A 59,692-nucleotide genomic window follows, 5' to 3' on the forward strand; every position below is an offset into this window, starting at 1 on the left:
CGGCAACCCGGCTCCCAGGGAACCAACGGGATCCACAGAATTTGGCGCCACGTTCGTCACAATAGCGCCGGCGAGGAGGTGGGTGGGGGTGCCCAGTGCGCGTGCGCAGTACCGCGCTCCCGCCTGCGCGCGGGGCTTGGTTCTACTTCCGGTGTCAGTGAGGCGCTTCTGGCCCTCTGGGCTCCCAGGCCCCGTGTGGCGTCGGATGTCCCTGAAGGTGGCAGGCGCCGAGGAAACCAACACAGACTTCAAGAGCCTTTGTAACGTAGGTAAAGCCTTTGATTCCTGGCAGTGGTGGCACATGGTGGCCAGACCTTAGCTCGTCCTTCCTGCAGATCCTGGAGTGAAAGCCCTGTCTGCATCCCGTGCTCTAAAATGGGACTTCCTTTCTTGGCTGTTGAGCCACGTATTCCTGCTGGCGCTGCCGCAGTTCTGTTCTCAATACTTAGAAAAGTATTTTCCAGCCCCTTGGTTAAGTTGGGGACATTCAGGTTCTTTGAAGCTGCTCCTCTTAAGCAGGAGAAGGCAGTCTCTAGACTGTTTTCCAGCCTGGGGGCTGCAGGTTCTCCATCTGCCTCCCTGGTAGCTCGTGTCCTCTTTTGGATCCACTCCCTGGTGTTCTCTTTTGCTCTGTTCCTTGCATATCATCAGTAGTCATTAACATGTAGACAACTGCTGTATTGCTATCTATAGTTCAAACTAGAGTTCTAGACCCATCATAATGATTTTTTAAAAAGATTTTATTTATTCATGAGAGACAGAGAGGCAGAGACACAGGCAGAGGGAGAAGCAGGCTCCCTGTGGGGCAAGTCCGGTGCAGTACTGGATCCCAGAAGTGATCCTGGGATCACGCCCTGAGCCGAAGGCAGACGCTCAACCACTGCCACCCAGGCTTCCCAACACATCATAATGATTAACATGTGTAGAACTTATTATGCACTGCACAGTTATAGATAGTTTGCACACACTAATTCATTGAATTTTCACAATGACCTATCAAGTATTTATGTTGTTATCCCATTTTTCAGATGAAGTAGTTCAGAAAGATTACCTAACCTGCCCAGGGCCCATCTAAACACCTCAAACTGAACCTGTCCCAAATTGAACTTACTGTCTTCTTTTGTCACACAGGCTACCCTATTTTATTCATTTCAGGCAATGCTACTGGCCTCTGTGGGGTTGGAGGAAACTTTTTTTTTTCTTTTAAGATTTTATTTTTTTATTCATGATAGAGAGAGGGAGAGACAGACACAGGCAGAGGGAGAAGCAGGCTCCATGCAGGGAGCCCGACGTGGGGACTCGATTCCAGGTTTCCAGGATCACGCCCTGGGCTGAAGGCAGTGCTAAACTGCTGAGCCACCCGGGCTGCCCCAGGAAACTTGTTTTTATATGGATGTACCTACTAGATGATTGTGAATAATATGCTGCATTCTGATAGCCTACAGTTGCTTCTAGGCTAGGGTTTTCCACATTTATTAAATTTTTATCCATTTTCTTCACTGTTTTCTTATAAATCAACTATTTTCTTACTTTATACATAGAAAAAAAAATCTATGTCATCTGTGCAGTTTCTGTATTAGGGTTCTCCAGAGAAGCAGAGCCAACAGGATGTGAAATAGCTCCAGTGAGAATGCAGAGAAATGGGCACCTAGATGGCTCAGTCAGTAGAGCATGTGACTCTTGATCTCCAGGTTGTGAGTTTGAGCCCCATGATGGGTGTAGAAATTATTTAAAAATCTATTTTTAAAAAAGGAATAGAGAGAGAGAAGGAAGTCCATTCATTGATTATTTTAAAAATTGGCTCATACAACTATGGAAGCTGAAAAGTCCGAAGATCTATAATTGGCAAGCTAGAGTCCCAGTCTGGGTCTGAATGCTTAAGAACCAGGAGAGCCAATGGTTTAAGTTCCCATCTGAAAATTGGCAGGCTTGAGACCTGGGAGAGCTGATATTTCTGTCCAAGTTTGAAGGCCAGAAAAGACCAATGTTCCGGCTCAACAGTCAGGCAGAAGGAGTTCCCTCCTACTCAGCCTTTTTATTCAGTTCACATCTTCAATGGATAGAATGGAGCCCATCTACTTTAGAGAGGGCAGTCTCCTTTACTCACTCTAGATTCAAGTCTCCTTTACTCACTCTGCAGATTCAAGCATTCATCTCATCCAGAAATATCCTCTCAGACACACCCAGAATAATGTTTGACCAAAAGTCTGGACACCCCATGGCCCAGAAAGTTGACACATAAAATTAACTGTCACATTTTCTCTATAGTGCAAATGTTCTTATATAAAATAAAATGTTAGTTATGGTCTGTGGTTCTTTAACATTAATTAAAATAAAACTATCTTTCTGGAGTAATTTTTCATATGGATGATTAAATCAGAATTCTTTGTGATCTTCATTTCATGTGTGTTCATATGTGGACTCTTTCCTGAAAGCTCTGTAGTAAAATAAACTTTGATCTGAAGCTGCTTTTCCTGTTTGAATTATTTTGTAAAAAAAAAAAGTCAACTTGACATCAGACGATACCCCTTGTTATCTAGCTACCTTTTTGACAAGTCTTCATGTTCCTAGGACTTTTCCACAGTGAAATTTGACAGCATTATATAAATCTTCCATTATACCCCTATGTTTTTTTTCTGCTTTAGAAAATTCCTCAGATCAGATCTCTTGGGCAGGTGATGGGGGATGAATCTATTCTCTGATATGTGGGAGAAGACAGAAACTCTGCTTTGTTTTTATGTGACTTCATACAACTCCAGAAAATGTCTCCTATCCACCAAAAAGAACAGTCCTATGAGACCTGCACAGGTAAGCTTCTGACTTGTGATTAATGTTGGTGAAATGAAGCTGAAATCTATCTGTGTATCTATATCTGTAAATGAGACACACTGACCTTTATCTTACTGTATGTTTTTCAAATATTTCTCTACAATTGGAAGGGATTAATAAATTAGGTTTTAAACACTTAAAGTAAAGGAGTTCTGATTAATTTATAGAGAGTAGTAGGAGTTTTAAAAATTAATATAAGGAAACTCTAGGACTCTAAGAGACTAACTTCTAATTCTCTGAATGTAGCCTTTTTGGGAAAACAAAAATAAAACTTCTCATAGAAACACTAGTATAGAGAGATTTTTACATAAGAACCCAAGTGCCCATAATCAAGGTGGTTCTGTAAACAAATAAGACTGGCTTGATGATTTTGGTTTAAAAAGAGCCAGATGTTTCTTCCTAAGTTTTATTAATTTAGAATATACTGTAGGCATGCATTCTCTATTTTGTAAGATTTAGCATATTTCTGATCACCAATCCCATATATATGGGATTTTTCCATATATATCCAAGAAATTCTCAGACACCAGGTGGGTGTTCTCTTATTTAACTTAATTCTTATGCAATTACCTGGAGATAGCCTCAGATTCCAGAGGCTAAGGGCTCAGTCCTATAAGACTGCCCCCCACTCCAGTTGCCAGTCATAAATCCAGGTTGTCACCTGTGCTTCAGACTAACTCACCATAGATTGGAGGTTCCATGGACCCACCCTTGGGTTCAACTAATTTGCTAGAGCAGCTCACAGAACTCAGAAACATTTCACTTATTAGGTCACCAGTTTATTATAGAAGGGTATAACTCAAGTACTGCCAAATGGAAGAGATGTAGAGGGCAAGGGGTAGGGAAGGAGCATAGAGCCTCCCTTCTTCCCCTGCAGGCATACCACTTTCCCCAAAACTCCACATTGTCACCAACCTGGGTTTGAGATTTTATGGAGGCTTTGCTAACATAGGCTTGATTGCTTAGATTTTTGGCCATTGATGACTGATTCAATGGCCAGTTGTCTCTAGCCATTGTCCCCTTCCCCCAAGGTCAGGGAGGTGGGGCTGACAGTTTCAAGTCCCTAACCACAAGGATATTTCCCCTAGCATCTAGCCCCCATCCTTAGGTAATATCCAAAAGTCATCTCATTAACACCACAGAAGATCACCAGTCTTATCACTTAGGAAATGTCAAGGGTTTTAGGAACTCTGCCAGAAATGAGGACAAAGTTTAAATATATATATTTCTTATCATAAATCATAATGTAATACTTGGGTTTGCCTTCTCATAGAGGGCTTAGTTGATCTAAACTTCTAGTTTTCCTTATCTGCTCAGTTACATTACTTCCATGTGTTTAAGATTATGAAAAATTCAACATTGGTGTTCAATTCCATATACTTTGAACATCAAATTGGAACTTTAATTTAAAAGTCCACTTAAAGGTTATCTGACACTTTGGGGGAATATAACTTTGTTTAACTTACTATTTAATATTCAGTAGGGCCAAACTCTGGAGGCTTTTTTTTTTTTTTTTTGGTTAAAAACAAACTGTGATAAATCGCAAATGATTTATGTTTGGTAGAAAAGATAGCTCCAAAGTTTGTGGTTTTATCGCCCTGTAGGACATTAGCCAGGTTTGTATCTAGTTTAGCAAGCTTATCCCAACATGTTTTTCCTCATTGACTATATATACACAATCTCTGGTAAGCATCTTTGAATCAGCCTTATTAACCTGGTAGTTCCCTCATTAATGAGGTCAATAAATTTTTGATCCCTCCCTTCCATATCCATACTTTCCAGAATTAACTCCAGATTAACTTACAAGACCCTTCAAGATCTGAGATCATTATATCCTCAGTTATCAGTGTTGCTTTTATTCTCTAAGCTCTAGGCATAATTAGCTAAACCATACGTAGTTCCTGAAATACATCACCCTCCACCTCAGACATGGCTTCCTCTATCTACAATATCACCCCTTCCCACCTATCTTCACCATGTAATTCCCCTTTCTTGGGACTCAGTTATGATGGCATCTTCCTGGTGTTTTGGATGCTAACTTCTCTGACCAAGAAAGGCTGGGTTGGGTGTCCTTTTACTTCTATGGTCTCTTATTCACCTGTATAACAGCTCTTATCACACCGTACTGTGATTGCTTATTGACTTGGCTAAGTCTCTAAGAGCAGAGTCTGCATCTGACTCAATTTTATCCCTTGGCACCTAGCACATACCTAACACAGAGTGCCCAGCACATAGTGTAGTCACTCAGAAGTACTTGCTGAATAATCCTGGGTGTAGATATTGAGAGGAATTGCAAAAAAATAGGAGACCAAAAGGCTCAATGAGTATGGAGAAGTGAGCAGGGAGTCAGGAGGTGATGGTAGCAAAGAGGGGGAAGAAGTGGTATAGTCAGAGGCTTGGAGAAGGTGTTTATATATGAGGGGTGATGAGGAAGGCCTAAAAAATGCAGGGTTGCTATACCACCTTCTAGTTCTACAATGTGTGGAGAGCAGGAGAGCAAGTTTCCTTTCCTGCAAAGAGCTGCAAAGGAGATGATTATTCCTGGTCCTCACTTGAGGTTAGATAGGGACACATGACATGCTTGGGGGAATAAAATTGTGAGTGGAAATGAAGTGCATCAATGCAAGACCCTTTACATTCCTCCTCTCCTTCTAGCATGGCAAAAGCAGTGTTTGAGATGGTGGCCACTTCATCAGATTATGATGAGGAAAAGGTTCTTGCCAGCCCAAAACAAATAGGTCACACAGGCAATCATCAAGAATTGATGTTGTAGGGAGAAGGCCAAAACAGATAATGATATAGTCATGGTTTGCTAAACTCACAATCCAATTACATGATGGAGAAAATATAGGAGAGCTTTCTCTGATCTAAATTCAGGTGGACCATATCACATACAACCTTCCTCTTCTTAGCACTCCTACTACTTTAGGATATCTGGGAGTAGCTGTAGTCAGACTCCCCCACCATCAAGTAAACCTCAGGATATTTCCCTCTCCAGGGTGCCTGGGTGGCTTAGGGGTTGAGCGTCTGCCTTTGGCTCAGGTTGTGATCCTGGGGTCCTGGAATCGAGTTCCACATCAGGCTCCAGGGAGCCTGCTTCTCCTTCTGCCTATGTCTCTGTGTCTCTGTGTGTCTCTCATGAATAAATAAAATCTTAAAAAAAATGATTTCCCTCTCCATCAATTATGACCATCACATATGACTGAATGGGACTCATGCTAAGTTGTTACACATACATGGCTCTAAATGTAAAAGGAGATATAATTAAAGACTTAGAAACCAGGGTGCTAAAATCCACTTAAATCTGCCCTTTTCCATGTGGGCATTAAAAATCTATCTTGGTGTTTATGTCCACATGCACATGAGGTCCTTTAAAGTAAGATCCCTGGAAATTAAAAGCTAAGTTCGTCAACCCTTCTGAGTTGCCATTAATCTGAGGAAAACCTCAATTCCTGAAGAGGGACAAACAAGTCGGGTAATCCATGTTTAAACTACTTATTTTCTTGATCTTCCTCCTTGCAGGGCTATAGAAGGCAGAAAGCCCTCATCATTATTATTATTTTTAAAGATTTTATATTTATTCATTCATTCATTCATTCATTCATTCATTCATTCATTATCTTATCTACAGAGAGAGACAGAAACACAGGCAGAGGAAGAAGCAGGCTCCATGCAGGGAGCCTGATGTGGGACTGGATCCCGGGACTCCAGGATCACGCCCTGGGCCTAAGGCAGATACTAAACTGCTGAGCCACCCAGAGATCCTCAGCCCTCATTCTGTACTCTATTAGTAAGTTAAATCTCTGTTCTGGACTGAGGAGGCCTAGATCCTGAGATAGCTGGTTTTTTTTGTTTTGTTTTGTTTTTTCTGCTCAGTACACTTTCCCTTCTCCCCCTCTGGTAACAATTCTTGTGGGAAACCCCTAGCCATAGTGATTAGTTCGATGGGTATGTGATCCAAGCCATTCAATCAGAATCTACCCTGCAACTTTTAATGGAACCGCAGACAATAAATAGTCTTTTGAATCAATTAGCTGTCAGGGTAACTCAAATCAAAAGCTGCAGTGGCCATCTCTGCCATTCTGCCTGTCTAGGAATAAAACCAATCTGGAGAAAAAGAACTAACATAGCCAGAACCAGATCTGATGACATCTTTGAACACCTGAATGCAGTCATATCTGAAGCCATGTCTAACTCTTAAACTCTCTAAAATTATGGTAGACCTTTGGTTTACGCTTGCTTTTTTTTTTTTAAGATTTTAAAAAATTTATTCATTTATGAAAGAGAGAGAGAGAGAGAGGCAGGCAGAGAAAGAGGCAGAGGGAGAAGCAGGCTCTATGCCGGGAGCCTGATGTGGGACTCGATCTCGGGTCTCCAGGATCACACCCTGGGCCAAAGGCAGGCGCCAAACCGCTGAGCCACCCTGGGATCCCCTAAGCTTGCTTTAAATGGGTTTGTTTTCACAAATTAAAGTCCTATAATCCAGGAAGTTTAAATCACTACAATATAATATGTGTGGGTCGTATGAGTGGGAATTGAGTCAACTTTACATAAAATAGCCATGTTTTTGCTATGGCAAAAGGAACACTTAAGATGGGGCTGCTCTGTATCACCTTGGGAATATAACTATTGAGCAAAGACTCCCTGCCAACCCATGATGGCACAAGTTACCACTCAGAATTGGCATTCTGATGAGAGGTACATGCTTATTATATATAATTATAATCTTAATAATATGACTCTGCAACATGTTTATAGCTTACAAAGCATTTTCACATATGCAACCCTCACTGAAATCCTATGAAGTCAATGTTGTGTTTTCTTAGATTTAGGCCTTTTTCTAACAGTGTGTCACTCATCTTTGGAAAACAATTCTTTTGGGGAGACAGATTGGGAGCAGTAGACTGTATAGACTTATTCATGCTAAAGTTTGCTATTCAATTGCAGTTGACATGTTTGTTTTCCCCTCTCAGCATCTTTGGATTTCTTTTAAGGAAGCAGCCCTTCCTCATTGCAATGTGAGTTGTTTGAGTGGGATGGGCTTCACCTGCCCCTACTCAGGGTTTTACAGGGACTCAGGCATGGTCAATGACAGGATCCCAATTCAAAGCAGTAAAAGGTTCAGTGATTGATCAGCATGATTTCAAGCAAAGCTGAGAAATAGCCTTGAGGATTTTGCTGGACTACTTAGAAATATTCTCCTTGGGATTGTAAATGCTTAGAACCACACTAACTTGGAAATGCTATAAGAATATAGCCCATATAGAAAAAAATAGAACAGAAATGGAGATAAACAGCCCTTGATCAAGCAATGCTGGGGTCTCTGGTTTCATTCCTTTGATTCCTCAGACAAGTGAACTTTTCTGACACTATAGTAATGTTTATGGGTGAATGGGGCAGGGAGTAGGGAAGAGAGTGAATTATGCACGTTTTATGTATAGTCAACTCAATCTAAGGGCAGATTTTCTGGTTTATGGACTAACAGGTTAAAAAATAACAAGTTACATTGTAAAAAAAATACAAAGAACAATTCAATGACAACATCTGATTTTTTTTTTGAGGGCATCAATTAAAACTACAAGGTAATCCATAGATAACATATTATATATATTACCATAAGGGCACACCCTTCCCCATTGCCAAAAAAAGCTAGGGTGAGGGACAGCTTGTGGTTCTGGATTCCAAGACTGCCCCATTGGGACTTAAAAAGAATTAGGTAAGGAAAGAGAGAAAGTGTGGATAAAGAGCTTCCAACTTGAGTCTTGTTGTGATAAAAAGTGAAAACTCATCTAGGAAAATAAAGTTGTTAGAAACTTTTAACGGACAATTGAACTAGTCAATTGTTTATCAATTTGAATACTGTTTCGTGTTCTTATACAGCATACTGTTTTAATACTTTGGGTGATGTAACATTTTCCTCCCAAAAGCCAGATGTAATTTAAAATTTACACTAAATCAGTCAACCTGATCTTATCTAGTTGCAATTGTACTTTTTAGTTACCCCTGCTAAATAAGTGGTGCCTTTTTTCCCCATTACCCCCTCTTAAATGAGTGATGCCTTCACTTGACCTGAAGACTCAACACCATTTGGTAGAAACAACCTTCTTCTACTCTTTAACTTTCTTACAGAGACATGGGCTGTGGAGGAAATTCCCAAACCCATGTCTTCAGAAGTTGTGAAGCCCAGATGAACAACTAGAAATGTGATTGGTTCCCTGAATGATATGGAAATAGTTTATAGTTGGTTTATCTTTGCCTCTTAAGATATGCTTGAATTTGGAGAACCTGGGTGGCTCAGTGGTTGAGCACCTTTGGCTCAGGTTGTGATCCTGGTGTCCTGGCATCAAGTCCCATATCAGGCTCCCCTCTGCCTAAGTATCTGCCTCTGTCTCTCATAAATAAATAAATAAAATCTTTAAAAAATGTTTAAATTAGGAAACTTTATAAGTCGTTTACAAAATTTCTGACAATAAATATATAAACAACATCTTTATTGACAGTGGACCAATAAGAACAAATTTAGTTTGTAGGTAACCAAAAACATTTGAAAAGCAGAACATTAAAACTTCCAAGATTCATGTTGGAGTACAGCCATACTGAACATCAAACACAAACAAAACAAATAATGAAATGTAAAGGGCCAGAGTTCCCAGTGAAACTAACTTAGACCAAGTCTCATAACACTACTTAAACTGCAATTAGATTAGTAACTTGAGTCTCTGAAACTATCAGATAGTTCCTGGTTAAGTGGTACTATGAAGGGAGAAAAGCAGATTCCCCAAGGTCTCAAGGAGGCTGTGTATGGAGCAGCACCAGAGAGAAGCAAGAGCAGGAGAAGCCCCTTTTCTATGATGCGCTAGACAGTTGGATGCTGACAGTTCTTGAACGGTAAACAAAAGCTGTAGAAGATACATTCATTCTTAAGTAATTTCTATTTGATTGATACTTAGCCACTTATTGCAGACTGAGTTTGTATCTCCCCAAATTTATCTTGAAATCGAATCCCCAGAGTGATGGTATTAGGAGGCAGGACCTTTAGAGGCTGAATGGGTCATGAGAGCAGAATTCTCAGGAATAGGGTTAGTTGCCCTTATAAAAGAGGCCCTAGAGCCCCCTTACCCTTTCACTATGCAAAGACATAAGATGGCGGCAGTCTCTGAACCAGGGAGCAGGCCCTCAGCAGACAGTGAATCTGCTGAGGCCTTGATCTTAGACTCGTTGGTCTCCAGAACTGTGGAAATGTTGTTTATAAGCCACTCAGTCACTCACTCTGAGTTATTTTGTCGTAGCACCCCAAATGGATTGATATTTCATTAAAGTACACATATATGCATAAATATATACATATACATATAGAGGCTATCTAATTTACTGTGTGTGAGGTCTTTCATATGCATTGTCTTATTTAATCCTCACAACCTTATGAGAAAGGGATGATTTATTCCCATCTTATAGATAAAGACCCTGAGACTTAGAGATGGCAAGTAGTTAGATCACATAAATGCTAAGTGGGGTTGGCAAAATTCAAACTCGGCTTTGAAAAGGCCAAGTGGATCTTATTTTGCAAGTCAAATTTTGGCCCCCAAATGATGAATTTATTTTCACTCAAGTGTTTGGCATATAGAGAAACATCAAGCATTCTAGGCTTTTGGGGACATACAATCTTTGCTGCATCTACTGGACACAGCCATTGTACCACAAACAAATGTAAATGAATGAGTTTGGTCAAGACCTAACTAAACATTATTTAGAGAAACACTCAGAAGCCTGGACTTGGTTGTGGTTGGTGGCCACTCTGTCAGTTCCTATCTTTGAGCATGAATATGGAGTATTAAGGTGACGAGAACGAGTGCCTTTCCCTTGTTCCTGTCAGCCTCCTACCCTGACCTCTTAGACCCTGAGCCTACCCACCCACCTCCACCTCCAACATGTTTTTTGTTCCTTCCAAAACCTCTTCCCAGTCCTTTCAGCCCCATTTCCTATCATTTTCTTTGATTTCCACCATGGCTGGATTTAATCCATTTATTCTTAATGATCTTGCCCTCTACTGCCACTTCTTGACACTCTATTCCTCTACTTCTCCTCAATAATACAACTAAGGTTTACAGAAGGAATTATAAGAAATAACAGGGATAATGGAGAGAAGGCAAGAGTATGGACTGATTGCTGAATGTTCATAAAGGATAGAATTTAGGAGAAAAATTAGAGCTCTATAACTATTTTCCTTCTAACTTTTCTACACTCTTCATAAAATAGAATAACAATAAAAATGACATTTGTATAGTGTTTTGTTAAATATTTATTTGAACGTTTGCTTTCATGTTTCCAATACCACCACTGATTTTTGGTCACCCATGTAACTTATGTCAATTTATCATTGAGGTTTCATGCCTTTTCTACCTTCTTTAGGGCTCTGGGAAAGACCAACAAACATATAGAGAGAACAATAACAACAGAAAATGTGGTTAGACATGAAAGCCAGAGAAATGGCATGGCAACCTCTTCTTCATGGAGGGAAGCTGCTTATCCTCCAGTGAGTCACTGTCCTGTGAACTATTCTCCATATTTGACATGAAGGTTTGTCCTTGTGTCTCACAGTTGCTTCAGTTCTCCTTCTTGACTGGGACCCTAAATATAACAACACATTGAACTTATCAACTTTTCAGACCCTCAACATCTTAGGGACTTTCTCTCAAAGAGACAAAGCATAGTTTACAGAAAGCAGGATAACGTAAAGAAATTAAATCTCCCTAATACTTTGATTATGGAAAAAACCAAAGACTCATTCAATGCCAAGGATAAGAAAAGAGGCATTTAATTGAAAACTACAGTTAAGACTTTGACCCACTCTCAACTTCAGGGCAATTCCAAGGAAGCAGAAAATGAAACTCTACATAGCAGAGGGCTAACAATTATCTAAACTTATGACCAACATAATCCATGGGAACATAACTTAGAACCTGCAATACATTCTATTTATGTTCATCAAATTAGACAGGAGCATTTGGGGAAGCAGGGAACCCAAAGCATATTTCAAGTCTTAACCTTTACATTTTATAGCTAATGTAAAAGAAAAAAACCTCTGGAAAAATGACACTTCCTGTTCATCTGGAGCTCTACTTTGGATCCAAAGAGGAACAACTCTGTCTTCCTGATGATAAAGATAGGCATCCTCTGCCTAACTTCACAAATAAGATTGTTCTTACAGAATGAAAAGCTATAACAGGGCTTTCATGTAACAGAGGGAGGAATAAAATTTCACAAATATAATACTGCTGCCCATTCCCAAGGATTTCTTGAATTTCCATGAAAGGGTACTTGGTAGTGATGGTGGGTGACGGATGGGGAGCAAAATTTGAGATCCCTCACCAGCTTTCATAATAATCAAATCAATGGATATAAGGAGCATTCTGTCTATGGCTCAAAACTATGTGCTATGCAAATAAAAGTAGACACATACAGAATTGGTCCTTGAGCAGCATTTTATGGGTATTCCATAAAAAATTCAGGTATTTAACACAGTGATAAAGTCAACTTACATTTCTTCACATTCAGTAATTTTTCAGAGTTGCTCTTCAGTATGAATTCTTTGATGTCTGATGAGGGATGAACTGCACTTAAAGCTTTTCCCACATTCATCACATCTGTACGGCTTCTCTCCAGTATGAGTTCTCTGGTGTTGAATAAGAGCTGATGAATGAATGAAGGCTTTTCCACATTCATTACATTTGTATGGTTTCTTTCCAATATGAATTCTTTGATGTTTAGCAAAATTTGAGCTCCGGCTGAAGGTTTTCCCACATTCATTACACTCATAGGGTTTCTCTCCAGTATGAATTCTCTGATGCTGAACAAGATGTGTGCTCTGACTAAAGGTTTTTCCACATTCACTACATTCATATGGCTTTTCTCCAGTATGAACTCTCTGATGTTTAGTAAGGGATGAGCAATGGCTGAAGGCCTTCCCGCATTCCTGACATTTATAGGGTTTCTCTCCAGTATGAGTTCTTTGATGTTTAATGAGAGCTGATGAATGAATGAAAGCTTTATCACATTCATTACATTCATAAGGCTTCACTCCAGTATGAATCAACTGATGCTGCACAAGATGTGTACTTCGATTAAAACCTTTTCCACATTCATTGCATTCATAAGGTCTCTCTCCAATGTGAATTCGCTGATGTATTGCAAGGGATGAGCTTTCTGTGAAGGCTTTCTTGCATTCACTGCATTCAAAGAGAATTCTAGTATGAGTTCTCTGATGTTTAGTTAAATTAGCTCTGTGGCTAAATGATTTCCCACATTCACTGCAACTATAGGGCTTCTCTCCAGTATGGACTCTCTGGTGTCGAATAAGCACTGAATGGTAAGTGAAGAGTTCACCACAATCATTACATTTATGAGGTTTTTTCTCTTTACAGGTTCTTTGCTTTTTCATTAAGTTTGATTTCTGTTTCAACCTTTTTTCAAGTGTATGAAAGACATAGGGTCCTTTGGGAGATCTGTCTTGAGTGAGAACAGATTTCTGACTAAAGTTTTTCCAATATATATCACGCTTATTATCTCTTTCTTCAGGGAGTGAATTTACATGGGTGAACATTTCCCTCAAGTGTCTTTCCTGATTCCCTTGCTGACTCTCTAACCAATTTTCACATTCAAGAGTTGTTTCCAAGTTGGAGTCATAGACACTATTTCTTGTCAGTCTGTCTATTATTGCAGTCTGGCATGATTCTTCTTTAGAAGTATCTGGCACTGATGTTGAATCTTTGCCCTCAGGTTTAGATTCCAGGTCTGAAAGAAATTGGACATGCAAATTTCCTTCGCTTTCAGCGGTCAACAAATGACTGTTCTGTAATAGCTAATGAAGATCTAAAGCATGCTTTTAAGGATTAAGTGGATTTGACTTTGTAAGATGATTTTCAAAGGGAAGCAAATGGAAGGAAACAAATGCACAATATATGTGGAAAAAATGAGTGAACCTCATTCAGGATAGTCAAGAGAGGAAAGAAGACCAGATGTAATACACAAGGAGAGATGCAGATGAAGCAATAGATCACTGGATGAGCAGGAAATGAACACCAGATCAGAAGAGGTTAGAAACAAATTGAATACTTACTGCTGTATTAAATATTTGGCTATCACTTTAGTGTAGAGGACAGTTATGATTTCTAGGTTTCCAGTCATCCAATCCTACTCAGGTCCAAGTATGCATTCCACTTCCAGTTTAATCTTCCCTAACAATGTTTTTATAATATATCTCTAATAAAAAATCTTCTATGATCTCCCAAGATTATAATGGCAAATATATGAAATTATATAACACTGAGATAGCTAAAGTCTGGTAGTTATAGGTAACTGATTAAATATACAATGATGTAGACATAAAATGGAGTCTTATGCAACTTTAAAAAAATCAGAAATATCTCTATATAAGTATGAAGTTATCTCTATTATACATTAAATAATTTTTTAAAAAAACAGCAAGCTGCAAGTGTGTATAATTTGATACTATTTATGTAGAAAAATGGGGAGGGGGAGATACAAATATATGTACATATTTGGTTATATTTTCAAAAATCAAGCATGGACTAATGAAATATTAATTTAAAAATGTATTAATAAAAATAGGGGAAGTATCAGAATAGAGAGGGCAGGGATGGAAGCTAGACCTCTCTAAATATATCTAATATATTAAATTTTTATATCTAATATGTAACTACTTTATGAAGCTAAAATAATTTAAAAAGTATGGTGGGTCAAAGGAATGGACAGATCGGGGATCCCTGGGTGGCTCAGCGGTTTTGTGCCTGCCTTTGGCCCAGGGTGCGATCCTGGAGTCCGGGATTGAGTCCCGCGTCAGGCTCCCGGCATGGAGCCTGCTTCTCCCTCTGCCTGTGTCTCTGCCTCTCTCTCTCTCTATCATAAATAAATAAATAAAAATAAATCTTTAAAAAAAAAAAGGAATGGACAGATCAATGAAACAGAAGAGCAACTTCAGAAATTAAATAGAGCATACACAATTAAAATAATACAAAGGTGATATTTCAGTCAACAAAAGATAATTTGTTTTCCAACAAATTGTGCTATGACAACTGATTACACATTTAGAAGAAAATTAAGTTAGATCTGTCCCTCATTCTATACAGCCAAATGAATTCAATTCCTTCACGAAGCTACTCTTCTATTCATTTATTCAACAGCTATCCACTGAATATCTACCATATGCTAGGATCTGTGCTAGGCACTGGGGAAAAATACATGCACGAGTGGAGAGAGAATTCAGTCTAATATTCACAAATGGATATAAAAATGCACCTGTAGTAATTAAGTATTGAGAAATAAAAGGCAAATGACACTATGAAAAAATATAAGATGGAAATCTAGGGAGATGAGGGGTGACTTCTCTGAGGAAGTAAAATCATCGAGCTGAAATGAAAGCAGGGTTGGGAGTTCGGGTGAGTGTTGCAGGTAATCGGTATAAAAGCATGGAGGTGAGCATTTCACACAGAGGGAATGATATGAACAAAAAAATCCCAAGGTGAGAAGGTCATACAAGGTAAGCATAGTGGTTGAGAGCATGGACTATGGAATCAGAATGCATGAATATAATCCCAGCTCTGCCACTTATCAGCTGTGTGACCTGGGACAAGTTATTTAACATCTATTTCACTTTCACTACATGTGAAGATGGGCAAAAACAGTACCTACTTCATACGGAATAATGACAACACCTACCTTAATAAGCTTTAAAGGAGTATAAACCACTAAAAAAATCTGACACAGCACAAGTGCTAATAATTTGATGTACAACTGGCAGAGGCAGAAATCTCAAAGTGCAGTCCATAAACCCCTGGGAAGCCAGAAGTTCAAAACTATTTTCAATTTAATGTTTAAAAGTTATTTACCTCTTTCATTGTCTTATCATTTACACTGTTACAAAAGTAATCATGTAAAACTGCTTATGACTTAGCACAAAGCAGGACAATAACAACAAACTTACTAGCAGTGGTAGTCCTCCCTGCCATGTACTCTCAGTTAAGGGGGGGGAAAAAAGCCAGTTTCATTTAAAAATGTAAACATTTGGGATCCCTGGGTGGCGCAGCGGTTTAGCACCTGCCTTTGGCCCAGGGCGTGATCCTGGACACCCCGGATCGAATCCCACGTCGGGCTCCCGGTGCATGGAGCCTGCTTCTCCCTCTGCCTATGTCTCTGCCTCTCTCTCTCTCTCTCTCTCTCTCTCTCTCTCTCTCTCTCTGTGTGTGACTATCATAAATAAATAAAAATTAAAAAAAAATAAAAATGTAAACATTTTTATTAATTTCAAGCCTTGACTTTTTAAAATTCTAAATTAATGAAATAGGAAATATTTATAAAGCAATTCTGTTCATAATCAAAGAATGATGGTTGTCTTGAAGAAAACCACTTATGAAATCCTTTGAGCTTGGGACTCCTGGATGGCTCAGTGGTTGAGCGTCTGCCTTTGGCTCAGGGCCTGATCCTGGGATCCGGGTTAGAGTCCCATATCAGGCTCTCTGTGAGGAGCCTACTTCTCCCTCTGCCTATGTCTCTGCCTCTTTCTGTGTGTGTCTCATGAATAAATAAGTAAATCTTAAAAAAAAAAATAATTTGAGCTGAATTAGCTGCTTTTTCCATGGACTACAATTTTCACTTGGAAGAATGACAGATAAAATACGTTATACAAGTTGAGTGTCTGAAAGATATCTTCTCAAAAAATGAACAAAATGAGCCTGTCACTTCAAGGAAAATAATCAACAGTATCCAATAAAATTTCAGTTTGGGGGCAGAAATTAGGATTTTGGAAAACCTGTATTTGCCCTTAAGAGCTTGAGCTTCTTCATCCTTAAAGATTTTCCAAATAAGATCGGTGATGATATTAAAAGTTGTGACTTAAAAAATACTGCATATAATAATATGCCAATACTTACAAGATCTGCACAACTTGGTGAACCAGTATTTTCCAAAAGATCAGTAGATTTTAACAAGAGTATGAAAAATTCATGGATTTGGTTTCAGATACCACATTATATCTATCTTTAAGAAACTAATAACACTTAACCAAGAGTACCTGGGTGGCTCAATTGGTTAAGTGTCCAACTCTAGATTTTGGCTAAGGTTATGATCTCAGAGTCCTAGGATTTAACCCCGAATTGGGCTGTGTACTCGGTGGGGAGTCTATTTGAGGATTCTCTCCCTCTGCCCCTCCCCTTGCTCACAGGCATGCATGTTCTTTCTCTAAAATAAATCAATAAATCTTAAAAAAACAAAAACTAACACTTGCCCAGTTTTGGTTAGTATCACAACAACCAAACTTCCCTGAAAAAGCTATAAAATACTTCTCCCTTTTCCAACTATATATTGGCATGAGGCTGGATTCCCTTCATACAAGTCAACAAAAACATACCATACCAACCAACATACCATAACAAATTGTATTCAGAGGCAGGAGTGAGAGAATATAGATTTGCAAAAATGTAAAGTGGTACATCTTCTTGTCAATAAATTTTTTTTTGCAGAAAATATGTTTTCATATAAATTATATTTGTACTAACATGTAATGGGTTTTAATTATTTTTAAATGAATTATTTAATAGCTTAAATTTTTTTCAGTTTTCGTCTCTAATACAGCAAGTATTAGTAAATATAACCCAAACATAAATAGAATATAAGTATATAAACAAAAAAGCTCTTTAGGGTCCTCAGTAATTTTAAACTTGGGCCTCTGATACCAAAGTACAAAAACAGGGAGAATAGGTATGAGATTAGGTTGGAATGAGTAAAAGCCAGATTTTATAAGACTGTGTAGGCCTCAAGGATTTTGGTTATTATCCTAAGAGCAATGGGAAGACACTGGAATGTCTTAAGCAAAAGGATGACACTATTAGATTTGTATTTTGAAAACATCACTCTCACTGTGATATAAAGACGTGTAAATCTGGGGGACAAAGGTAGAATAGAGATTATTACAGGCAAACAAAAGTGGGATGGAGGGATGCTATCAATGAAATAATACCTACAATATGATTAAATAAATGCAAAGTTGAATTGGATAAAGGAGAGAGAGGAAGTGTAAAAACTTCTTATATTTCTGGCTTGTCAATTTGATAAGACAGTGAGTGTCATTAAGACCATGATTGCAGAGGATCTGTGGGTGGCTCAGTGGTTTGACGCCTGCCTTTGACCCAGGGCATAGTCTGGGAGTCCCGGGATCAGGTCCCACGTCGGGCTCCCTGCATGGGGCCTGCTTCTCCCTCTGCCTGTGTCTCTTCCTCTCTCTGTGTCTCTCATGAATAAACAAATAAAATCTTAAAAAAAAAAAAAAAAGACAGTGATTGGAAAAGGATCCCACTGGGAGGATAGAGAATTTGGGCATATATCAGGTAATTGTTTTTTGTTTTAAAGATTGATTGATTGATTATTTTATTTATTTATGAGAGACATAAAGAGAGGCAGAGATGTAGACTGAGGTAGAAGCAGGCTCCTTTCAGGGAGCCTGATGTGGGAGTCGATCCCCAGGCTAGGATCATGCCCTGAAGGCAGATGCTCAACCAACTGAGCCACCCAGGCATCCCTTCATTTTTAAAGAGAGAGAGAGAGAACACATGTGAGTTGGAGGGAGGCAGAGAAGCAGAATCCTAAGCAGGTTCCACACTGGGTAGGAACTCACAGCCATGAAATCATGACCTGAACAGGAATCAAGAGTTACAGAGTTAATTAACAGCCACCCAGAAACCCCCAGGCAATCAGTTTTAAACATGCTGTATTGAGGTATCTTTAACACAAGCACACAGAGACATCAAATAGTTACACACATGTTTACAACAGGAGGCTAAGGAGATATCTCAGCTGGAAATAAAAATTTGGGATCCATCTAGGTAGAGATGGCCATTTGGTTGTGGGAGAAAGCAGAGGCTGCAAACAGGTGACCAGTGGGGCAAATCTGACCCTCAGGCTTGTTTTGTTTGGCCCACACTGTTTATACAAATTTTTGAGATTACTGACAACATTTAAAAATGGGGAGATTTATGGGGATCCCTGGGTGGCGCAGTGGTTTGGCGCCTGCCTTTGGCACAGGGCGCGATCCTGGGGACCCGGGATCGAATCCCATGTCGGGCTCCCGATGCATGGAGCCTGCTTCTCCCTCTGCCTGTGTCTCTGCCTCTCTGTCTCTGTAACTATCATAAATTAAAATAAAAATAAAAAAAATGATAAAAAAAAATGGGGAGATTTCACAAAGAAATTCAAATTTTGGTTTTCTCTTGAAAAAAACTAGAAGCATACTGAATGACAACAACCAATTGGACCAAAGATTAGGCAACTACAGCTTGCTATTTTTTAATTTAAGATTTTATTTATTTATTCATGAGAAACACACAGGGAGGCAAAGACACAGGCAGAGGGAAAAGCAGGCTCCATGCAGGAAGCCTGATGTGGGACTTGATCTCGGAACTCTGGGATCATGCCCTGAGCCAAAGGCAGACGCTTAACCACTGAGCCACCCAGGTGTCCCCAGCTTGCTATTTTTTTAAAATAAAGTTTTATTGGAACACAACCATACCCATTCATTTATGATCCGTCTATGATTGTTTTCCACACTACCATGGCAGACTGAGTAGTTGCAACAGAGGCCGTATGTCTTACAAAGCCTAAGTTATTTACTGTCCAGCCTTTTACATAAAAAACTGTGCCAGCTCTAGAGCTAGAGCTAACGGAGTAATGGCTACTCCTTTCATTAAAGGCATGTGTTCTTCTAGTTTATCAGTCCATCCTGCTTACCCTGGTTGCTTCGCTCAAGTATCTTACCTGCTTTTCCATGTAGACACTCAAGTTTATGATTCCAAGTATATATAGGGATGAGAGATTAAAACCAAGCCTTAAACGATTCATATATTCAATTGTTCAGAAAAGAAAGCTAAGAAGATACAACCAGAGAAGCAGCCATTCCAAATGGATTAAGGATTTTTAAAAAATGAAAGGACAAATATAAAGAAGAGAACTAAAGCAAATATTTCTTTAATCTTGGAGGGAGAGCTTCCTAAGCACTAATCAAAAATCAAATAAAGAAATGTAGAAGATTGTAATGCATTAAATTTGTACATTAATAAGCAGAGCAAAACTGAAGAGCAAAAACTAGAAAAAAATGTCTGACAAGGAATCAATGCCTCGTGTATGAAGAGTTCTAGATCATTCAGAAAATGGCAGTATCTCCCACAAAAAAGGGGTAGAAGGGTGGTGAATAGTCAAACTGACAAAAACTGAGAAGCCTACAAGGGGAAACAGATATATCTATAATCACAGGAGGGATTTTAAAACCCAGTATTCCAAAGAAGAAGAAGACTGTAAAAAGCAGAATATTAAAGCAAGATTTCCTTTTAGAGATATACATACTATAAAGTATAATACTTAAAACAATGTGTTATTGCAGCATAGACAGACAAAGCAGAAAGCCTAAAAACAGACCAAAGTATATATAGGACCAGGGTTTACCAGAGATAGTGTTACAAATCAAAGTCTATAAACATAGACTTTTCAGTGCAGCACAGAGGGAGAGGGAGATGCAGGCTGCCTGCTGAGCAGGGAGCAGGACTCGGGCTTGATCTCTGGGATCATGACCCAAGCCAAAGGCAGATGTTTAGTCGACTGAGCCACCCACGTGTCCCTACAATGTGAAATTGAAAAAAAAAAAAAACCACAAAACTGGATTACAAAATAAAAAGTATAACCTAATACTATACATACATTACTGTTCTTTGACATGCATATATGTATGTGTGTATACACACACATTACAATGATTTACCCCAACCCAAGCAGAGGGAGGAGAGAATCTCAAGCATACTCTGCACTGACTGCAGAGCCCAACATGGGGCTTGATCCCACGACCCTAAGATCATGACCTGAACTAAAATCAAGAGTCACACTTAATCAACTGAGCCACCTGGATGCCCCAACATTTTTTATTTCTTAAAAAGATACACACCTGTAAGAATGGCTTCAATGGAGCAATCAGACAATATTAAGTGCTGGTGAGGATGCAGAGCAACTCCCAAAATCACATACTCTGCTAGTGGGAGTATAATTGTAACTCAGGACAATGACTTTGGAAGTCTGACAATATCTACCAAAAGTAAACATGCACCTACCCCAGGATCCAACAATTCTACCTGTGTATTATCCAACAGAAATGCATACCCAGGCACACCTTGCTTTTATTCTGTTCTTTACTATGCTTTGCAGATACTGTGTTTTTTGTTTTACAAATTGAAAGTTTGTAGCAAACCTGCATCAAGCAAGTTTACCTATTCCATTTTCCTAAGGATTTGCTCACTTTGTGTCTGTGTCACATACTTGCAATTTTTTAAACTTTTTCATGATCATAATATTTATTATGGTGATCTGTGATCAGTGGTTATGACTTGCTGAAAGCTCAGATGACAGTTAACATTTTTTTTTTTTTAGAGAGAGTGTGCACAAGAGACAGTGGTGGTGGGGCAGAGGGAGAGAGAGAATCTTAAGCAGGCTCCAAGCTGAGCTTAGGGCTTGGAGCCTGACATGGAGCTCGATCTCATGACTCTGTGATCACGACCTGAGCCGAAATCAAGAGTCAGACACTTAACTGACTGAGCCACCCAGGCACCCCGACAGTTAGCATTTTTTTAACAATATGTTTTAATTAAGGTAGGTACATTGGTTTTGTTTAGACATAATGGTTATTATATACTTGATAGGCTACAGCATAGTATAAAAATAACTTTCCTGTACAACGGGAAACCAAAAAATTCATTTGACTTCCTTTGACAGTACTTACTTTACTCTGGTGGTCTGAAACCAAACCCACACTATCTCCAAGGTATGCCTGTATGTTTGCCAGAAAACATATGAAAGAATATACATAGCAGCACTATTCATATAGCCCCAAACTGGAAACCGCCCAGACACCGAACTCAAGAGATGGATAAGGCGGTATACTGACATAATGAAACACTGTACAACAAAGAGAATGAACAACTACATGCAATGACATGTAATGACACAGTAATGTTTAGTGAAGAAAGCCAGACATTAGAACATACAGTATGGTTCTGTCTATATGAAGTTCAAGAACAGTCAAAACTAATCTATGGTGATAGAAGTTAGGATAAGGTTACCCTTGGAAGGAATGAAGTGACAAGAGTACTGCTAGGCTGGTAAGGTTGCTTCCTGATCTGGGCACTAGTTACATGAATGTGTTCATTTGTGAAAATTCACAGAACTGTACAGTTATGGGACGTCTGGGTGGCTCCATGGTTGAGCGTCTACCTTCTGCTCAGGTCATGACCCTGGGGTCCTGGGATTGAGTCCCACATTGGGCTCCCCGCAGGGAGCCTGCTTCTCCCTCTACCTATGTCTCTGCCTCTCTGTGTCTCTCATGAATAAATAAACTGCACAGTTATGATATTTTTATTTTATATTGCAAAACAAATGAAAGAAACACAGGCAAAAGAAACAAAATAATAGCACTTGTTTAATTTTGACAGTGAATACATACGTGTTACTTTTTCTTCTCAAATTTTATGTTATTTAAAATGCTATATCATGTAAACTAAGACCTTTAAACAAATAAAAGCACAAAAGCATTTCTAACATTCTGTGTTAAGCACTGAAAAGTACTATCTTTTCACTGTCCTGTGGGGGCTATTATTTCTGAACACTCCCATGCATCTGACTCACCTGAATAGCTGCTTTTGGGGGTTTTCCTCTCAAGCATCAACGGTTCTTTTCCATTCTCCAAATTGTAGTTGTCAGGTTTGGAGACTGGAAGCCCTGCTCATTTAAAAAAAGAAAGAACAATAACAAAAAGAAAGGACTTAACTATTTGTGATGGGCACAATGATCTTTCTACAGCAGACCCAAATCTGTGTTCTACAAAGATAGGATATTATAGGAAGATCAAGAATAAGGGAGGATGGGTCTCTGAATGAAGCTTAAAATACCTGCAGCAAGAGCCTGGGTCTGGTTAAGGAGCTTACATGCATTGGTAAAGGCAAATGTTTTTGTCTGTCAGAAAGGAAGAGAATATCCCAGGGCACCTGGCTGGCTGGGTCCACGGAGCATGTGACTAGACCTCAGGGTCATGAGTTCAAGTCTCACACTGAGTGTAGAGCTTACTTTAAAAGAGAGAGAGAGAGAATTTCTCTTTATTTCTCTATCAAGGAAGTTCCAGGGAGACACTGCAGGTGAGTCCTTAGCATAGGAAAAAACGGAAAAAGTGGGGCCTCAGTGGCAGCACCAAAAAATGATGACTATGGTGACTAGTTTTTGTCTTCTAATGGTTTTACCCTTTCTTCCTTCTTTAGGTATCAGAACCCACTTTCTTAGGGAATTGATTACATAAGCACAAAATTAATTCAAGGCAAATGACGGTAACAAATTAAGGATACTCATATAATTTATAAATGTTCATGTGTAAGTATCACTGGGAGAAGTTAACATTGTTCCTTCCACTGCCCTATGAAACCATACATGCGAGCACACACGCACACACCCCTGACACAAAGGTGAGCACAAAATCCACATGGCCAGAAAGCACTCTAACTGGAAGAATTGTGTAACCTTAGAGCTGCCAATGGCCATCTCTGCCACATGGGGAGATCCTAAGAATAAGGCTAATACAGGGCAAAGCCAAGCCACATGATTAAAAAATAAATAAAGGAAATTTCTGTCAATACACATGATTGCTTAAAACAAAATTTTTATCCCCTGTCAGTGTGAATTAGGTTTCTATCATTTGAATCCAAAGAATTTTGATACAAAACAAGCATAGACAGTTTACCAAGAACTTAGGGCAGAAACAGATTTTCTCTGGGCCCGAAGGGATCAATATTTTTTGATTTCTGAATGCAAATGTGAAGGTTTTTAAGCTATTTCACTTCCAATAAAGTAATGATGTCCCCGTAAGTAGATTCCAGAGTCATAAGGGAACCCATCCTTACAAAGCGAAACCAGGTTCCTATAGTTCTCCAGCATCACCTCCCTTTGTGCAGGATCCAGCTTCCCCCACTCCTCTGGGGTAAAGTCCATGGCCACATCCTTGAATGTCACTGGTGCCTAAGACACAAACATACTTTTGTTCACCATCTCTCAACAGACTCAATTTCACCCCCCTAGTTTCTGCTGCCCCTAGAGTAGATGCATAAGACATATACCTCGGATGGGAAATGACTGATAAATGACAAGCATTCTAATGTATTCGGATTTGGAATACTCTATGAAGTCACTGGCTGCCAATTATGTGCCAGGCATACTGTCCTGAATTCAGCATGAGAACTGAAAAAAGTAAGACTATGGTGCTTCTCCATTGAGACTATCATTTTTCAGGGGAATAAAGAGTTAAAACACGAACCAAAGAGTCAATAATGCAGTTTGGCACAGTAAACAATGTGGGCAGAGGAAAAAGGCATGTTTGTATAATTCTCCCTGTGAGTTGATTTAACCAATCAGAAGATGAATTGAAATACAGAACTTGCAAATGAAGAAGTCATGGAATGAAAAGACTGGCAGGAAGTACCAAATCCAGTTAAACACGGAATTCAAAGTAAAAAGCATTAAACTGGACAGGAGCAAATTAATTGAAGGTACAGATACAACTTTTATTTTTTATTTTTTTAAATTATTTATTTATTTATTTATTTATTTATTTATTTATTTATTTATTTATGATAGTCACAGAGAGAGAGAGAGAGAGAGAGGCAGAGACACAGGCAGAGGGAGAAGCAGGCTCCATGCACCGGGAGCCCGATGTGGGACTCGATCCCGGGTCTCCAGGATCGCGCCCTGGGCCAAAGGCAGGCGCCAAACCGCTGCGCCACCCAGGGATCCCCCAGATACAACTTTTAAACATTCATGTGTAAACATAGTATTAAGTTTATATAACACAAAATATATAAAAGCCATAATAAATTATAAGTAAGATAAATGTTAACTTTTGGAGGATCTAAAATGGAGAGTACGTGAAACATCTTTTTACTATTTACAACATTTCTTTAAGTCTAAATAATTTCAAAATAAAATGCCCAAAGTGGAAATAATCTGAGATTTATGTAACAAGAATCAAAAAGTAAGAATCATCCTTGGAAAATAAATTATAAAAATCATAAAGTAGTCACTAAGTAGAAAAGATATTAGGAGGGAAAAAATGACCTCGATCCTACAATCTGCAAAAATGACACTCAATAGGAATTAATTTCCAAACCACTAAAAGAAAAAAATGAACAAAAATGTAAACTATTGCACAAAAGCCAGAAAACAAAAGAAGATATAAAGAAAGCATAATAAACAGAACTATAAAAATCACATGGCAAGAAAAACTTGAAACATACAAGTAATTACTGTGAATTAAATAATTCATCTTATAAAAAGGTGTTTTTTTGGTTGAGGTTTTTTTTTTTTTTTTTTTTTGCCACATCCTATTTACAGAAAGGACACTTAAACAAAAATCCCAAAGTTGGGGGTGAGAGGGAAGTGGAAAGAGATATACAACAAACTGTTATCCTCAGTAGGGAGAGGTGAAGGACTGAATTTGTGGGAGGTAGGTAATATTATCTTTCTCTTTATGTATGTCTGTGCTATTCACCTAGTTATAGTGAGCAAGTTTTATTTATTTATTTTTTAAGATTTTATTCATTTATTCATGAGAGACACACACAGAGAGAGGGGGGCAGAGACACAGGCAGAGGGAGGAGCAGGCTTCATGCAAGGAGCAAAATGCAGGGCTCGAACCCCAGGAATCCGAGATCATGCCCTGAGCCAAAGGCAGATGCTCAACCGCTGACTCACCCAGGTGTCCCCTGTTTTAAAACTTTAATATCCTAAAAAATCTAATAAGATAAAGCTAAATGAAGAAAAGGAAAAAAGCCCAGGCAAATTCCTATAAGAAAGATAGTTGTTACCATCAAACAAAATCTAATGCACTAATGCATTACCAAAGACAGTTTTTAAATTTCTATAAAAGGTTTAATCTACCCCAAAGCTATGACAGTCTTTTATTTTTTTTAAGATTATATTTATTTATTCATGAGAGAGAGAGAGAGAGAGGCAGAGACATAGGCAGAGGGAGAAGCAGGCTCCTCACAGGGAGCCCGGATGTGGCACTCAATCCCCAGACTGGGGATCACACCCTAAGAAGAAGGCAGATGCTCAATCGCTGAGCCATCCAGGCGCCCCAACAGTCTTAAATCCATTTTCAAATGCTGAAATGTAGAAAGCGTTCACCCTTCCTCCAGTATTCATACCTTGATTTTCCTCTGGCTGCTACACTTGGCTACTGTTAGTACAGTTCAGGTAGTACTAATGCCATCCCCGACTTATGGGTGGGATGTGTGTTTGTAGGAGTATGTGCAGGTAAACTCCCTAGATTGAACCAATTAATCAGAGAATTACCACTATATTTGGCCAATAGTGGTACCAGAATGCACCTAATGGCCGTCAAAGAGTTAATTCCAGGACTTGGGCTGGAATGACTAGGAGAGAAGATGTCTTTTTCCCCTGGTCTTCAACATGGGAAGATGTATGCCAAAATTTATTAAGAACATGCACAAGGGCAAAAAGCCTGCTTGAGAGCAAAATCTAATGAGAGAAAAAAAAAGTCCATGAAATGGAGAGAATAGGTTCTAATATAGCTGACTGGGTTCTATTTCTAGGGACACCTGGATTTTTCACTTACATTAGTCAATAACTCTTTCTGCTTTAGCCAGTGTGAATTTTCTTGAGCTGCAACTTAAAATTTCTTGACTAAGACAGTCTCTAATACTCATGTAAGGTAGTTGAGAAACCAATGAAAATAAGCAAGTATATAAGGATCCTGAGAAGGCGTGCCTGGCTGGCTTAGTAAGAGCGCGCAAGATTCTTGATGTTGGGGTCGTGAGTTTGAGCCCGATGTTGGGTGTGGAGATTGCTTAAATAAATAAAAAACTTTAAAAAGGATCCTGAGAAGTCACTTTTCAAACAGTACCAATGTGCTATGTCTACTTTTTACGCTCTGCATTACAGCAGCAAAAAGAAAGGCTAATTGAGGTATGCCACACACATTATGGAGAGTTCTCTTCTACCCAACTTTTTTTTTTTAATAATTCTTTTTTTTTTTTTTAAGATTTTGTTTATTTATTCACGAGAGACACAGAGCATGCGAGAGAGAGGCAGAGACACAGGCGGAGAAGCAGGCTCCATGCAGGGAGCCCAATGTGGAACTCGATCCTGGGTCTCCAGGATCAAGACCTGAGCTGAAGGCGGAGCTAAACTGCTGAGCCACCTGGGCTGCCCCCAATTTGTTTTAAAATTTTTTTTTTAATTTTTACATATTTATGATAGTCACAGAGAGAGAGAGAGAGAGAGAGAGAGAGAGAGAGGCAGAGACACAGGCAGAGGGAGAAGCAGGCTCCATGCACCGGGAGCCCGACGTGGGATTCGATCCTGGGTCTCCAGGATCGTGCCCTGGGCCAAAGGCAGGCGCCAAACCGCTGCGCTACCCAGGGATTCCCCCCCCCCCAATTTGTTTTAATAAAAATTTTCAAATACACAAAAAGTTGAGAGACTAACACACTATTCACCCATATAGAACAACCACCACTCAAATTCAACAATTCTTGATATATTCTCTTGGGGAGAGGAGGATTGGAAAATAAGCTGCAGACTTAATCTTCACCTCTAAAATACTTCAGCATTCATCATCTTGGAGGGCTGGATTCTTACTCTTTAAATTAAACCTTCCATAGGCTTTCCCTTTCTAGCACTTTTTGAACTATTTGAGTGCTTTTCATTAATTCACTCCAGCATTTAATGCGCTTTCTTAAATTTCTATTTTAACAGTCATATGTCTGTTGTCTCCCCTAGACAAACATCTATTTTATTTTTTTTTAATTTTTTTAATTTATTTTATTTATTTATGATAGAGAGAGAGAGAGAGAGAGAGAGAGAGGCAGAGACACAGGCAGAGGGAGAAGCAGGCTCCATGCATTGGGAGCCCAACGTGGGATTCGATCCTGGGTCGCCAGGATCGCGCCCTGGGCCAAAGGCAGGCGCTAAACCGCTGCGCCACCCAGGGATCCCCCACAAACATCTATTTTAATAGGTACGTACCACATTTTCTTTTAAAACAGTCTCCTATGTTATTCAAGCACAGAAATAAGCATAGAAGTTCAAAGAAGGGCAATGCTTTCTACATATGCCCCACCTACCGAATGACAATAAATCCTAGGCGCAGAAGGTACTATGGGTAAGTAGAAGACATTTTCTACTGAGTCCATCAGATAACCAAATAGTCTCTTAGAACTGGAACCCAGCTCTCTAAATGGGCTCTAGTGGACAAAGAAACTCGACATCAAAAGCAAGGGAGTGTGGGGCGCCTGGGTGGCTCAGTGGTTGAATATCTCCCTTTGACTCAGGTTGTGATCCCGGGGTCCTGGGATTGAGTCCTTCACCAGGTTCCTCACAGGGAGCCTGCTTCTCCCTCTGCCTGTGTCTCTGCCTCTCTGTGTCTCTCATGTATAAATAAATAAAATCTTTAAAAAAAACAAGGCAAAAACAAACAAACAAACAAGGGAGTGCATCTGTACCCCGAGAAATAAGGGAGTATTTTCAATAATCAGTAGACTCACACTTACCTGGGATCTAGCTGTGAGGCGCAGAGATGCCACTTCTCCCTCTTCTGTGCTCTGTTCTTGGGAAAAGGGAGAATCCTGGGAAGACAGAGCTAAGAGCAAAAAAGCAGTAATGATGGGGCCTAGATCCATCTTGTGACTAATATTTACAAGTCTCAAATCGTCCCCACCTACAAACATTAATGAAAGGGAGTCCTCAAACAACCCAGGATCCAGGATCGTGGAGAATGTCCAGAAGTATTGCTACTCAGGACTTATATTCACTCAGTTGCTATAATTATAACACATTCTGGAAGATGGCACTCTCTGATCTAGAAATCAAACCAAGTTTTCTCCCTGAGAAATACTGAACTCTCCCTGCGCTTAATGTACACATCAGAAAAACAGGCTCAAGAGTTTTCAAAAATCACCCTCCAAGCTATTTAAAAGAAGACTGCTCTATCCCACCTCCAAATAATTATCATTGAGTCTGCGGTGCAATCTAGAAATCTAACAGGCGCCCAGGAAGGTAATTCTGACGGAGGAGGTCACAGACCAAACTTCAACAAAGACTGCTCTAGTAGAACTGGAAGTCAGCCACCGATTTCTGGGCCTATTTCCTCCTATGTAACACAAAAAAGTATTTGTTTGTTGAAATCATATGGTTATTGCACAAAGTGGCGTAAAAGGTGCGGAATTTTTTTTTTTTTTTTTTTTTTTTGCCAACCAAAAAGCTAAATTCTCAGGCTCACGATTGGAGGCTAGGATGGTATAATCATCTGGGAGGAAGAACGTGAGAGAAAAAGTAATCAAGGCTACGCTCACGCCTTAGAAGCTAACATTCCGCTCGCATCTGAGGGGTGGCTTTGAAGGGTCTATTGTGCGCCCAGCTGGAGAGGCAAGGGGGGTGGATCCCACACCAAGCCCTTCACGCTCTCTCTCTCAAAGAGCCCTTCGGTCCCCCAGACAAAGGAGACGGACAGCACTCTCCGCCAAGAGCCACCTCCTGTGAGGCAACTGATTTCCCTCCAAGAGGGAAGAATTTCGCACAAGTTCAACACTTGAGCAACTCTTACCTGTCTTCTCGAGCATGTCGGTCTCCATGATCACCACCTGCTCCCGGTTCTGAATATTCTGATCTCCCCCCTCCCCAGTTCAGACTTGTCCGAGCGGAATGGTGAGAAGCTCCTCGTCGTCCTCCGTCCTGCCTTCCCTCCGGGGGCTCTGCTGGGAGGCTTCAATCAGGTGCGGTCGGGCTCCTTCTTCACTCTCGAGCCTGGCTCGGTGCTACGAGGCTGGAACCTGAAAACCCGGGGACAGCATCCCTGAGGCTCGGTGCCAGGTGCCTGTCCCTGCCGCTTGCAGCTGTCCCTGGGGGCACCGAGCGGCTGCAAGGTACCCGGCGCGCAGACAAACCCCGCTGCGCTCCGGGCTCTCCCCCGAAGCCCCGCGCCGGCCCCGCGCCCCGCCGGTCGCGCCGCCGCCGGCACCGCGCTCGCACCCGCGTCCCGGGGAGGCGGCAGCCGCGAGACAGATTCGGGCCGGGGCGCAAAGAGATGGTGCTCGTGGTCCGCCCTCGAGGCCCCTTCCACAAACGCGCACTCCAGCCCCGACTCGGCACGACCTGATGCCCCAGGGGGCCACCATCTAGTCTGAGCGGAGAAGAGCGCCATGGGAACGTCCAACTCACCTCCCATCCCGGGCCTGACAAAGGCTACGAACTTCTTGGGCCAGCTCGGAGTCGCGCATGCGTAAGAAGGAGAGGGGCAAGGCTGGCAGGCCTCCGCCAGGCCCGGAACTACGAATCCCAGAAGCCCCTGGGCGTTGCCAGACTCCGTTTCTCCGCAGGTGGGAGCACACGTGGCGCGGTTGGGAGAATCGAAGGAGCTGTGGGCTCCTTCCCTCTCGCGAGAGTATCGGGCCGCATCGCCGGTGTCGGATTCACCCAAGGGAGAGCGCGAACCCCAGAGGCACGGAGTCGGGTCGGTGCTGGTACCCGCGCTTTGTCTACTCGTGGGACTGCAGCTCCGTGCTTAGCGTTGCTGAGGAGTTCGACCCTAATGACTCAACTATAAGATCTATTAGAGTATATGGCTTTTCCCATCTTTCTGTCCTCCCCAAACTCATCCTTTGCCTTCAAACAACCTGAAAGGTGTATTTTTGGGAGCAGCGGGATGTGTACCCAAACCGATGCTCGTGCATCCATCCATACACCGCTTTCTAATACTGAAAATTAACCCGTGTGAGATAGATGAGTTGAAAAGACTCAGCCAGTTTCAGCAGATTGGAGCAGCAGATTCTTTGCAGCCATAAAAATTAATCTAAATTTATCAAAAGAGGCTGTTGGTTCAACGGAGCATAGTTAGTCTCTAATTATGGTCTTGCACGAACCCACCCGCCCCAAACTCTAAAACATCCAAACTGCCCTAACTCTTCTCAGTGAATGATTTTCACTGTCCGCAAACTCATTTGCAAAAGCCAGAACCTGAATATCCTCAACTTTTCTTTTTCACTATTTATCTCCAAGTCCTATTTGTTATATTTTTGGTTTTTTTTTTTAAGATTTTATTTATTTATTCATGAGAGACAGAGAGAGAGAGAGGCAGAGACACGGGCAGAGGGAGAAGCAGGCTCCATGCAGGGAGCCCGACGTGGGACTCGATCCCCGGACTCCAGGATTACGCCCTGGGCCGAAGGCAGGCGCTAAACCGCTGAGCCACCCAGGGATCCCCTGTTATATTTTTAAACAACTGTCCAATTGGTCCATCTTTGCACCCACTGGCATTACCTTGTTTTCTGGCCACAACCATTTCACTAGGGTTACCCTCGCAGTCCCCTAAGTGATTTCCCTAACTCAAGTTTTCTTTCCCACCCATCTGTTCTCCACACTTTCTGGCCAGTGATCATTCTAAAGCAGGAATATAATGTTACTTTATTGATTAAAACTTTTGAAATGACTTTCAAAAACTTTGGGGGAAGATGATTTTTAGTCCCCATAAGAAGGCACCCCTTCTCTGGCTCCCATTATCTTGATGTAGCTCCCATTATTCACAGTCTTGTGGAATCCCCTCTTGAGTGTAAGACCTATGGCTCATTGTTAAACAATTGAACACAACAAAGGTGACATGATGGCATGATTCTAATTGTTGGTAGGAGACTCATTGCTGGCTCTGATAAAGCAAGGGTTGATGTTGGGGGACCACATGACACGGAACTTTAGGTAGTCTTCAGCCAATAGTCAGCAAGAACCTAAACCCTGTCAACAACCCCCTGGTGCTTGGAAGTGGTGCTTGGATCCTTGCTGGTAAGAATCTTCACATGAGAACCCAGTCCTGGCTGACACCTTAATAGCTAGCTATAGAGGAGCCAGCTAAGTTGTGCTCAGACCTCCCTTGCAGATATTGTGTGATAATAAGTGTATGCTGTTTTGAGCCGTTAAGTATATAGTAATATTGCCATGCAAAGAAAAGATTACTAATACAGCATGCTAACATAAATGGCTAGCTCCTTCCTCAGAACCCAACCTGAATATCCCTTGGAAGTGACAAGTCTGTTGGATTGAGAAACTATTGAAAAAATGATTGGAAATCCTCTAGAAGATAGATGATTACACTTGGTCCTGTATGTGTGTGTGTGTGTGTGCGTGTGTGTGTGTAGGTGGGGAGGGAATGGCAACACAAATGGAAGACAGATGCTACAAGAAGACTGCAGGGAGAAGCTATAGGGAGTGTGGGTGCTTTTTTGTGTTTTCTTGTATTCTTTTCCATCTACTCCCACATTTGCCCACTCCTTCATCATTGTACAGGATAGCTCTAGAGCTGGGCTGGGAGAAGAGTGGATATTAATAGAGGCAAGCATATCTACCTCAAAGGGTTTTATTTAGTTTTCTCCCATCCTGACACATACACACACACGCACACGCACACTGAGCCAGGTGATAACTGTAAAAAAAAAAAAGAGGTAGAGATAGAGAAGTTCTCTGAGGGATAAGATCATCTGGTAGGAAGAGAGTGGTAAATGGGGAGTGGTCTTTGCCCAAATTTTAATGCCATAGATTCTCTGCTTTTAAAATAACTCAAATCCCCCTAAGTACCATTTGCTGTTTCCACAAACAAATGTATGATCTATAGCTTGAGCCCTTCCTGGTGAGTTGAAGAAGAATAGGAAACATTCCAGGGCTTGGTTCCCTTCACTTCCTGTATTACCAGCTCATAACCTGAGCCTAGAGAGTATGGGCTTGCAGGGAAAAAAAAAATGTCTGAAGAATTCTATTGCTATAAAGAGAAAATAAACTGAACAGCCTATAACAGATAAAGCAGAATTAGAGGACTGTTTAGGATAAAATATATGGATTTTTTTTAAAAGCTAGCCTAAAAGAGATAAAGGAGGACAGAAATATTTAGCAAGAACTTTTCATAAAACAAAACCATGTGTGAAAAATAAATGATTGAAATATTCAATATTTTATTGAGTAGCAGAATGTGTGAAACCAGACTGAATTTTAAAGCTGGATTCTACTCTTCCATAAGATATCAGAAAGGGCTAAAAGCTGAAAAATATGAAAGAAATGTTAAGCAACATGGAGACTGACTAGTTGTTTATAAAATGAGAGTCCGAGAAGGAAAGAAAGAATAAACAGATAAAATATTTTAAGGAATAATAACCAAGAATTATGGAGAAATGGAAGCTAAAGAACTTAAATGGAAAGTGCTCCTAGAAAGTCAAATGGGAAAAATATGAAAAGATACCACATATTAGGGCAGCCTGAGTGGCTCAGTGGTTCAGTGCTGCCTTCAGTCCAGGGTGTGATCCTGGAGACCCGGGATGGAGTCCCACGTTGGGCTCCCTGCGTGGAGCCTGCTTCTCCCTCTGCCTGTGTCTGTGCCCCCCCCGTCTCTCATGAACAAATAAATAAAATCTTAAAAAACAAAGATACCACATATTATAATAAAATCTAACCACATAAATATTCATTTGCAACCGTGGGAGTTCCCTAGGTGAACTTTGAAACTGGCCCTTATACATGGAAGGCAAGGAGAGACTTAAAGAAAAAGACAGACTATTCTAGGTTGGTAGGCAGTAGTTTTAATAAGGGAACTTACGTACCAAGTTCTCTCCCTGTCTCTCTTTTTAAAGATTTTATTTATTTATTTGACAGAGAGGTAGAGAGAGTCAGAAAGCACAAGGAGGGGTGGGAAGTGTTGAATGACAGAGGGAGAGGGAGAAGCCAACTACCCCCTGAGCCGGGAGCCTGATGTGAGTCTCAGTCCCAGGACCCTGAGATCATGACCCTGAGATCATGACCTGAGCTGAAGGCAGACACCCAACTGACTGAGCCATCCAGATGCCCCTACCAGGTTCTCTTAAGTGGCTATAAGACAAGTTGATCTCTGCACCCAACCACCAAGATCTTTAAAGTTTCTCTAGAGGCTTTAACTGAGTACAGTGACATATTCAATCCACATAGTCTCAATAACACATTACTCTCTCAAAGCTGCATCTCCCAAATTACCCCTACTTTGGAAATGCTGGGCAGCACATACATTTCTAAGGGTAGGAGAGAGGGTAAGGGGCTTCCCATTGCGTGGGTCTAGCTCACAGGTCAACTGGCAGTCAGTCACTCTTTTTTTTTAAGATTTTATTTATTTATTCATAGATGATACAGAGAGAGAGGGAGAGACACAGGCAGATGGAGAAGCAGAATCCATGCAGGGAGCCTGATGTGGGATTTGATCCTGGGACCCTGGGATCACACCCTGGGCAGAAGGCAGGCACTAAACTGCTGAGCCACCCTGGCAGTTAGTCACTCTTGATGATCTCTTTCACAAAAAATAACAAAGAAGAAATTTAAAAACCTTCCAGAGACAAAACAGATCACCACAAAGCAAAGTTCAATGCTAAATCTCCAGTGTCAAAAACAGTGCCTGGCATTTTGTGGCCCTTTAATAAGTAATAATTCTCACTGTAGCATTCCAGCTGTTTTCTCTTTAAATCTCAGGTCAAATTCGTAGATTTTCAGGATGATCTGAAGGTTATCTAGGTAATTTGGTGGGGACAGGTGACTTGGGGACCCTACTCTTTTGCCATCTTGCCCCCGCCTCTTTAATAAGTAATAATTGAATGAATAAATCTGATTGTTCAATAGTAGTAATGACTACAGAAGAAAGTATAATGATATTTTCTTTTTTTTTCTTTTTTTCTTTTTTTTACTTATGATAGTCACAGAGAGAGAGAGAGAGGCAGAGACACAGGCGGAGGGAGAAGCAGGCTCCATGCACCGGGAGCCTGACGTGGGATTCGATTCCAGGTCTCCAGGATCGCGCCCTGGGCCAAAGGCAGGCGCCAAACCGCTGCGCCACCCAGGGATCCCCGATATTTTCAAATAATAAAAGATAAAACTTTGAATCTAGAATTTTATATTTCAAGTGTCATGTAGGGATGCCTGGGTGGCTCAGTGGTTGAGTGTCTGCCTTTAATTCAGGACCTGAACCTGGGGTCCTGAGTTTGAGTCCTGCATCAGGCTCCTTGCAGGGAGCCTGCTTCTCCCTCTGCCTGTGTCTCCATGTCTCTTGTCTCTTATGAATGAATGAATAAATAAATAAATAAATAAATAAAATCTTTTTTTAAAAAAAATTAAGTATCATGTAAAAAAGTCAAAACAAGGATACTCTTATGCATGCAAGACCTTGGAAATTTTCTTGGAGGAACTATTTCAGCAAGAAGGAAAAAAATTCAGGAAGATGCTTTAGGATATAAAGAAAGTAAGGGCAAAAATAGTAAAAAGTTTGTTATCATCTTCAAGGAGCACAGGCAGTGAAACAGGGTGACACCAACTACATGTACAAAACAATTCCACTAAAGTTTTAATACCATTGGGGATGAGGTTCGGAAGTAGAAATGTACAAATGAGGTAACTAAGTTATTTGTCTTGATTAGAAGAAGGATATAGATATTCACAAACTTGATAAATGGATGGGAGGGGTAATGAAACTTAGGTAGGAGTTTTAATAAGTTAGGTACAAGTACCATGAAAATAAGAGTAGATGTATAACATTCAAACCAGAACAAAAGAACTGATTATTCAATGGAAACCCAGGCAAGAAGAAAACAAGAAATAACAATAAAGTATGGTCAAGGGAAAACACAAAATAAGACCTGTTACATAATTTGTTACAAAAAATGTAAATGAGTCAAACCTATCCATCAAAAGGAAGAGAATTTCTGTTTGAATTAAAAACAAAAAACTGGGGCACCTGGGTGTCTCAGTTGGCTAAGCATTTGCCTTTGGCTCAGATCGTGATTCCAGGGTCCTGCTCTCAGAGAGCCTGCTGTGCCCTCAGCTCTCCCCTGCCATGTTCTTTCTGAAATAAATAAAATCTTAAAAAAAAAAACTAACACAAACCTCAAGATGTAGCAGTATGTTCTTTACAAAATATACAAAAAACTAAGCAACAAAGAAAAATTAAAAACAAAATGATGGCAAGGGACATACCAGGCAAAAATGAACTAAAAGAATACCTAAATAAAATATTAAAATATTAATAATAGAATTATATTTAAGATAAAAACATCCTAATGGACAAAATAGGGACCTATATACACTTGTAAAACTCATGAAGAGAAGTATAATCCATTGTATTTGCCTATATTTCTGCTTTATCCGTTGTTCTTTCTTTTATAATGCTCTATGAGTCCTTGGCATATAATCTTATTTTTTGGTTAGAATTTCTCTTAGCCATTCTTTTTTTTTTTTTAAGATTTTATTTATTTATTCATGAGAGACACAGAGAGAGAGAGACAGAAAGAGAGAGAGAGAGAGAGAGAGAGAGGCAGAGACACAGGCAGAGGGAGAAGCAGGCTTCATGCAGGGAGCCTGATGTGGGACTCGTTCTTGGGACTCCAGGATCATGCCCTGGGCCAAAGGCAGGCATTAAACCGCTGAGCCACCCAGGGATCCCTCTCTTAGCCATTCTTTAAGGGTAGGTCTGCTAAGAGACAAATTCTTTTAGTTACCACTCATCTGAGAATGTCTGGATTGCCTCTCCGTTCCTGAAAGATATCTTCTTTGGATATTCTATTCATGGTTGGCAATTCTTCCTCTTCAAATTGACAGCACTTGGGGATCCCTGGGTGGCTCAGCGGTTTAGCGCCTGCCTTTGGCCCAGGACGCGATCCTGGAGTCCTGGGATCGAGTCCCACACTGGGCTCCCGGCATGGAGCCTGCTTCTCCCTCCTCCTGTGTCTCTGCCTCTCTTTCTCTCTGTGTCTATCTCCAATCAATCAATCAATCAATCAATCAATCAATCTTTTAAAAAAATGACAGCACTTGAAAATGTGCTATTTTCTTCTGGCCTTCATGATTTCAAATGAGAAACCTGCTGTCATTCAAATTGGTGTGCCTCTACAAGTAATATGACATTTCTCTGCTGTTTTCAAGATTTTTCCTTTGCCTTTAGTGTGCGCAATTTTAATTATGATGTGTCTTGTTAGGGATTTCCTTAGGTTTATTTATTTGGGATTTCAAATCTGTAAATTTATGTCTTTCACCAAGTTTTAGAACTTGTCTGCCATGACTTCTTTGAATACTCTTTAACTCCACTCTCTTTTTCCTCTCCTTTTGGGACTCTGATGTTAAGAATGCTGGATGTTTTGTCATTGTCCCAACAGGTTCCTGAGGCTCTGTTCTTTTTTTTTTTCTGTCTATTTTTCTCTTTTTCAGATTGAGTAAATTCTATAGATCTGTACTCAAGTTCACTGATTCTATTATCTGTCGTCACCACTTTACCATTGAGTCTACCCAGTGAGTTTTTTACTTCAGTATTTATATTTTTTAGTTTTTTTTTTAAAAGATTTTATTTATTTATTCATGAGTGACACAAAGAGAAAGAGAGGCAGAGAAACAGGCAGAGGGAGAAGCAGGCTCCATGCGGGGAGCCTGATGTGGGACTTGATCCTGGGACCCCAGGATCATGCCCTGGGCTGAAGGCAGGCGCTAAACCGCTGAGCCACCCAGGGATCCCCGTTTTATAATGTTTGTTGCTTTACAACTTCTTTTTCTTTGCTAAGATTTCCCATTTTTAAATTTGTTTTGAGAGATTTGTAAATTCTTACTAAAATATTTTTTCAAATGATAGATGCTTTAAATCCTTGTCAGATGATTCAAACATCTGATTCTTCTCAGTGTTGGCATTGTCAGCTGCCTTTTCTCCTTCAGGTTGTGATTTTCCTGGTTCTTAGAATGACGGGTAATTTTGGATTGATTCCTGGATATTTTGTCTGTTATGTTAGGAGATTGCAGGTTCTATTTATACCTTCTATTTTAGACCACTGTCACCCTGTTTAGGTGTAGCATACAGGTCTTGGCCTACTTTTTAGGTTGTGATTTCAATGAGAATTTAGTTTTCAGAGACCTTGTGGTACTATTTTGGTCTGCCTGGTTTATCTGGTATTGCTGGGGTTCCCAGTAGTCCCTGCAGATCCTGCTTGAGTGGGTGGGAAGAGCCTCCCTCAGGCTGGGCTAAGGTGGGGGAATGTCTCCAGCCCATGGGAAAGAAAAGTGCTTCCTGGGTGGGGCCCTCTATATGGTGCCATTCACATGCTAGTTCTACCCAACCACCTGGTGTCTCTAGATGTGAATGTGGATATGTTCTTCAGTGGGGAGGTGGAGATTCCCAGGTATGGCTGGGACAGAGAGCACTTCCTGGGCTAGCTGATTATTGTGGTCATCACCCCCAGATTGTGCCATCTAGAGCTTGGTTTCTCTTTGTGTGTGAGAGGGGTCTCAGGCTTGGGGGGGATAAAGAAGCTTTTCAATCAGGATAATTGTAGTGGTGGGATCCCCTTTGTCAGCCATTTCTTGTTAGTGACATTTCCCTCCTATCTTAGCTCTGAGTGGGGAGGGAAGTTTCAGGTTTAAGGGACAAAGAGGCTCCCTGGCTGGGCGATTGTGGAAGATCTCCCCCACTTGTCAGATGCTGCCCATCTACCTGGTGTTCTGGATAGGGGATGACAGTCAGGCTCATAGGGAGGGAGAATACTTTCCATGGCTTCTTATAGTCAGTGGGGCTTCCAGTTAAGTCTTCCATCCAGTGCTACCAGGTTCCCCTGGTTTTATAGGTAGGGCCTGTATTCATTCTTTATGTTGGGGTGGGGGCAGTGAGCCTATCTGGGACACCTCCTGATGCTAGGTTTGGATTGTGAGTTACCCTGCCACCAGGCTAGTCCTGGGGTCTGTCTCTCTACTCAGTCCACTTTCCTCTTTCCACCTGTCAGAGTTCTTGTCTGTTAGTTCTAGCATTTATAATGAACTTGGTAGGAAGGATCAGGGAGAAATAAGTTTACATATCCTCTTCTCTAGACCCTTTATATACTTATAAAAGAAATGAAAGATAAAGTAGATAGAATGCTGATAGATAAATCAGTAATTGTAGTAGGAAAGTTTTACATAACCCTGAGAAATTGATACATCAAGTAGATAAGAGAAAAGAGGACTATAGAAGCTTTTTTTTTTTTGAAGATTTTATTTATTTATTCATGAGAGACACACAGAGAGAGAGAAGCAGAGACACAGGCAGAGGGAGAAGCAGGCTCCATGCAGGGAGCCCGATGTGGGACTCGATCCCAGGACTCCAGGATCATGCCCCAGGCCAAAGGCAGGCGCTAAACCACTGAGCCACCCAGGGATCCCCTATAGAAGTTTTAATAACAGGATTAAGAAGTCCAAGATAATAGATTTACATGCAACTTGACATGCAACAAAGAGATATGCATTCTTTTCTAGCATACAGGCAGTATTCAGAAAGAATTGACTATAGGCTCAAATACAGACGATGCCTCAATGAGTTTAAAATTATATCACACATCTATGTCACTACATATATTATAGATCATTTAAATATAATGTAAGCCACATATATAATTGAAAATGTTCTAGTAGAGATTTTTAAGTTTTTTAAGAGGTGAAATGCATTAAGTGAATATATTTATTTAACCCAATACATCCAATATATTTAATTTTTAATCAATAACAGATTCATTAATAAGACACTTTATATTTTTATGCTGAGTCATTAAAATCTATGTGTATTGTACACTGAGAGACCTCTCAATTCAGATTAGGTATATTTCAAGTCCTCTGTATCCTTAAGGAAATACACATAATTTTAAACACATTTTAGAAAAGTTGGAAACAAGTGGGCTAAGGAGTCCATTCAAGGAGCTAAAGAAAATAACAGATTAAGCAAAAGAAAAAAGAAATATAGAAATAATAAAGAATTAAAGTCAATGAAGTAGTGTACCCCAAAACAATTATCAAAACTAAAGATGTTTCAATGAATAGATTAATAAGTTACACAAACCTCCAGTTAGAGTGATGAATCTAAAAAAGAAAGTAGACAATGAAATAAGCAGAAAAAAATAGAGATATAATAGAGATTATTAAACAGGGCTGATTACTTAAAACATAAAGTAGATAAATTTAGGAAAATATAAAATGAAAAAAAATCAGCACAAAATTAAATTGAAAACTCTACCATAAAATAAATTTAAATAAGAGACCACATCCCAAATTCTACCAAACTTTCAAAAAACAAATCTTCTCTATCTTATATAAGATATTTTAAAAACAGGGAGTGCCTGGGTGGCTCATTGGTTAAGCCAGGTCATGATCATGATCAGGTCATGATCCCAAGGTTCTGGGATCTTGGGTTCCACGTTGGTCTCCCTGCTCAGTGGGGATGCTTCTCCCTCTCCCTCTGCTGTTTCCCCCTGCTTGTCCTCTCTTTTTCTCTCTGTCAAATACATAAAACTTTTTTTTTAAGATACTCTAAAAACAGGAAAATAAAAAGAGATGGGGCTGCCACATTTGTTTTACTAACTCTGTGTAACCTTAGTTCTTTTATTTTTTTTTTGTAACCTTAGTTCTTAAAATAGATAAGGATGCTACGTGGAATAAGCAAAGTATAATCTAATTCCACTTTTAGATACAGGTGCAAAAATCCTAAATAGAATATTAGATAGCTGAATTTAAATGATACCATGATCATATAGATTTTAACATCAGAAAATCTAGCTATGAAATTTGCTACATTAGTGGACTCTAAAGGATAAAAATAAAATGATTAAATCAATAGAAACAGAAATGTCAGTCGGTAAAGTTCAATATCTATTAATGATTAGGTTAAAAATTCAGATAAGCTTTCTTAACTTGATAAAAATCTATATTCTGAAAGTCTAGAGCAAATGTGAGTTTAACAGAGGTGTTTAGGAGTATTCCCTTGCAGACTGTGAATGAGACAAGAATGTTATCACTGTTGATGTTGAATATAGTAAAAGAGGAAATACAATACTGTCCAATATAGGAGTAGGGGAAAAAAAGAGGAGGGGGCTGTTTGGGATGTTGGAAGAGACAAAATTTGAATGGCAATTACTTATATACATAGAAGTTAAGATTACAGACCCTAGAACCACACTTACTAGGTTTTAAATTTAAAATCTAGGCTCTGCTGCATATTTAAATATAAATAATAATATATCTAATATATTATAATAAATAAATAAATATTATATATTATTATATAATAAATAAATATATATTATCATATAATATATATTATATTTATTTATATAAATTTATTTATTTATATAAATAATAAAATATTTTCATATTTACATATCCCCAGGCACATTCCTTAGCGTCTTTTTATCAGTTCTCCTTTTGTATAGTGAGGACAATACCTACTTCATTGGTGGTTGTGAAGATGAAATGAGCTATATAGGTGAAGATTAAATGAGTTCATATTAAATGAACTCACATGTATTTTATTTATTTGCTGATGATATAATAGAATATGAATATCTACAGAGAAAACTTAAAAGAATCAACAAATCAGGGGCACCTGGGTGGCTCAGTGGTTGAGCGTTTGCCTTTGGCTCAGGTCGTGATCCCAGGGTCCTGTGATGGAGTCCTGCATCGGGCTCCCTGCAGGGAGACTGCTTCTCTCTCTGCCTATGTCTCTGCCTCTCTCTCTCTGTGTCTCTTATGAATAAATAAATAAGATCTTTAAAAAATCAACAAATTATTAAAACCATAAAAAATAAAGTTCAGCCAAGTTTCTAGATTCAGTGGGTTTATTAATGATTAATATCAATAATATTACTCTACACCAACTGTAATAAAAAGTGATATACCATTCTTAATATGTCTTAAGCTGGTAGTAGGTACATGGGCATGTTTTACTATCATTTTAAGCATTATGTATCCTTTTTGCATGTGCAATATTTATATTTTAAGTTTTATTTTTTTAAACATTTTTTTAAATTTTTATTTATTTATGATAGTGACAGAGAGATAGAGAGAGAAAGGCAGAGACACAGGCAGAGGGAGAAGCAGGTTCCATGCACCGGGAGCCTGACGTGGGAATCGATCCCAAGTCTCCAGGATCGCGCCCTGGGCCAAAGGCAAGCGCCAAACCGCTGCGCCACCCAGGGATCCCATATTTTAAGTTTTAAAAAAGGATTCAGGGCATCCCGGGTGGCTCAGGGGTTTAGCGCCTGCCTTCAGCCCAGGGTGTGATCCTGGAGACCGGGGATTGAGTCACACGTCAGGCTCCCTGCATGGAACCTGCTTCTCCCTCTGCCTGTGTCTCTGCCTCTCTCTCAATCTGTGTCTCTCATAAATAAATAAATAAAATCTTCAAAAAAATAAATAAAATAAAAAAGGATTCATTTTACTAACAAAAATTTGTGGAAGTCAGGAGTTCTGTCATTTATTTTAAAATTATTATTATTTTTAAAGATATTTATTTATTTGTTTATTCATGAGAGACACACAGAGAGAGGCAGAGACACAGGCAGAGGGAGAAGCAGGCTCCCTAGGGAGCCTGATGCGGGACTCGATCCCAGGACCCCGGGATCACGACTTGAACCGAAGGCATAGGCTCAACCACTGAGCCATCCAGGCACCCCTATTTATTTATTCATTAATATATTTATTTATATAAATTTATTTATTTGAGAGAGAGAGCAAGAATGGGGGGAGCCACAGAGGGAGAGGAAGAAGCAGACTCCCCACAGAGCAGGGAGCCCGAAGCAGGGCTTGATCCCAGGACCCCAGATCATGACCTGAGCCACCAGCTGAGCCACCCAGGTGCCCCAGGTGTTCTGTCATTTAAATAAATCTTTGCTCTACAAAATTCACTTTCTAACACATTATACATTTATTTGGGGGGAGCTAATTAATGACTATGCAGAATAAAGGGATCATGATTCAAATTTATGCATCTATAATACACCTATGTGTGCATGTAATACAAATATTAAAATCTACCAAAAAGTTAGATCTTCCCAGTCTGAAGATACAATATACCATGTTACAATTGATAATCTCAAATTGCTGCTCTTGCCTTCTGTTCATGCTCTCCTCCTTACAAGGTCACCTCAGGCATTTCTGGAAGTATGCAATGAGGCTCTAGTAGCTACACAGGCATAAGCTAGACTTTGGAGTCCACTTTGTTCTTCTGTTCCTGCTCTGGTTCCCCTGGAAAACATTCATGGGCTGCTCAAATGTTGAAGGAGCCTCATTATGGCCAGTACTAAAAAAAAAAAAAAAAAAAGGAATCCACCTAGAAGAAATAAATGAAGCGTAATAGCTTATGGTTTACTTATTTCCTGTATAGGAAAGGAAGAAATTATGAATGGCTGCCTTCCATGTACCCAGGACACCATGCTGGTTGTTTTATATACATTAACTTGTTTAGTCTAAAAATATTCCCTTTTTCTATTTGGCTATAACAAAATACAATGGTCACTAATGGACAATAGAAATTAATTTCTCACAGTTCTGGAGGCTGGAAGTTCATGATCAGGGCACCAGTGTGGTCGAGTTCTTGCAGACTGTGGACTTCTTGCTGTGTCCTCACATGGTAGAAGGACAAATGATGTAAGATTCCAGTCATAAGCTCAACAAAAGACCTAGGAGTTGGCCTAATAAAGAATGCACAGGACAATACAAACATTTATAAATGTTCATTTAAAATACAACATTGGTCAAAACAGAAGAGCTTACATTTGGAGTAGAGAGAGGAAGACAGTAAACAGATAAACATATGTCAAGTAGAGATAAATATCATTAAGATATTTTAAAGGTGGATAAGGAGGATCATGAATGGTATAATAGGGCTCCCCTATTTTGTGAGGGAAGACACTGGTGTTAAAGATGACATTCAAACAGGATTTGAAAAAGGTGAGTGAGAGCTATGTGGATATTTGGGGATAGAGTTTGGCATGTTGATGAACAGCCAGGAGGCTGGAGTGGATTAAGGATGGGTGTGGAGGGTAAAGTAGTGGTAAGGGGTAAGGAAGAATGATATGAGGTTGGAGATTGGATCACTAGAGCAATAATTTTCAAACTTCTTTGATCTGACCCACAGAAAAAACACACACACACACAAACACACACACACACACACCCTACATCATAACCAAATATGCACACTCACAGAACAGAAAGAAAAGTGCATTGAAACAAGACATAGTATTATTACATGTAATGCCCTCTAGGGACACCTGCGTGACTCAATGGTTGAGCATCTGCCTTTGGCTCAAGCCATGATCCTGGGGTCCTGGGATCGAGTCCTGTGTGGGACTCCCTGTGGGGAGTCTATTTCTCCCTCTACCTATGCCCCTGCATATCTCTCTGTGTCTCTCATGAATAAATAAAATCTTTTAAAAAAAGTAATGCACTCTAGTTTTTTCTTCATTTCTGTTCTATTTCACTCTCTTAAAAAGGTGGTTGTGTGGTACTACACTGATTACAAGAACCCTTAATGAACTTCAGATTTTATTCTGAAATGAGAAGCCAACCAAAAATTCTGAGCATAGGAGATAGATGATCTAATCTGCCATATTTTGTAACTTAAATTGTATTCTTAAAATTTACTTTATGGAAACTTCAAGCATACAAAAGTTAAGGCAATAGCATAATGAACCCTCCTTTATCTATGACCCAGTGTCAATAACTATCAACAATTTGCTGTTTCTGTTGCATCTATCACTTTATTTATTTAAAAGATTTACTTATTTATTCATGAGAGACACAGATAGAGAGAGGCAGAGACACAGGCAGAGGGAGAAGCAGGCTCCATGCAGGAAGCCCAATGCAGAACTTGATCCCGGGACTCCAGGATCATGCCCTGGGCCGAAGGCAGGTGCCAAATCGCTGAGCCACCCAGGGATCCCCACCTTACATATTTAAAATAAACCATTAGGGAGCTTTGGGATTTGGGGAGTGGGTAGTGTGGTGATGGGGGAATCCAGCTGGTAGAGTGTTCCATGGGATTTCCCTACTGAATCAAAAACTGTAGAGGCCTCAGCATTCCTTCTGAAATCCCAGCACAAGCATCTCAAGGTTGAGGTTTTACTTTCTTCACAGTAGCATTTTTATAGATGTCCAGTATTCTGGGTAGAAAAGTACTTGGAAAGGCAGGATCCACGGCACAGGTATGAAGACTAGATAGGTTGGATTTATATAGAGGTTCTCTTCCTGGGGGCTGGGGTGGGTAGTAGAGGTGGTGGTAAGCCTGGGGGTTTGTCCTAGAAGTTGGAGTATGCACCCTCTGAACACCTCATGCTTTTGGAAACAATAAAGCAGACACCAATAGGGGCACCTGGGTGGCTCAATGTTGAGTGTCAGCCTTGGGCTCAGGTTGTGATCCCAGGGTCCTGGAATCGAGTCCCTCATTGGGTTCCCTGCAGGGAGCCTGCTTCTCCCTCTGCCTATGTCTCTGCCTCTGTGTGTGTGTGTCTCTCATGAATAAGTAAGTAAACTCTTAAAAAAAAAAAACAAGAAAAAGACACCAACAACTCAACTGTCTTAGGTCTTGTCGCAGTAGAAGCAAGTAGAACCAAGTAGAAGTGCATTATGGATGCGCCCATCACGGAGAGTTGGCTGTAGAAGGTACCCCCAAAAGGCTAAATTAACTGAATCTAGATACATATAAAATTAATCACCAAGGGATCTGGAGGACTGTCACGCATATGGAAGTGTCTAGCAAACAGGAAATAATAGGAACAATGCAGCACTTTTCTGGGCTGAGACCTGTAAACATCATGGTAGAACAGTGATACAGTAGGTATGTTCGTCGCTCGGGAGGGTTCCTTGCACCTCTCCGCGCATCCCGGGGGACAAGAACCCGAAAGGCGGCCACAGGACCGGAGCTCTGGGCTGAGGGTGCATGAACGTGGGAGCCACTGAAGCCCTACCCCAGAATGCGAGAGCACAGGGCATCCGCCAGGAATCCTGGAAAGGTGCGTACCTCAAGCGTGGGGCTGCTGTGCTGGGTTTCTGAAGCAGCGCTGCGGCTCCGCTTATTCTGTAGTGACCAAAGGGACTAGCCCACGGGGGGAGCCACCTGCTCCCCAGACTGACGATACTCCCACCTGACCCCAAACACTAGGCAGTCCCTGAGGCTTCCTGTCCACCGTCGCTGGGCTGCCAACGTCAACCTCTCTTCTTAGGGCCACGCGAGGGCTTGTCGCTGAGCGCAGGGCAAGCGGGAGAGTCTGGGAGGTTAGCGCCGAGCTTCAACGCATCCTTGCCGGGCTTTTCCGAACCCAGGCACCGGGCCGACTGGACTACATTTCCCAGGAGCCTCGGTGCGCACTTCCGCTTCCGGCTCCTTTGTGTGGACGCCCTCCGCTCGCTGCGAACCCGCGCTTGCGGTCTTCCAGTGCAGTGACCAGCTCAGTGTGTGGACCGGGGAGGAGCTGACATTGGACAGGGGTGTGTGTCCAGCAGAGGGTTGCCAGGCTTGGGGGTCTCGCCGCATCCCATGGGGGTTCTCCCTGGGCCCGCTGACCTGACCGTAATCCCTTCGGCTGGAGCTGGGTTGCTGTCAGGGCTTGGACACCTTGCCCTTGCCCTCAGCTCTGGGGTTTGTGTGTAAGTGATGATGGTGTGTACGTGTGTTTAAGTCTGAGCCATGTCCAGGTCCTTTGCTCGGAAACGGGCTGAGAGCTCGCACAGCCTGGAGCGCTTGGCTGGAAGGTGAGGCAGGTAGGGCCTAAGGCCCTCAGTGCTCCCAGGTCAGAGACCATCGCGTGCCTCCCCTTGTGTCCTTGCAACCCAAAGCATGGTGGAACCATTGCATAGACTCCAACAGTGTTGATGCGGGAGGGCGTGGATGTAAGAGATCCATTTGTCTACCATTTGTCTACTTACCGAGAAAGCCGTTATTGCTGGGTGATGCAGCCATAGGCGAGTTACTGAACTTGGCCTCTCCTGTTCCTTACCTGTGAAGTGAAGTTTATTGTTCCTATCTTAAGTGGTGATTGTGTGGATTAAATGGAAATTTGATGTCAAACAGTTGACACAGTGTGGGGCACTAGGTAAGGGCTCAATCAATAGTAGCAGTTGGGAATAGTAGGTATCCACCTTCTCATTTGTACATAAAAAGCAACTGACACCCAGGGAGGAAAGTTACTTGTTCTGGGTCATCTAGCCATCTGGTACATAGAAATGAGAATCCAGATACCTTCATTCCCAGCAGGGCACTTGCCACCATCGCCTGCTCTTGCATATCCTTCAAGTATGGTGACAATATCTTACCTGTTGTCTGTGATTATCTGTGTTCCTGGGTGTCTGTCTCTGCAGGGCCTGGGGGAAAGGTTATATTGAGACTCCCCTGTGAATAGGGCTGCCTGAACCAAGAGTGAATGCTGACCTTGTTGACTTTAGTTTTAGCTCCAAATAGACTCTTTAGACTCCCTGATTACTGTTAGGAATGGGGTCTCAGACAATGAAAGAAAGAATACAATGAAAAAGAAGAATTCAACCCAGAATGTCTTGCTAGAGTTTCTGGGAGAATACTGGTAATCCCCAGGAAGAGACATGGAGGATTTGGGTGAAGTTGTTTTACCCAAATGGTGCAAAGTCTGTGGTTATGGAGGATCAGGGCCACAAACTCCAGAACAGAGGTAAGAAACACACATGAGAGAGAGGTTTCTGCTGTTAGCTGGGCACCTACAGTGTGTACACAGTCTCATTTTAGTTCTTCTTTACAACAGCCTTGTATGTGTGGGCAGCTCTGAGACCTTGGGCAAACCATCAATTTCCTCATTTGTAACAAGTGATTTATGGAAAGCATCTGGTACATTGTGAGTACTCAATAAATAGTAGTAATTTTACTAATATCATTCCCTTTTTACTAGAAGCTCCAAAAAGTAAGACATCTTATCACCCTTCCATACTCTATTTTACCAGATTCCTCTCCAAAGGATGGGAGAGGGGGACAAGTCAGACTCCTTGGATAGAGAAAAGGAAATGGGCATGGAGAAGCAGATGATTTGATCTGGCATTCTAGCACATGGGAGAGGTCAAGTGCAGATCTGGGTGCACCTGCACTGTCCACTGCCCAATTCTGGTAGGATTGAGAACTGCCCCCGACATCCTTCTAGTCTCTCTTAAGAAGTATTCTCTCTTGAGATACAGAAGGATGGGCCAGATTAGAAGGGGCTTCCATGGTCTAGCTTTAGTCTCTTTGGTTTTCCCAGACATCCTGCTCTTGGCCCCTCTGATTTTCCAAGGTCCTGAAACTTATGAGTTCCTGTCTCTACCCCACCCTTCATGGGGTCAGAGTTCAGTGCAGGGAGGGGACAGGCATCTTGTGGGAAAGTAGGGGCTTGGGGTATGGTCGACCATATACATTGATAATACCTTTTGTTTTCATAAAACAAAGGATAGAAAATCCTATAAAATTTTGGTTAGTGGTGCTATGCAGAAAATAGAGTGAGAATTAACTGATACATTACCTTTACTGAATGCTTACTCTATCAGGTACTGATTTGGGCCCTTTATATACACTACTGAACAATGCTTCAAGGTGGGTACCATTGTTATTCTCATTTCTCCAATGAGGAAGCTGAAGCACAGAAGAAACTTCTCCTAAAGCCATGTAGAGCTAGGATTTAAGAGCAGGCAGGCAGCCCCGGGGCAGGTGTTCTAATGAGAAAGCATTGTAGGAGGCACAGATTTGGTTTTTAAATCATGAAACTCTGTACTGTTACAGTAATGGCTTGAAATTCCTACTTCTTCCCAAGACAAATCCACAAGGGGCTTTAAAAAAAAAGATTTATTTATTTATTAGAGACTGAGAGACAGCACAGGGAGGGTAAAGGAGAGAGAGAGAGAATCTCCAGCAGACTCCTTGCTGAGCAGGGAGCTTGCCTAGGGGTGGGGGGAGGCTCAATCTCATGATTCCCAAGATCATGACCTGAACCTAAATCAAAGAGTTAACTGATTGAACCACCCAGGCACCCCCTAAAATGGGGTTTAAGTCTTGCTTTTTGGTGGTTGGGGAGAGTGAGAGTTAAAGAAATAATGAACTATAGAATATTAGGAAAACAATTATATATAGAATAAAATAAACGGCATATAATCTTACCACCTAGAGATAAGCTCAAAGAAGTGCTCAAAGTTAATATTATCAGTTTTTTTCCCAGGAGGCAAAAAATCAAAATGGGAAAGGAAATTGAGAGAAAGGATTGGTCGATGGGCATGGAGTCAGACAAAGGAGTTAGGGGGATCATGAATTCATTTTCAGCACTTTGGGGGTACTGCCACTAGGGTGCTTAGGATACAGGGGAGCATGAGATGACAGGCTACAATTTAATGGATCACATGTGCAGTGGAGTGAACCTAGAATGGATGCAGACTTAGTGGGGGCCTGGAGTACTCAGGATCTGGTGATGATGCTTCCTGTGCCCTAAACTGCTAGGATGGGTACTATTGCCCTTTGCCTCTGTGGCAACTTTTTCTCGTTCTATGGAGTTGGAAAGTTTCTCCATTAGTGAATAAAGGAGTTGAGGCAGGAAGTCTGGAAGCTTCCAGTCAACCCTAATGGTATCTGAGGTTATGTTGGAAGCCTCATTACATAGGTGTCTGACCATATGACAGCCAGGGGCAGAGGCTCTTTTTGTCCTAAGTGGCTATTTCTAACATAATAGGTCTGAGACACATATCAATAAACTGGATTCCTTTATTACTCTTGCCTTCTAGTTCTGCCATCTAGGGAGTCTGCCCTTTTCCAAAAGGATAGATATCTTGAGGAGGAGAACATGGCTGCTCTTTTCCAGACAGCGAAGTTGTCCCAGGTGAGTTGGGGATTTACCTCTTGCCCCTAAAATCTCATTTTAATTCCTGAAGCGAATAAATTTATGTCTCATTGCATGAAGCTTATCAGTCCTATTAGAAAACAGCTGTTTCAAAAGATAGGATCAAGAGGTTGGGATGAACCACCACCAACCTGGCGACTAGTGTTCCTTATTGTGTGGAAGTAGTAGTGAAGATGGAGGCTCGGCAGTCTGTCCATCAGTTGGCAATAGAGGAAAGAGGGAGGGGGAGGACTGTGAGCATGGTTGGCAGAGAGTCAGGCTTCCCTTTGTCCACTTGAGGCATTAGGCTTAGATCAGCAAAGGCACATGAAATATCTTTTGTATCCATCTGCTTAGAATGTTCTCCATGGGGAGAAAAGACCCATACACAAATCTGGGTGGCACAAATCAGCACATTTACTGATGGCCTACTTAATAAAGTGCTTTAGGGAAAATGTTGTATGATTTCAGAAGAGGGTGAGCAAGTGTCTGGCTGAGAGAGATTTGAGAAGGCTGTCTTCATTCAGCCAGCATTTTTTTTTTCAGCCAGCATTTTTAAGCCCTTTTAAGGAGCCCCAAGCTAATAGAAGCAGTGAGACTTGAAGTGGGCCCTGAAGGATGAGTAGAAATTTTTTTAAAAAGATTTCATTTACTTATTTGAGAGAGAGAGAGCAGGGTGAGGGGCAGAGGAACAGGGAGAGAAAATCCTGAGCAGGAGCCCAACATGGGGCTCAATCTCAGGACCCTGAGATCATGACCTGAGCCAAAATCAAGAGCTGGTGGCTTAACTGACTGAGCCACCCAGGCACCTCAGATAAGTAGATTTTTGAGAAGAAGGATTTGGGAACTCAGTGACTTAAATGGCTTAGAATTGAGGAACGATACTGCTTCCACTGAGACAAGAAAAAAGGAAGTACAAAGTACAATTGAAATCATGGATATATTGTCCTGTAAAAACTTAAGAAGCTTCTGATCTGTCTGCAGTGTACCAATAATCACACACAAAATTCTTCCCTAGATAAAAATCTCAAGTTTGGTATATTTCTTAGTTTCTTATTTACCATGTCTCTTTCTTAATGAAGATAACCTTAAGGTTTGCCAAATAATAAACTTGGATTGGAATGCCGTATCCTTAACTTGATCTTTTTTTGTAGGGCTAAGTCACTTTGTTTAGTTGAGAAGTTTTAATGGGCCTTTATTGTTCAAAGGCTTTTTAAGACTTACTTTCTATTGTGTGAGATCTAGAAACTGTGCTTTTCCGACCATGTGAAACCCCAGATTTCTGGACTGTGTATTCCCTTTTATTTTAGCTTGAAAATTGGTAAATTCCTTCTTGAGCTCAACTCTTTTTCTTTGCCAAATAGAGCCAGAAGCATCCTGCATAAGCCAGCATTCTGGCTCTTTCTACCTTATTTCCCCAGAGCTGCAGGCTGAGTGAATTTTTGGTCTTCCTTCCCAGTTACTAATCACTTTGCCAGTGTCAATCAAGAGTCTACATCATTCCAGCCTTAACTACCCATGTCTTTGAAGCTTGCTGCCTGAATATCAAGCCAATGCCCCTGTATATTTTAGGTGTTTGTTAGGGTATCTTCTATTTCAGGGTGCTAGTTTCTGAATTAATTAGGATTGGCTAACTTGTAACTGGTGTAATGGAGAGACCCAAAATGCATAATGGCCCCAACATAATAGAAGTTCATTTCTTGTCCTCATAACCATGAGTGGGTCAGCAGGTTGATAGCATGGCCATTCAGGGTCTTGAACTATCTGAAGCTCTAATATCTCTACCACATAGCTCCCAAACTCATGTTCGGGGTTATCTCCATGTCTCAGCCACAAGGGGAAAATAGTAGCAGAATGTATGTGAGTCAGGCCTGGAAATGGTGCGCCTTACTTCTGCTTGCGGTCTCTTGGCCACATCTAACTGCAAAGGAGATTGGGAAATGTTTGTCTACCTAGAAAAGTGAGGAGGGGAGTGTACTTTAGTGAGCAGTTAGTAGCTTCTGCCACTCTCCTCAAACATTTAGGTTATCTAGAACTTTCTTGCTATTGTAAATTGTAAATAGATAAGAATCTGTTGATAACTCCCTATTCATGTCTCTGTTAATTTTATTACATTGATTTCTAGATAAGAAATTGATAATGTCAAAAGGGTATGCATATTTTAAGACTTTTTAACCTATGAGTCAATATGCTTTTGACACTATGAACATGATTGGTTCCATTTCCTCTACATTTCATGAATCTCCCCTAATTTGCCTTATTCAACTCTTACTTCTAAATCACATGCAGGTGTTTCAGGGCTTGTCATTCAAGGATGTGGCTGTGAACTTCACTGAGGAAGAATGGAGAGAACTGGATCCTGCTCAGAGAGACTTGTACAGGGATGTAATGCTGGAGAACTATAGGAACCTAATCTCCTTGGGTAAGGTTGGGTCCTCACCTCAGGTAGGCATTTTGGGATGCCATTGATTCCTAAAGATTCCCATGCTCCTATTAAGGGATGATCAGAAAGGAGGCTTTGTGGGGAGTGCCTAGGTGGCTCAGTCAGTCAAGCATCCAACTCTTGATTTCTGCTCAGGTCATGATCTCAGGGTCATGGAATTGAGCCCTGAGTCAGGCTCTGTGCTTAGCAGGGACTCTGCTTTTCCCTCTTCCTCTGCTCCTCTCCCTCCCCCTGCCCCTCATTCCCTCACCCTGCGGCAGGAAGGAAGGAAGGGGGAAGGAGGGTGTGGTTAACATTTTCCTACAGAATCTAGAGCAGATCCTTAGACTGTTTATTACCCTACTTTTGTAGAATATGTTTAATTGCTTTTGACAATTAGTTACCTTGTTTTCTGCTCTTGAAAACATAAGAGTGGGACTGAAAATGGGGTGGTCCTTTGTCTTTGAAACTGACAATCGCATTCTGTTTCTTTCACTTGAGTAGGCTTTCCATTTTCTAAACCTGATATCATCTGCCAGTTGGAACAAACAGTAAATCCATGGATGCAGAAGGCAGAATTGCTAAGAAGCAGCTGCACACGTAAGTGAGAACCAGGCAGACAACATCTTTTGAAATATGAGTTAGGGGTTCCTTCCCAAATTCCAAATCCTCCTGTAGAAAATGTTGAGGCCCCCTCTAAGTCTCATCTTCATTCGGACATATCAGTCTTGTGAGCCTAACTCTACTTCTTCCCAGATTCAAGGAAGGATACTTCTTTCTCAAAGTTAGAAGCCTGACATTTGATCCTGAGATCACTGTTGTACTTCACTCTGGCATTTTATGAGGTCATTCCCTTTTTCCTCTCTAGTAGCTGGGGCCTCGCCTTCATTTACTTTGTCTTTGTTGTACCTAGTTTTTCCCTACCTAAAAAGTATGAAGAGAATGGAAGAATTTGAATGTAAGTTTAAAGAATGTGATCTTACATCCAAGTTTAAGGTAGTAAAATTGATAGAATTTATTGACTGTATGTGGGAGGTAAGGGAGAAACAAAGATAATTTCCGGGTTTCTGGGTTGGCTGTGTAGGTAGATGGAAGTTCTCTTCCCTGAGATGGAAAACACAGGAGAAATAGCAAGTTTGCGGGAAGGAGGTGGTGGTGAAAGAGGAGTTCTGATTATTCTAAATTGTTTGAAGAGTCTATAGCAGATGTAAACCAGTGATTCTCAAACAGGTGATTTGGCCCCATGGGACATGTCTGAAGACTGGGAGGGTGCTATGGGCATCGAGTGGGTGGAGGCCAAAGATGTTGCTAAACATTATGCCCCTCACACAAAGACTTGTCTTGCCAAAATGTCAGTAGCACTGCAGTTGAGAAACTCTGGTCTAAGTAGGGTGTCTGGAAGGTAGATGAATATAAGGAGGAGATGTCAAATGGGTCTTTGTGAAGGAAAGAGATCATAACTGGTGGTACAGATTTGAGAAACATCTGAGAATAGATGGTAATGAAGTCATGGGAGTGCATAAGATGTGAAAATAGAGAAATAGAGAATGAAAAGAATTGCAAGAGAACCTAGAAGCCCAATGAACATACACATTTAAGTATCCGCTAGCTGTATTTATCTGTCTATATCTATATCACTTGTGTAATTTTAAAAAACCACATGGGGGAAAATGGTGTCAAGATAACAAAATAGTAATAATTTTTAATAATAGATGATGGCAGTAGAGGTACGTTATACAAATTTTATCAATATAAATGAAGGAAAGAGGGGATCCCTGGGTGGTGCAGCGGTTTGGTGCCTGCCTTTGGCCCAGGGCACGATCCTGGAGACCCGGGATCGAATCCCACGTCGGGCTCCCGGTGCATGGAGCCTGCTTCTCCCTCTGCCTCCCTCTCCCTCTCTCTCTCTCTCTCTCTCTCTCTCTATCATAAATAAATAAAAATTAAAAAAAATAAATGAAGGAAAGAGAATCCAAAAAAGATATTAAGAAAGGGTGGCCAGAGTAGAAGGAAACCAGGTCAGATTGTTGTCATAGAACCCAACAGAAAAGAGCATTTGAAGGGTCCCTCCTCATAGTGCTCATAGTGATATATGGTAGAGAGGTCAAGTAAAGACCTGAAGAGTGTCTGTGGAGATTTATAAGTTGTTCCTTCTTTTCGGCTAACCTGATAATGGATTAGTCCCCCTGCCACTGTTTCTCTCCTCTGCTTAACTTCTATTCCTGTCTTTTAATTTTTATTTTCCTATATTATATAAGGTTGTCACAGGCACATACTAAGATTACTTTGAAAATAGTCCAGCTTGCAAAACACATGTGCTGTTTGTCTTACTCTTAATAAGGCTGAAAGACTGCTTACAAGATCCCTGATGACAAAGTCCCAACTTTACAACCGTTAAAATGTCTGTCATGTGTAGTTTACCCATAAGAAAGCTGAACTAGTATTAGTGGTAAGCCTAATCCTCTGATCCTCCTAAAATTCCTGCATTCTCCTGAACTTTAGGTCTTTGATGGTGTGCATATTGGGGGGGGGGGTTATTTTGGGAGGCCCAGAGACAGGAGAAAAAAAGTGAAAGCTGAAGGTAATCTCTGGTAAATAGTAACACACAGGGTAGTAGCAAAGGAAAATATGGTTAATGATCTTATTGAACCCGACAGCAACCTCAGGCATCATCAAGGAGAGTTACTAGAGAACTGTGCCAGTGGGAATGGAAGATGTAGGCATTGAAGGATGACCCTAGCTGGAGTGAACTCAAGACAAGGGGCACAGGGGACTGCTGGTGGTGGTGGTATCAAAAGCAAGGAAAGATTCCAGTGGTTCAAAACGAGGGGCAGCTATTATTCCTACGTACAGTAGCAATCATATTTATCTTCCCAATAGACTGTAAATCTCTCTTATAGTATCTCAAAGGAGGTACTATATCTGTTTTATTTATCATTGAATACTATAACATAACACAGTGCCTAGCCCACAGTAGGTGTTCAATAAATTATTTGTTGAGTACTTGACTTATATTTGTGACTAATAGTATTTGTGCAATTTCATTATCTCATTCCTGCTTTAGCCATTTCCTTCTTCTAGTACAGGGAACACTTTTACTTTTCCCCTCCAGATTTGGAGACCAGAAAGTCAAACCCAAAGGAGGTATTTTCTGAAAAAGAATCATACCAAGGGATAAGTATGGAAAGAAGCACAGGGGCTGATGCAAGGACTTCTGGTTTGAAAGAAGCCCAGGGATCTACAGAGATTAAAGAGAATGCTCAGGATAGACTCTGGAAAGAAGCAACAGTTATCTGCCAGAAAAGAACTTCTATAGCCAATAGTACCCCGAAATGTATTGAATCTGGTAGACATGTTAGTCTGAAGTCAGACATTGTTATACAATCAAGACATCATAAGGAAGAGAGACCTTATATGTCTGATGCTCAGGGAAAGAGTTTTAAACAGAATTCAAAATTGATAAGACATCAGAAAGATAGCACTTATGAGAAAGCTCTTCAGTGTAATGAATGTGGTAAAATATTCAGTGATCGCTCAATTTATGCTCAACATTGTAGAGCTCATAATGGAGAAAAAAAATTGGAATGTAATCAGTATGAGAAGACCTTTGGTCATGGTATACACCACACTGAACATCAGAAAACTAATATTGGAGAGAAATCTTATGAAGATAGGAAAGGGTATAAGTGGAACTCACAACTTACCACCAAACATCATCAGAGTGTTCATGGTGGGAAGGAATATAATGTGCATGAAAGAGCCTTAATTCAGAATGCACCATTTATTCAACATCAGAGAACCCAACATGGAGAGAAACCTTATGAATGCAGTGAATGTAGAAAAACTTTTGGTAATTATTCAGCCCTAACAGTACATCAGAGAATTCATACTGGAGAGAAACCATATGAATGCAAGGAATGTGGGAAAGCCTTTAATCATAATGTCTCTCTTAGTCAACACCAGAGAATCCATACTGGAGAGAAACCCCATGAATGTAATGAGTGTGGGAAGGCTTTTATTCAGATAACACACTTTATTCAACATCAGCGAATTCATACTGGTGAGAAACCTTATGAATGTAATGAATGTGGTAAAGCCTTCAGCCACAATTCATCCCGTATTGAACATCAGTTTATTCACACTGGAGAGAAGCCCTACGAATGCAGTGAATGCGGGAAAGCCTTCAGTCACAACTCTTCTCTTATTGTCCATCAATTTATTCACACTGGAGAGAAACCCTATGAATGCAGTGAATGTGGCAAGGTCTTTAGTCAGAGCTCACATCTCTATCAACATCAGAGAACTCACACTGGAGAGAAACCTTATACCTGTAACGACTGTGGGAAAGCCTTTAGTGATCGATCAGCCCTTATTCGACATCAGAGAACTCATACTGGGGAAAAACCTTACAAGTGTAGAGAATGTGGTAAAGCTTTCAGCCAGAGCTCAACTCTCATAAAACACACAAAAATCCACACTGGAGAGAAACCTTACACCTGTGAAGATTGCGGGAAAGCATTCAGCCAGAGTTCATCCCTGACACAACATCAGAAGATTCATACTGGGGAGAAACCGTTTGATTGCCACGAGTGTGGGAAAGCCTTCAGTAGAAGCGCCCATCTTACTCAGCATCAGAGGATTCACACTGGAGAGAAACCCTGTGAGTGTAATGAGTGTGGCAGAGCTTTCCGGTGTAGTTCAGCCCTCATTAGGCATCAGAGACTCCACGGTGGAGAATCACTCTGAATGTGTGGTCATTTAGACTCTTTACTTTGTTAAATACCAAAGAATCCTATTTTCATGGGTTATAATTGTGATCTTTTTTTTTTTTTTTTGGAGGGCTGAGAATGCTCTCCTCCTGTTTTCTGCAAAGAATTAGCTGCCAGATTACCACAAATACATGTGAAGAAATACTGATCTGAAAGCTGGAACAGCCCAAGAGACCAACCATCAATCTTTCTCTGTGTGTGTGTATATATATTTTTTCCACTGTACCCCAAAATGACTAATGTCACCATGAAGTGATTTTTTTTCCTGACCTCAGGAATAGGCTGTTCCAACATGCAAAGCAATTCCAGTTGTTCAAAATTGAGCTCACTTCCCCTCCTTGTACTGATTGGAATACTGCCATATCCAAGTTAATAGACTCATGGTTGGTCATATATTTGAATACCACCTTTCTATAAATCTTTGCCTTCATATACAATCATTCCTACCCCCTAGCAATACTGTCCTCACTAAAAGGGCTACTTTGAACTCTCCCTTCCTACTGACTTTCCTATCTGTCTCTTCTATTTTTTTTATTTCTTTTTTCCATCTCTTCTATTTAAAGTGCTTACACAGTGTTAGCTTCAGCTTGAAGTTCAACAGGGCTTGAGTTTCAGAGCTGAAGAGCACAACTGAAGATAGAGAAAAAAAATTTTATTCTGAAAATTTTAAGACAAAATATTCTAAAGAAATGGTGACATCTGGAAATAATTATTGAAATACACGAACATTTTAGTAACTTTTAGAAATTGAAGGCAAGAATAAAAAAAGAGTCCTCCATAACAGTGACTGCTATTAGAATCAGAGCTCTTCAGATAATGTTTGTTAACATCTTAGGCATAGCCAGGTCCTTCTGAAACCTTTTCTTTCCTGGAGCCAGCTAGTTTGGGTTGTGGAAAAACATTTGCCCCCTCCTTCAGAGGCCTCATTTATGATAACCCGATATAGAACAAATTTATTATGGCTAAAACTAATTTATGTGGTTAAAAGTGATTGACTTACTTGTGTTGAGTGAAGGGAAAATTAATATACATGTTACATCTCAACTTCCTCCAAGATGCTTGGATAATTTTCACTATTGTGCTGAGCACATTATATGGTGATCTCAGGCTTGATTTCAGGATTGTGGGAAGAGATCTTTGTTGATTAGAGCAGGGCTTTCTGCCTTTTCTGAGGGGGTATTAATACTTTTTAGTGTTTTTTTTTAAATCAATAGGTAATTGTCACATTATCTTTTCAATTTGCAAGTTATTCTCCTTTAGGACCAAACTTAAAGTCTCACCTCTCCCTGGTAACAGTTGGAAATAATCTCCTCCTCTGAAAACCTTGGCCACTCATTATATTCCTCATATGTGCCTATAAAACATTTTTAGTTCAATCTTAATGTCTGGCTTTTTTTTTTTTAAAGGTAGATTTGGCCAAAGCCAATGCTCTTTTTTTTTTAATTTATTCATGATAGTCACACAGAGAGAGACAGAGAGGCAGAGACACAGGCAGAGGGAGAAGCAGGCTCCACGCAGGGAGCCCAACGTGGGACTCGATCCCGGGTCTCCAGGATCGCACCCCGGGCCAAAGGCAGGCGCCAAACCGCTGCGCCACCCAGGGATCCCTTAATGTCTGGCTTTATCTCCAACTTTAACAATTCTCACCATGAGGAACGTAACTATCTTGTTCGGTCTTTTGTTGTTTATTTGATTTTTTAAAAAGATTTTATTTATTCATGAGAGACACACAGAGAGAGGCAGAGGGAGAAGCAGGCTCCCCACAGGGAACCCAGTGTGGGACTCAATCCCAGGACCCCAGGATCACGGCCTGAGCCAAAGGCAGATGCTTAACCACTGAGCCACTCAGGTGCCCCTTGTTGATTTTAAACAAAATAATACTTACACACAGTTTTAAAAATTCATATGGGTTTTTTTTCCACGGAAAGCCATCCCTGTGGTACCTTTGATACACATTGTACATTAGATGATTTCTGGATATGTTTTGCCAAAGTCATGCATACAAAATATAGCAGCTTGAGATAAGCATTTTGGGGAAGAAAATCACATCGTACTTAATTTTACTTAATAAGAATTCAATCATACGCACCAAGACCCTCCTCCAAAAAAGCCCAACAGGTAAGTAAATTAGTGAAATTAGAAATACTGTAAAATCATATTTTACATATATGTATAACATTCTGTTTATACATTTATGCATATGAACACATAATAGCATGTGTTATCAGAGTTTTACACAAAGCTAAATAACTGCATCTTATGAGCAATGCAGAGATTTATAAGCACAATATTGATAATACTCTATTTTTACCTTATGGCCTCACTACAGAAGGTAATTTTGTGACTCTAAAGAATTGAGAGGCACAGCCAATACATTCGTGTACTACTCTATCCCTCTCCACAAATGGTTTTCCTCAATTGACCAGAGACGATTATATCAGAAGATAAGCCAATCCACACTAGTAGAAGGGTTGCTATGATACAGCAACATGGAGAACTGAGAAACACCTCTGGTTAATGTAGGTTAAAAAAATAATAAAATAAAAATCCATTTCCCAAAATAAACCTGGCCTTAGGAATCTGGTAATTGCCTCAGCTTGTAAGGCAGACCTAGTTTAATTCTCTTCTTTAGTAAATGTAAGAAAAGAAAGCTACCTGGTTTCTGTCCTCCTAGAAATGCAACTCAAGAGGTAGGCATGACATTGATATTCTTTTCCTTTTATAAGCATAAGTCAAGGCAGATTCAGTGTACAAAGTGCCATTTGTTTTTCCTTTAGTTGTATTTTAGCTCTCCCCAAGCACCTTTAAGAAGATCTCCCAGACAATACCAGCTAATACTTGTGGTAAAGATTTATTACGTGCTAGACCCTGTTCAGCCACCTTTGTATGCATCA

At 40.6% G+C, this 59,692-nt stretch overlaps 2 protein-coding genes across 3 annotated transcripts; one reads left to right on the forward strand and one right to left on the reverse strand.

Annotated features, from left to right (window-relative positions):
• Positions 1-9,303: 9,303 nt before the first annotated feature.
• On the reverse strand, positions 9,304-30,222 carry ZNF286A (zinc finger protein 286A). 2 transcript variants are annotated; one of them, XM_055306541.1, is made up of 7 exons: positions 30,151-30,222; positions 29,537-29,762; positions 28,485-28,573; positions 23,820-23,934; positions 22,558-22,650; positions 12,369-13,620; positions 9,304-11,457 (listed from the first exon to the last, which is right to left on the reverse strand). In XM_055306541.1, the coding sequence occupies exons 2-6, from the start codon at positions 29,562-29,564 to the stop codon at positions 12,392-12,394; spliced, it is 1,554 nt and encodes a 517-aa protein (XP_055162516.1). In that variant the 5' UTR covers positions 29,565-29,762; positions 30,151-30,222; the 3' UTR covers positions 9,304-11,457; positions 12,369-12,391. The 2 variants fall into 2 exon arrangements, with proteins under 2 accessions (XP_055162516.1, XP_055162515.1); XM_055306540.1 differs by having other exon boundaries at positions 9,304-13,620.
• Positions 30,223-46,229: 16,007 nt separating this feature from the next.
• LOC129497340 (zinc finger protein 883-like) lies at positions 46,230-56,787 on the forward strand. Its single transcript, XM_055306166.1, has 5 exons — positions 46,230-46,239; positions 49,513-49,607; positions 51,897-52,029; positions 52,534-52,629; positions 55,142-56,787. Exons 2-5 carry the CDS (start codon positions 49,572-49,574, stop codon positions 56,773-56,775), a joined length of 1,899 nt encoding a protein of 632 aa, XP_055162141.1. The 5' UTR covers positions 46,230-46,239; positions 49,513-49,571; the 3' UTR covers positions 56,776-56,787.
• The last annotated feature ends 2,905 nt before the right edge of the window (positions 56,788-59,692 follow it).

Source organism: Nyctereutes procyonoides, unplaced genomic scaffold, assembly GCF_905146905.1.
Source record: "Nyctereutes procyonoides isolate TBG_1078 unplaced genomic scaffold, NYPRO_anot_genome, whole genome shotgun sequence".
NCBI lineage: Eukaryota > Metazoa > Chordata > Mammalia > Carnivora > Canidae > Nyctereutes > Nyctereutes procyonoides.

Coding starts and splice junctions, on each gene's coding strand:
- LOC129497340 (XM_055306166.1), top strand. CDS start 49,572: ATGGCTGCTCTTTTCCAGACAGCGAAGTTGTCCCAG. Junction 49,608..51,896: donor AGACAGCGAAGTTGTCCCAG/GTGAGTTGGGGA, acceptor AATCACATGCAG/GTGTTTCAGGGCTTGTCATT. Junction 52,030..52,533: donor TAGGAACCTAATCTCCTTGG/GTAAGGTTGGGT, acceptor TCACTTGAGTAG/GCTTTCCATTTTCTAAACCT.
- ZNF286A (XM_055306541.1), bottom strand. CDS start 29,564: ATGGAGACCGACATGCTCGAGAAGACAG. Junction 23,935..28,484: donor GCCTCACAGCTAGATCCCAG/GTAAGTGTGAGT, acceptor TTTGTGTCTTAG/GCACCAGTGACATTCAAGGA. Junction 22,651..23,819: donor TAGGAACCTGGTTTCGCTTT/GTAAGGATGGGT, acceptor TTAAATGAGCAG/GGCTTCCAGTCTCCAAACCT.